A 72,089-nucleotide genomic window follows, 5' to 3' on the forward strand; every position below is an offset into this window, starting at 1 on the left:
CTGCTGGGAAGGCATAGTAGCGTGAAAGAGAAACAGTCGCGACCTAAAAGAGCTAGGAGCAATCCCTCTGGTAACAAGACGGGGTGGAAGCGGAAGGTTAAGGAGAGGAAAGTCTGACAAGGGCAGCTGGTAAAGATCGCCTCTTTGGAGTGCTCTTCTCCTAATCGACCGAGGCTTTCCCTGTTAGAGTGTATACTAAAAGCCTAGCTTTTATAAACATTTATTTTGAAATAAAAGAATTACATTTGGTCAATATCTACATTTATTTGTTAAATGTAATTGTTCAATTAATTTATATAGTAGATAACATAGAGTGTGGTGTCACACTCAGAAGATCATGTTGTCGGTTCTTTATAAATTATAAACAGTTTCTCACGACTAAGATGGAAAGGAACAAGCTATTAGAATAGTCGTAGTATAATTAAATATTAGTTTATCTTGATTAATAAATTACACTGGTACACTCTAAGTGTATTGAGTAGGACCATTTTAGGTAAGTTCTTTTTGTACTGACTTAATAAAAGAACTAGACCTTAGTTATTATGGAAGTGTGCGCTCTTAATCCTAATATAATAACAAGCACAAATATTTAATATTTATTTCTTTGGCTTATCAAAAGGTGAGGTTTAGCTCGATAAATCAATATGCCCGATAAGTTGGGAAATGATATTACTTATAGTGTGTGTTGTTGATTATAGAAGGAATCTGTGTCCTAGTTATCTAGGTTGAGAATGTCCCCAAGAGGAGCTCATAAGGATTGCCATGTTAAACCCTGCAGGTGGACTTACTCCGACATGACAATGAAGTTGAGTGGTACTACTCTTGGAGCTAGATATAAATTAAGTGAGTTGTCAGTAACTTACTTAATTAGTGGACATTCGTAATCTTAAACACAGGGAGACTAATACACTCATGATAAGAAGGAGCTCATAATGTAATTTGGGATTGGTGCCGTAGTGCGATAATAACTCTCTAGTGGAATGAGTTATTATCGATGAACTTGAGTTGTGTGTTCGGGGCGAACACGGGATACTCAAGCTCATCAGAAGGCCAAAACCAATTTCTCCTCTAGGTCCCTGTCGTAGCCTCATTATAGCCTCAAGTCCATCCAAAGATAAGCTCATCTTGGTGCCCAAGAAGGAGGCCGGTCCAATGCTTGGTGACCAAGCAAGGGCCGACCACATTCTCTTCTATAGGGGCCGACCCTTTGCTTGGTGACCAAGCATGTAGGGGCCGACTACAATAATTTAAACAAGGAGGGTTGTTTTGAATTTTTAAAATCTTCTCTTTGTAGAAAACTATAAGTTTTAAAAGAGAGATTTTAATTTTTAAAACTTTTCTTATTTGAATTAGGCCACATGTTTTAATAGAGAGTTTTAAAAGTTTTGAAACTTTCATTTTTTAACCATCCTCATGGTTTAAGAAAAAAAGGAAGATAAGTTTTAAAATTTAAATTTTCTATCACCATGTTAAAAAAGGAAATTTTATAAGAGAAGTTTTAAATTTTAAAACATGGTTTTAATTTTTAGAACTTTCCTTTTTTAACTCCTACTTTAGGAAAGAGAGCTTGTAAAATTTTATAAGAGTTTTTCTTCTTGTAAAATTTTATAAAAAATAATATTCCTTTCCTCTTATGGTGGCCGGCCACCCTTGCTTGGTGCCCAAGCAAGGTGGCCGGCCAAAAAGAAAATAAAATAAATCATCATCCAAATTGATTTGGTGATTGATTCAATCAAGAGGAAAGAAAAGGAAAATTTAAAGGGAAAAGGAAAAACTAGAGGAAGATTTTAATTTTTGTAAAAATTCTTCCCATATTTTCCTTGGGCAAGTATTATAAAAGAAGGGGTGAGGAGGCTTCATGAGACACAATTCTTATTCTCTTGCTTGGAGGATTTCTTGGTGTGGCCGACCCTCTCTCTTCTCCCTTTCCCTTTGCTCTCTTCTCCTTGGTGGTGGTGGTGGCCGGATTTTAGAGGAAGAGGAAGAAAGCTTTTGGGTGGTGTTCATCTTGGAGGATCATCGCCCACATGACGTCCAAGGCGAGGCGAGGAATACGGCAGAAGATCTCGAGGTCATTAGTTTACAAAGAGAAGGTATAATTAGCAATTGTTTTTCGCATCATGCTAGTTATTTCTTTTTGTAAGAATTCCAAACACAAGAAGCATTAGATCTAGTATTTCGAATAAGTTTTTCGAGTTTGTGTTTTCTTTGTTTTCGAATTTGTGATTTGATTGTTCTTTTTGGTTAACATAGAGTTATTTAAGGAAATTAAATATTAGCTTTCCTTAAAAGGCTTTGTCTAGGCGGTGGTGGTTGCTCCCATATCCAAGAAGGCCATGTGCCTTGCCATGCAGTCCTGGAAGCCAATTTTAGAAATTAATATTTAATGGAATTAATAAGATAGGTGGATTTGAATCAATAGTGTTAAGTTCCTCTTGTGATTCAAATCTAAACCATTAAGAACAGATAAGTTAAATTTGGAATCAATGATGTTAAGTTCCGTTTGCGATTCCTAATTTAACTTCTAAAGAACACAATAGGTTATTTAAGGAAAGGTTCGACACTTGTACAAAATTTTTGTACAGTGGAACCGGTACGATTTTCTTAGGACTAACCAACAATTGGTATCAGATCTAGGGTTTGCCTCTGTGTGTTTTGGTTTTCAAATTAATTATGCACATATCATACATAATTTAGGCAAGATAATAGTAGAATGTGCTAACTTTGTGGTTGCAGGCTCCAACTATTATGGCATTTAGATATTATGTGTGATTGGACCCTTGGACATGTCAAGGGCATTATTTTGTGTGCATGATTGTATGTATCAAATACAGCAGGAGTTGTATTATTTTTAGAATTTTATTTTTTATTCGATCTAGAATACATGTACATTCTTTTGTGGAATATAGGATCGATATATGTAAAATTCTATATTTGTCGTGGATCGTATCTTTGCAAGGCGTGGTGCTATTGGAGGATCAGAGGTGCAGCGGAATAAGAAGCAAGATAGATGCGACAACTCAACCCGGTGGCGATGGCTAAAGATGGCAGCAGCTAGGGTTGGAGCATACTGAAGACGGTGATGGAAAAGGCCATAATAGTTGGAAAATTAATTTTCAAATTTATTGCTTTTATTTACTGTGATGTTTATGTGCATGTGATGTATGCTAGCATAGGTTAAAATCCTCATTTTTAAATAACTAAGTGGGAGAGGGATTTTAATAAATTTCACGGTCTCCATTACTGGTTTGTAAGTGATGCAAACAAACTTGCGCGTTGGCTCTGAGTGCCTCCCTCCATATCGGATGAGTTTGTTTGTGGATCACTAGATCAAACTTCTATTTTGGATAACTATAGGAAATTAATTAAGAGCATATGATCTTCCCCATCGGAAGGGGCACAATCTTATTAATGAACTAAGTGTTAAGTAATGGTATACACTTAGGCACGTTTAATAGTATCCTCCCCATCGGAGTCACTGCTATTTTTTGTGTGACCGAAGGAAAACCAGCTATTAATTTTATTTGTCATAAAGTTAGGTTGACAAGAATAAAATTAATGGGTAAAATCTCCTCTTACAAATGTTTGATTTTGTATACGTCCACACTATCGTGGCATGCAAAATTCAAGGTGATTTGAGGTGTTGGTTAATTTAAAATAGTATTGTTTGAGGAATCAATATTATTCTAAATTTAGATTCTTGACCAAAGTTTATTTTTGTGATTCTTAGGATGACTTTCAACCCACTGGCCATTATACTGAAAGAGAACAAACTTACTGGTCCCAACTATATTGATTGGAAAAGGAACCTGGACATTGTTCTTACTGCTGAAAGCTATAAGTTTGTACTGACTAAGGCTTGCCCTGATGCACCTGACGGTGACTCTACCCCAGAGGAGATTGAGTATCATAAGAAATGAGTAAAAGCTGATGAGATGGCGTAGTGTTACATTTTGGCATCAATGTCAAATGTATTACAACATCAGCATCAAGATTTACCAACAGCTTATGATATAATGAACAATCTCAAAGAACTCTTTGGGCACCAGAGTCGGACTGCTAGGCAAGAGGCAATGAGAAAGTTAATGACAGCCACCATGTCTGGGGGAACACCCGTAAGGGATCATATCCTCAAAATGATGGCCTATCTGAACGAAATACAAGTTCTTGGAGGAGAAATCGATGGGGAAACCTAGGTCGATATAATTCTCCAAACGCTACCCAGAAGTTTTGAGCAGTTCTTCCTGAACTATAACATAAACAAAAGAGAGTATACGTTGGCGGAACTTCTGACAGAACTACAGGCAGCAGAAGGTATATTTCGTTAAAGTTCTCAGATCACTATGCTGAAAATGGTTCTACTTCTAAGCCGAAAGGCAAGAATAAGAAGAAATAGGTCTTTTCAGCAAAGAGAGTGAATAAACATCAGGGATAAAAAGCTAGAATGAAGAAGCTGAAGGGCAAGTACTTCATCTGCAAGCAGTCAGGACATTGGAAGGCGGACTGTCCTCGTAGGAATTAGAACAATAAAGGTATATCTCATGCTCTAGTAGTTGAAACATATTTAGTGGTGTTATCTACCAACACTTGGTGTGTAGATACGGGAGCCACTGATCATGTCTGTAATTCTTTGCAGGGGTTCCAGGAAACCCGACGACTATTTGATGGAGAGATAACCGTCTACATGGGCAATGCTACTAAGGTGGCGGCTGTTGCAGTGGGAGACGTCTACTTATCTTTTGATAGGAATAGAAATTTGATTTTAAGAAATTATCTTTATGTACCCAGTTTTAGAAAGAATTTAATTTCAATTTCTAAACTGTATTTGGATGGATATTCGGTTTCTTTTAGTAACAATGTCGTTATAAAGAGAAATAAGGTGATTATCTATTCTGGTGCATTGGTTGACAATTTATACACTTTAAATCCAATTTCTCTCACAAAACAAAATATGGAAATTAATAACACATCTTCTAACTCTAGTAAGAGAAAAGAACCTTCTGAAATGAACCAAACGTATCTCTGACATCTAAGGCTTTGTCATATTAACTTAAGTAGAATTTAAAGGTTTGTAGCCGATGGACTCTTGGGTTCATTAGAGTTGGAAAACTTTCCAACATGTGAATCCTACTTGGAAGGAAAAATGACCAAGAGACCTTTTAAGGCCAAGGGGTATAGAGCCAAAGATGCATTAGAACTGGTTCATTCTGATTCTATCCAGGCTAGAAGTGGTTATGAATACTTCATCTCCTTTATAGATGATTATTCAAGATACGGATACATTTACCTGTGCGCCGCAAGTCTGAATGCTTTGATAAATTCAAAGAATATAGGGCTGATGTGGAGAAACGTCTTGGTAAAAGTATCAAGACACTACGATCTGACCGTGGTGGCAAATACCTCTTTGGAGAGTTTAGGAATTACTTATCAGAAGTCAGGATTCAATCCCAATTGTCTGCACCTGGTACACCCCTACAGAATGGTGTGGCAGAACGAAGGAATATGACTCTTATGGAGATGGTTAGATCGATGATGAGTTATTCAGAATTACTAAATTCGTTTTGGGGATACACTCTGGAAACGACAACGCACATTCTGAATTTAGTACCTTCTAAATCAGTATCCTCTACTCCCACAGAATTATGGAATGGGCGAAAGCTCAGTCTAAGACATATTCGGATTTGGGGTAGTTCAGCACATGTGCTAAATCCGGATGCTGATAAGTTAGAATCTCGTACAGAAGTGTGCGTGTTTGTGGGTTATCCCAGAGGAACGAAAGGTGATTTATTTTATAGTCCTAAAGACCAGAAGGTCATTATTAGCACCAATGCCCAATTTTTAGAACTAACCAACATTCCCTTGGTCAGGTACTGTTTTTTCTTTCGGAAGAACAGTAGGGCCACCTAAAGGTCTGAACTCTGAAGCGAGGGTGGAAGCAGGCCAAGGTAGCTGGGTAGCAGGGGAGGCTTCCTCAGGCCTGTGCCTCGGTCGACGCACGAGCGGCTGCTCATCTGAATCTGACACCTCGTCCAGGGTCCAGGGGCGACGAGTGTGAGAAGCAAGTGGAGTTTACCAAGTAGGAACAGGAGTACAACAGATGGGTTGTGTCGCCTGAGGGGCGGAAGGACGAGAGGTAGAAGTACTCGTGACCATCCGAGAAGCTTTCGAAACGAAGTGTCGGATGCTTCGATTGACCGAAATTATTCGCCCTCGGCAATTTATTTCTAAAGCACTCAATGGAAGAGGCCTAATCGCAGACGCTTGGGCAATAATATCCGCTACAGAGAAGTAAGGATCAGAATAAAAAGTCATAAGAGGACTAAAACCATGGTAGTACTTACCCAAAGAGTGCGGCTGCTCTGATGGCACAAAGCTTAGCCCAAATAGATATAGGACGTCCTTCGTTAGTAGCATGCACAAATCAAAGTGACAGCCCACTAGTTACGCTGATGTCTCCATTAATGCGGGGTCTGAATGATAGTCTCTCAGAAAAGGCATAGAAGGGAGAGCAGTCTAGTGCCTCGTCAGCCACGCTACGACAGAGGGAAAGTAGAGGAAGAAATACCTCTCTTTCCACTCTAGCTCTGAGGAGGATAAAGGAGTGAAAAAGGTAGTGCTGGGGCGAGCATAGAAATGAAAGAGACTTTCACTGTGGTGACGAGGGGTGAAAAAACAATGAAATAGGCGAGGAGTCTAGTGGATGTCACACAAGTTACAAATGACGGCGAACCCGAATAGTATCCGGGTAGCATTTGGAGTGAGATAAGAAAGGGAAATGTGGAAATAGTGGCTCACATCTAAGAAAAAGGGGTGGATGGAAAAACGAAGACCTACTACAATCTGCTCCTTAAAGAAAGTCACATAACCTTGAGGATGTTGGTAAAAGCAATGGATCTCGGATGGTATGAAAATATGCATGGCAGTAGACACTTTGTACAAGAAACGAAGATCGTCTAGATCTATGCTGCTAAAGGTTGACACTCCGGGAGCATAACCAGACTCTAGCAGATTCATGAAGAATTTACACAAGGGAGCAAGGAAGGCAAAGTCAAGAAGAGAAGAGAGAAGGGAAGCCACCTCTGACTATCAGCGACAAGTTCCAAAGTGAAGGAAAAGGGGACTATTTATAGCCAGCATAAGGGGCGCAAGGTGCGGGGCCTCAACATCAGCACCAATCATACGATCATAGTAGCAGTGGATGGAGTCGGTAGGTTATGTTAGTCATTGGACCATCATAAAAAATCACGCCAATGTTTGTCTTGATTGGAAGAAGGGAAGCAGATAGCCACATGGTAGAAGGAGAATGGAAGCCTTTATGACATCGGAAATATGCGAAGCAATAGTAATCCTGCTCGGGTAAGTAGAGTGACTCTGGAATCATGGGACTTCACAACCAAATGGATGGATGACAGTAAATAGAGAGACCTACCCCGGAAAAAAGTAATTGATGTTCTTAGTTAAGCACTGTTGGTTGCTACTCAGAATACCGTCCTAGTTTCCTTGTATAAAAATTTGTACAAGCATGGAACTATCCTAGCTACCCATGTGCTCTACTGAAGTTAAATTTGGATTGCAAACGATGCTTAACATTATTAATCCAAATTGTCCTTCAAAAGTTAAACTTGGATTGGAAACAATACTTAACATTTTTACTCCAAGTTTAACCGATGTGATCTTCCTAAGTTAAACCATATTACAGAAGTTATCAAATATCTATTTCAAAGATTGACTTCCAAGTTAACATGGCAAGTCACTAGGCCTTCTTGGGTATGAGATCATCCACCACTTCCTAGACAAAGCCTTTCAAAGAAATTGGATATTTAACTTCTTACAGTAAACTAGATTTAACAATAGAGACCTCAATAGAAACACAATATCCAAACATGATATCGAACAATAAAATCAAAAACAAAAATGATAACCTAAAATTGTAAACCTCTTGTGTTTGGTTTTCCACGATCTATACAAAAGGATGAACTAGTCATGATGCGGAAACAAAAACTAGTTATACCTTTTATAGCTTATAGACCTCTTGATCTTATATTGTATTTCTCTCCTTCTCTTGGACATTGTGTGGGTGACGATCTACCAAGATGAAATCCACCCAAGCCTTCTCTTCTTGCATCCAAGTTTCGACCACTAACAACCTCCAAAGAATGATGAGTTTCGGCCACCAACCAATCTCCAAGGGATGCTAGGAAACAATGCCTCCTTTCTCCTCTTCTTCTTCAAGAAAAATCCGGCCACCAAAGGAACTCCAAGAGATTGATGCCTCCGGCCACCAAAGAAGAAGAGAAGGAGAATAGGAAGGGTCGGCTACAAGGAATAAGAGAGGAGGAATAGAAGATGTCTAATTCTTTCATGAGGCATACCCTCCTTCTCTTTTACAATCCTTGGTCTGGCCAAATAAGGAAAGTTTTAAACCTAATTAAAACTTCCTTATTTTCCATGCCAATGACTAAAAAAGAAAGTTTTAAAACAAAAAAAATTAAAACTTCCTTTTCTTCTTGTCATGGTCGGCCACCCCTATTGCTCCAAACAAGGAAAGTTTTAAACATGAAATTAAAATTTCCTTATTTATTTTCAAAAATTTTTAAAATAAAAATTTCTCTTTTAAATCCCTTCATGGTTGGTTATAAAAGGAAAATTTTAGAAATTAAAATCTCTCTTTTAAAACATGTGGATGATTACAAAAAAGGAAAGTTTTATCAAAAATTAAAATCTCTTCCTTTTAAACTACAAATAAGGAAAGATTAAAAACCTTTCTCTTAATCTTTTATAGAAAACTATAAAAGGAAAGATTTAAAATTTTTAAAACTCTCTTTTAAAATCATGGCTCCCACAATAGGAAAGATTTTAAAATTTAAAACTCCCTCTTAATTTCAATGTGGTCGGCCACCCTTGCTTGGGCTCCAAGCTAGGCCGATCACAACATACCTCCCATCTTGGTTTGGTTTGGCCGGCCCTAGCTTGGTCTCCAAGCTAGGCTTGCCCTGTCACTTCAAGATGGGTAAGAAGTTGGCCTTTAGGTGGATATAAGACTTTATAAATAAGAGGCTACAATAGGGACCTAGAGGAGGAATTGGTTTAGGTCTCCCGATGAGCTTGAGCTTCCCGTGTTCGCCCCGAACACCCAACTCAAGTTCATCAATAATAACTCATACCACTAAAGAGTTATTATTGCACTACCGCACCAATCCCATATTATAATATGGGCTCCTTCTAATCATGAGTGCGTTAGTCTCCCTGTGTTTAAGATATCGAATGCCCACTAATTAAATGAGTTACTGACAACTCACTTAATTAATATCTATCTCCAAGAGTAATACAACTCAACCTTATTGTCATGTTGGGCTAAGTCCACCTGCAGGGTTTACATGACAATCCTTATAAGCTCCTCAAGGGGAAATAATCAACCCAGATTACTAGAACATAGTTTCATTCTATAATCAACAACACACCATATAAATAATATCATTTCCCAACTTATCAGGCCTATTGATTTAACGAACTAAATCACACTCTTTGATAAATTAAAGAAATAAATATTAAGTATACATGCTTGTCATTATATCATGATTAAGAGTTCACACTTCCATAATAACAGAGGTCTTGTTCTTTTTAACAGTCAGCATAAAAAGAACAACCTCAAATGATCCTGCTCAATACACTCAGAGTGTACTAGTGTAATTTTATAGTCAAGATAAACTAATATCAAATTACACTACAACCATTCCAATGGTTTGTCCCATTCCATCTTAGTTGTGAGCAACTATTTATAATTTATAAGGAACTGATAACATGATCTTCTGTGTGACACCACACACCATGTTATCTTCAATATAAATTAAATGAACAACTACACTTAGCATATAAATGTAGACATTTGACCAACGTGTTCCTTATTTTAAAATAAATGTTTATAAAGAAAGCTAGACTTTTAGTATACACTCTAACAAGCACGACCTGGAGGAGCAATCCTCCCTTGAAATTGTACCTGCTGGGGCAGACAGGCCGACCAGGCATCCACCGAGTGGTTAGGCACTTAGCTTATCACTTAGCCATAAAAGGGGTAATGCTAAAGGGCCTTGGGTAGGCCTAGTAGATATTAAAACAACGTAGTTTGTTAACAACATATCCAATACAATAACCATAGTGCAAAGGTTCAATAGAAAATCCAAGATGTTACATCATTAAGTAGAGGAAGATAGCTACAGGATGCACTAGACTATTCAAAATGGGGAAAGCCTCTTCAGGGAGCTCGTTGAATAGGCGGGTGTGATCTAAGAAATCTTCGGCAGGAGTTGATTGCAACATACCCTTCTCTTGAAGCTGTAACAGGGCCCCTTCTCCACCATAGCACAACATTTGGTCAATGATGCGACCTACCTTAGCCCCAAAATCCTTGTAAGCTAAGAAGGAGATCTTGTAAGCCGCAAGACGAGAATCCTCCCCCGCACGATACTCCTTCAGCTCTTCATGGACCTTCTTCAAGTCAGCTTGAGCCTTAGATAGCTCCTGGAGTGTGGTTGTGGCCTCGGTCTGGGTTGTCGTAAGCTCCACCCACATCGACTTGATAGTAGACTGGGTTGCATCTACTTAATTATGAAGGGCTGCCTCCCGATCAGCACTAGCAGACAGTTTGGTAGTTTTGGTCGCTAAGTCTGTCTGTAGGGAGGAGTGGGCCTCCTGCAGGCCCAATAGTTAAGAGGAGAGGTTGGTAATCTCCATTTCCTTTACCTCCAAATCGGTCAAGATTTGGACGCGCCTCAGACCCTCAGACTTATGCTTAGTCGCACTGGTCTTCAGGGTAGCCTCTAGGGATTTCACCTTATCAAACTCAACATGGGCCAAGTCCCTAGTGATCCGAGTTTGGTCCTCCACTATTTGCAAGTGAGATTGTACCAAACTCCCCGGGGGCATGAGATCGAAAATCCGACTCGCTATCGTAGGGGACATAATTCTTGAATATGAGCCCTTAAGGACTCATTTTCTCGACAAAGGCCGGCCACAAACTAAGAAATGCTCAGCCCCATGACATAGGTCTTAAAATAGCACCAGATCAGTAATTGATCGAGGAAATGAAAAGGGAGTATTTAAAACTTATCGACACCATCTGTTGGGAAAATGTGTCGGACAAGTCCAACTATGACCTTTCCAAAATCTGGTTGGTCATGTTCTTCCAAGAGTTGGCCAGGGCGCTATGTAGCTGTACCTGGCCACAGTTGCGGGGAGTGTTGGAGGAAGGAGCTGTGCCCAACACTTGGATGGATGGTAGCTAAAAGGAGGAAGTAAACACATACCACCCCTTCGAGCGGTCCTTACAACTTGAGGAAGGCGCAGGAGCTACTGACGACGGTTGAGCCAACGATGTTGGAGGTAGAGAGGGCGTGGAAGTCGTGGGCTAGCCCCCCGGTCGGGCGGGTGTCTGGTCTGTGACTCGAGTAGGGATTGGAAAGGAGGATGCAACCTCCGAGGAGGCAGGAGTACTGGTCTGGGATGGAGTCTTGGTCTGGGCAGATACCCGCAGTAATAGTGGCCTCTTGGGGGAGGACTAGACCGAAGGAGTCACGCATCGCCTCTTGCGTTCAAGGCGTAAGGAGTGCTCTGCCGCTAGAGAAGAAGTCCTCTCACTGGACGCAATAGCGGCAGAAGGTTCCACGGAAGGGAGAGATTCTTCTTCAAGAACCTCATGTTCTCCCGTTTGTTGGGAGGAGACTTTTGTTGAAGCGCTGACCTGGGGAACCTCCTGGCAAGAATAATCTCCCTTCTGTGCTTCTGTAAAATGTCACTCGGTAGCATGGAGGAATCAAGGGCAAAAACTTTGAACATAATGACTTTAACAGATGAAAGAAGATACCTCATTTAGTGAAGATATGAGGGAAGAGTTGCTTGATCTTACCAAAAGGTACGGTGCAGTCAAGGGAATCTGGATGGGACTCAGCCGAAAGGTATACAACACACTCTCCCGCAGCAAGGAAGGGAGTGTGAGCTGCACCCTGGCCATTTCTCAGGAACAGTGAAGCAATCTAGCTTGTGCTCATGGTCGCTTAACGCAAAAGGAGGGGGAAGACCTGAGTGCCACTCAGTGGGCCAAGCCACAGGATCGAGTAGTTGCACATAGAAAAAATGGGACTTCCATCCTCTCTTAGAAGAAGGCATGCCCGTTAAGAACTTACACCCGGGCTGAGATTGCACCATAAAAACATCAGGCTCCGATCATTTTAGGAAATAAAAATGATGAAAAAGTTGAGGAGTCAAAGGAAGGTCATATAGACAACACAGGATTACCATCCCGCACACAGAATGAAAGGCATTGGGAGCAAACTAAGACAAGGGGATACAAAAATACTGACTTAACTCTGAAAATAAAGTGGGGATAGGGAAACACAGACTATCAAGCAGTTGATCTCTGAAGAAGGTCACACAACCAGGAGGAGGATGACAGGGATGATCATCAGGCCTAAGAATGTGGAAGGTGTAGTCGTTAGAAAGTTTCAGGCTAGACTGCACTGACTTAAGATCACTCCTATCAAAATCGGAGTTGCAGAAGGCATACCAGGCGACTAAAGTTTCTCCGACCATAATTTGAAAAACGTAGAAACAAGAGAAAAGGAAAAGGAACACTTACAAAAGAAAAACACGAACGCTAAGGCAAGCAAGCAGGAAAGAAGAAGTATCGATGAACGACCTCTAGATGCCTTTAGGGATTTTAAATTAAAACAACTAAGGGGCATAGGGATGCAAGCCGGATAATTGAAACGGCGCTACAAAAGATAACTATCGGATTGCTAGAAGGGAGGCGCCATCAAGTCCCATGCGCAAAGCATGCGTCAACCGTCGTATAAAAGGAAATCAGTTAGACACATGTCTTCTTCCTATGAAATGACATTTATGATAGAAAAGACAAGGAAATCATGAGGCTGATTTGGTGAAACTGGTGCCGTGACTCGAAGACCAAGAACTCCATGCGGTTACCATGGGAATAGGAGTAGAAGGCGGCAGGAAACGTTGATTAGAATTTGGTGTTTCGCCCCAACCTTGAAATCAGAGTAAGATTCAAATTTGGCCAAGGCCTGATGACCAAGTGGGAGCTATGACTACAGGTTGCTCCAAGGGCCACAAAAGATAAGTCCACGGGTGTCCAACAACCTGTTGGCCGACGTTCCAGAATCCCGTCTCAGCGTGAGTTATAAGTGAGCATACTCTCACGACCAACGACCTCCGGATCGGCTTTCTAGACTCTCGCCCTAGTGCGAGTTATAAGTGAGTATGCTCTCACGACCAACGACCTCTTGGTCGGCATTCTAGATGCTCGCCTCAGCGCGAGTTATAAGTGAACATGTTCTCACGACCAATGACCTCTCGGTTGGCTTTCTAGACTCTCACCCCAGCGTGAGTTATAAGTGAGCATGCTCTCACGACCAATGACCTCTCAGCCGGCATTCCAGACTCTCGCCAAAGCACGAGTTACAAGTGAGCATACTCTCACGACCAACAACCTCCCGACCGTCTTTTCATACTCTCGCCCCAACGTGAGTTATAAGTGAGCATGCTCTCACGACCAACGACCTCCCGGTCGTCTTTCTAGACTCACACCCCAGCACGAGTTATAAGTGAGCATGCTCTCACGACCAACGACCTCTGGGTCGGCATTCCAAACTCTTGCCCCAGCGTAAATTATACGTAAACATGCTCTCACGACCAACGACCTCTTGGTCGGCGTTCCAGACTCTCACCCCAGCGTGAGTTATAAGTGAGCATGCTCTCACAACCAACAGCTTCTCGGCCGATATTCCAGACTCTCACCCAAATGCGAGTTATAAGTGAGCATGCTCCCACGACAAACAGCCTCTCAGTCGGCATTCCGAACTCTCACCTTAGCACGAGTTATAAGTGAGCATGCTTTCACAACCAACGCCCTCCTGGCAGGTGTTCCAGACTCTCATCTCAGTGCAAGTTATTGTTGGGTTTTTCGGGCCGCAAAAACCACTTTTTACGTTGCGGAAACCCCGAATCCCGTGCCACCGAATCCGTGCGAAGTTATAAAACAAAATTTTCTACGTGTACGAGTTTCTCTAACCTAGATCTACACTAGATCTACAAAGAAAAGGAGATTACCCTTGCTGCGAAGCCCTTCGCAAATCCCACTCGTCCAAGGTTCGCCGGATCTCAAGGTTGTCAAGTGTACAACCCTCTATGTGTATCCACACGAACATATCGATGGAGAGAACCTCTAAAGATGTGCTAGCAACCTTAGAGGATCAGCAATGGTGGAAGAGAGGGAGAGAAGAAAGGTAGAGAGGAAGAAGAAGGAGGTTACTAAAACCAAATGAAACTCACACTTGTGAAATTCAGTGGTCGGCCACCTTTTGAGGCTTATAAACCTCCATGGGATTTCAAGAGTCACAACTCTTGATCTCCCTCATGAGGTGGAACACACATGTACTAGCCTTGATGATGTGGCACATCATCATTAGTCAACTTAATGCCAACTCACAAATGAGGTGGAAATGGTCAAGTCAAACTTGACCTTTCATCTTCCTCTCAAGTCAAGTCAAACTTGACTACTTCTCTCCCATGGTTGATCAAATCTAACCATTGGTTCAAGTCAATTTTAATTTAATGAATTTCTATTCATTGAATTAAATTGGCTCAATGAGTCTAAGTCCAAATTAGACTCATTTAACATATGAATCAAATTGAGTCCAACTCAATTAGTTTACTATGGATTACTCTTAATCCAATTTGGTTCATCACATGAACCTAATCCTCTTGGTTCATCAAATGACCTAATCTCCATCTAATTGGCCTTTGTGTACGACCCTATAGGTTCTTGTAACATTGGCAATGCTCCTAAACCCATTTAGAAGCATAAGTAATAAGTGGTATCTAGCAACATATCATTACTACCCAAGTTACAAGAATGTTGAGATCCAACATCACCTTGTGACTACTAATTGTGACTCTTCACAATATGTGACGATATCCTTCTATCCTAGACATCTAAATTGATCAATGTGAGGCATAGACTGTGTCATCCTCTAATCAATCTAAATCTTGAACTCCAAGTAGACTCACTCAATCAAATGAGCTCAACATCTCATATTGACTCATTTGGGCATGGCCATGCACTTAGTGGTCTCACTCTATCAAGAATAATGATGTCACTCCCATCATATAGGAGGGATAGATCTCATATACATCACTCACATCCCTCCGCATAATTTGTTACATACCCAGTAATCGCCTTTATAGTTCACCCAGTTACGGGTGACGTTTGACGAAGCCAAAGTATGTAACTCCTTATGTAGGGAACCATGGTGACTTCAGGTCCAAGGACTAATAGTCATACTAATAGCTACATGAGAAAGTATATGACACTCATATAACGATCCATGATACTTTCTCATGGCGGGTCATTCAATATACATTCTCCAATGCATACTCATGTGTCAACTTGATATCTCTATATCCATGACTTGTGAGATCAAGTTATCGAGTTGACCTACATGCTAGTCTCATCGCATTAACATTGTCCCTGTTAATACTTGACTAGGAATGATTAAGAGTAGTGTTCTCTATATCATCTCACTATCGATTCAACCAATCGATTGATATAGGTAAGAACCTTCTACTCAAGGACGCTATTATACTTAGTTATTTGACACCAATACAAGTAAGTATAATAACCATAAACCAATGCCTTTATATACATAAGAAATATGATACAATGAGTCCATACAACAATAATCAAATGATTGTCTCTAGGGCTCTAACTAACAGTTATAAGTGAGCATGCTCTCATGACTAACGACCTACCGGTCGGCTTTCCACATTCTTGCCATAGTGCAAGTTATAAGTGAGCATGCTCTCACGACCAACAACCTCTCGGTCGGCATTCTATACTCTCGCCCTAGCATGAGTCATAAGTGAGTATGTTCTCATGACCAACGACCTCTCGGTCGGCTTTCCAGACTCTCTACTCAATGCGAGTTATACGTGAACATGCTCTTACGACCAACGACCTCTCGGTCAGCTTTCCAGACTCTCACCTCAGCGCCAGTTATAGGTGAGCATGCTCTCATGACTAATGACCTCTCAGTCAGTATTCTAGACTCTCGCCTCAACGCGAGTTATAAGCGAGCATGCTTTCACGACCAATGACCTCGGTCGACGTTTCGAACTCTCACCCCAGTGCGAGTTATAAGTGAGCATGCTCTCACGACCAATGACCTCTCGGTAGACTTTTCAGACTCTTGCCCTAGCACGAGTTATAAGTGAGCATACTCTCACGACCAACGACCTCTCGGTCGGCGTTCCAGACTCTCACCCCAGCGCAAGTTATAAATGAGCATGCTCTCGTGACCAACGACCTCACGGTCGGGCTACTGACTCCCACCCCGGCACAAGGTATGAGCCAACACTGCTCTTGCAAACACTTGTCAACAACCTGAGCATTTGAATCGCCTTCATCTGTTCCAACATCGCTGGGCCAATGGCAATACTCTGACTCGCCACCTTCACTGGACCGATAGCAGCACTGGGACAAGGATACATGTATCAGTCTTTGCAAAGATAATTAGCTACACGCCAGTCCCTTGTATGCAGGTGGAGTCGTAAACGTGCCACGGTCTAGTCAGTCGAACTTGAGCCTCCTTTGACTAGACTTGGAGGGGAGGCTTGTGATACGGTACATAAAGGTGGAGCCCGATAAGGCTAGGTAGTTGATAGTCAAGGGGACGTGACAGTTAAAAGTTAAGGGGGCGTGACATTCAATAGTCAAGGTGACGTGGTAGTCAAAAGTCAAGGGGGTTTGATAGTCAACAGTCAGGAGAAAGAGGGAGTTAAACCGCCCCGTGTCACTAGTCGCATTATTCCTATAGTCGGTCGCCTTCAGGCCAGACCCTCAGAACTAAGACATAAGACTAGGTTTGGACTAGCCCTAGGACTGCCCCTAACTGATCAAATCTTCCCAGCTCGGACTGTGTAGACAGACCTGGTACTTTCACTAAGACAACTCCCGGCCGGCCTTTCAGCGATTAATTCATGAAAGATGGGTCCCTCACCACAATTTTAGATAAAACCCAGGCTGGTTGCCACGACTTATCCTCCTTATCAAGACTCAAGCCGAGTGGTAAATCTAAACGGTTATCCCGAGCTGTCTGTAGCTAAACTTGGGTGGGACGGAAAGCGCTAAGCGACAACAATGTTAGGGAATCATAACCTCCTATCATAGAATGACTGTCGTACGTCAGGAAATATTCCAATGGTGTGCTATCGCCTGCGAATGGAACCTTCCTTCCACTAATAGAAGGCCACCGTACATCCTCTCTCAGCCGACAGACCTTGACACCCGACATTCTCTGACAACATGCATGCTCTGAAGGTATGCAACATCATATAAAAAGGGAGATCCTCTTCCTTAGCTAGGTACACGCACATACACACTCGTCTTGAACATTTATTTTTCCATCATACACTGTTCTTCTGGGGAAAAGGACTTGACTTGAGCGTCAGAGAGCCTATTCCGGGAACTTTTCTCTGGTTTCTGGTCTCTAACTCTCCTGATGCTCGTTTGAGTGTCTGTAGAGTTCAGGTACTACCAGTCCTCATACTAAAATCAGGGAGTTCTACGTGGGGGTTTTCTTTTCGGACTAGCATACACTGAGTGTGTCAAAGTCGCCTCTTCGTCAACACCAACGCCATCTTTACCAACCTCCTTCTAACTCAGATTCAGGACAAGATTAATTTGGTGTCGTCTATGGGAATCTCTTTCACCTATTTTGGAATGTGACGATGGAGGACATTGGTAAGATTAACGTCACCATGACAACCAGGGAGTATGAACTATTCAAGGAAGCCAAGAGGTGAGCGACTTCCGAAAAGCACATGCCACTTCACAACCATACAGGATGCTTGCAATTTCAAAGGACCACACCCATGCTTCTGACAGGGGGTCTAAGAGGAAACAACCCAAGAATTTCCTCCGAGCCTTCTATTGTGACTCCTGCTCGGACTATTATAACAAGAAAGAGCAATACCAAGCCTCCAAGGCCAAGAGTTCCCCGCCCAGAGATTCAAAAAAGGGGAAGGCTATAGTTGGTAGGGAGGAGCCAAGGGAGTTGCAAGTGCCCATTTCATAGAGGGTGCTTGAAGAAAAACTGTCGAAGGGGTATAAGCCCTCAGCCATTAGAGAATATGTTGGAAGCAATGATCCAGAAGATCACCTTCACAAATTTTGAAGATGTCATTAAGTGCCGAGTGTTTTTAAACACTCTGTCCGGCTCAGCCCAAAAGAAGTTCGATGGATTTCCTGTTGGATCCATCACTTACTTTCAGGATTTCAAGAACGGTTTCTTGCGTTATTTCGGTAGCAACAGGAAATATCATAAGACTAACCATTGCATATTCGCTCTCAGGCAGGGGTCTGTAGAGTCCCTGAGAGCGTACATAAAACGCTTCAATCTTGTAGCCCAGGATATCTCGTCCGCTATGTCAAAGATCTTGATGAGCGCCTTCTCCCACCGTCTGGTGGCAGGGGAGTTCTTTTGAACCCTTATTTGAGAGTATGTACTGAAGAATTTTGATGAGATGTTGGGGAAGGCCTCTAGCTATATTAATGTAGAAGAAGCTCAGGCGGCCCGGAGGAAAGCAAACAAGGCGCTTGCCCTTGCCAACAAGTCGAAGAGAAGGCCACCCCAACCTCCAGCTCGACCTTTTACCCGCTCCAAGGAGGCCCGACCAAGATTTCCACCCTGTCAGTAATCTAGGGGGGGTGCAACGAGTCAAAGCTATTCAAACCCCCAGACCTAGTTAGTGGGGTCCCCATTATTGCACTTACCATAGGTCCCACACCCATTCCATAGGAGATTGCATTCAGTTCGCTCGAGATTCTCAGTGGGCAGCCGAACTGGGCCTGCCTCTGCCCGAGATCGCACCCAAGCTTCAGAAGCTGCTGGACAACTCGCCTACTGCCGTAGGGCAATCAAGTAAATTTCTACCCGAAAGTAGAGGTCAGGGAACTCAGCAGTCAAGCCGGGGCAAGGAGCCTGTGGAATCCCTTGAGGAAGAGGATAGGGGAAATATTGCCATCTGTGAGATCGACATGATCTCCAAGAGGCCCACAGATGGAGACTTTGCTAGAGCCCGGAAGTTTCATGAACGTCGCTTAGAGATACACGCGGTAGGGTGCAACCGAGAACAAGCTACAGGTCCCGTAATCAGGTTCAGGCTGCAAGATCTGGAGGGCATGGAGCTCCCTCATGATGATACCCTCGTAATCAAAGCCGTCATCGCCAATAGCCATGTGGCAAGGGTTTTTGTTGACACCAAAAGGTCTGTTAACGTGCTGTTCAAAAATGTATTCGAAGGCATGCAGATCGACGCTAGTGAACTCCAACCCATAGCCACCTCCTTGTACGGGTTCATAGGCAATGAAGTATGACCAATGGATTAAATTAAGCTAGCCATATCTTTGGGTAGCGAACCATTGGTAAGGACATGGAGGAGCACCTTCATCGTAGTGGATTCTCCATCCTCCTATAACGTCATCTTAGAGAGACCTGACCTATATGAATTCTGAGCAACGATATTCACCTTTCATCAGAAGATAAAATTCCCTGTGGGAGACCAGGTCAGGGAGGTCAAAAGCGAGCAGCTGATCTCCCATAGGTGTTATATCGACATGGTGAAGGTCGAGGCCCGCAAAGTTCAAAGAACCCAGGATGAAGGAATCCACGTCATCCAAGAGGAGCCTTTGCCTATAGCCGAAGAACTCATTCCCTAGGAGGAGGTCCAGCTTTATCTTGATCATCCGGAGAGCATCACTTGCATATCAAGCGACCTGCCGATCGAAATTAAGACGGAGCTGGTTGAATTTCTAGTGTGCAATAAGGACGTCTTCGCTTGGTCCCCCAAGGAACTGTCGGGAGTCAAGCCTGAGGTAGCTGAGTACAACTTGCATCTCCTCCCTAATTCCTAGTCGATCAAGTAGAAAAAGAGAAACTTCTCGACCGAGCAAAATAAGATCATCCAAGATGAAGTCGATAAGCTCTTAAAAACAGGACACGTTAGAGAAGTACAATTCCTGCCCTGGCTCTCTAACATGATCCTAGTGTCCAAACCCAACAATAAGTGGAGGGTTTGTATCGACTTTCAGGACTTCAACCGGGCCAGCCCTAAAGACTGCTACCCTTTATCGCGGGTAGATCAGATGGTGGATTCAACCTCGAGCTGCGAAAGGATTTGTATGCTCGATGTCTACCAAGGATACCACCAGATTTCTCGAGCTCGGGAAGACCAGGAGAAAGTTAGCTTCATCACGACCGACGATACTTTTTGTTATATAGTCATGTCGTTTGGGCTACAAAATGCAAGAGCTAGTTTTTAGAGGATGATGGACAAGATCTTCCGAATGCAGATAGGGCGAAACGTGGAAATCTATGTAGACGACATATTGATTAAGTCTACTGTGGCAATAAACTTGATTGCCGATGTGGAGGAGACTTGCGATACGCTGAGGTAATACAGGTTAAAGTTAAATCCCTTGAAGTGCTTGTTTGCAGCTCGAGGAGGGAAATTTCTGGGATACCTTGTTACCGAATGAGGGATTAAAGCCAACCTGGCACTACAACAAAAACCCTCATAGACATCAGTTTTTCACCGGTGTCTATTACATTTTCGACCGATGTCTATGAAGCCGATGTAAAAGGTCTGCCATTTTAGACATCGGGTTAAAACCGGTGTAGTGTCACTTAACGACACCGGTGTTCGAATCGGTTATTAACCGGTGTAGTATCACTTAACGACACCGTTTCATCAACGGTGTAAAACCGATGTAATATTATATGTTAATAACACCAATTTTGACAGCGGTATACGATCGATGTAATATTAATTAATAACATCGATTTTGCAGCGGTGGAAACCCGATGTAATATCGATATTTTTCATAAATTTGATTTCCGAAACAATGAAAAACCGACAGTAACCAAAAAAAATATACAAATATTCACAAATTACACAAATATTCTTCATTCAACAATATCTATAAAATATACAAATATTCACAAATTACATAAATAATCTTCTTACAACAGTATCCATAAAATACACAAACTTTCTTTTTACATCAAAAGCTAATAGATATCAGAATCATTAAGGTAGAACATTCTTTTAACAACACATCAAGGTAGAACCACACTTCAAATGTAATCTAGCATGCATTCATCCCACTCGAACCGCACTTCATCAATTTCAACTCTTGAGTACTTGAGATTTGTAAATTGTAAAAACACATAAATAATATATTAGTAAACCAAGACCAAAAATCATAGTTGAAAAAGTAAGAGCACCAGGTAACAAGATAACTAATTTGAATGCTTAAAAAGAGACACAGCCATCATTTATCTCAACCACATCATATAGTGATAAATTTATCATTCATGGGAACTTAATATATTCCAAACCAGAAATTATTGCAATAAAATTTTCTCATAGTTGCAATTTAATTAATCAGTACTTGATGGAGGTTCAATCTTTTCATATTCAGAATATCATTCAAACATCCTGGTGTAGCAACACTGATATCAGCTCCACGATCCAACTCTCTTAACTGGGGTCCTTTTTAATTAATCAGTACTTGAGAAGTGCCAATGAACGTATTCTTGGTACTTCTTTTTGAAAATGGAAAAAAGAGATTTCCAACCTCTCATCAGAAAGTCCTGCCAACTATAATGATATGACTAAAGATTTTATGTTTTTGTGAAACATGAGTAAAAGAGGGTGGAATTGGAATAACACTTGTTTAATTATGCACAAATAGCTAAGAATTTTGAATTTAAGTAATAGCAATAAAGTTAAACTAGATAACTTGGACAACGTATGATTTGAACACATCAGAAACAATTCAAAGAAATGTCAATCAATCAAAAAAATTAAAGAAACAGTCACAGGACAACATCGAGACTGAGGCAAAACGATTAGCTTGCCTTTTGTGCTTCAGTCAAGATGCGACCAAATCGAGGAGGAGCAGGCCTCTTAGTTAGTCTTTTTACATCTACCTCTACTCCCCTGTTGGAGTGTAAAGAAATGCAACAGGGAGAATACGAATCAGATAAAAGATAAAGAACGTATTAGGAAAAGTGCAAACATTGTGTCTACAAACTCCCTAATATTCTGAACATTTAAATGTTCCTCTCTTCAAGAAGAAAAGTACATGGATATATTACTGGATGGAAAGCCCTAACAAATATTTTCACCATTTCATATTTAGGTATTTCTACCAGACTTCACAACACGACCCCAGTAGATCATACCTGTTTACTACAAAATAAACAGAGTCTGGCTTTGTTTGGATAGCTGTTTTGGTAAAACCTAGCTTATCAGCAGGCCACAGCTCATCCCCAAAGAAGCTGCTTGTGTACAATACTTGGTCTCCAGCCCTAAGTCCTGCCTTTACTGCATTTCCACCAGAATCTACTGCCTAGAAAATAATCAATCATGGTACATTAGTCAACCAAAAAAGATTAACCAAATGTCTATCGATATTATATCACTTGATTGGTGTTCTGTTTTATTATGTAGCATTAGAAGTGATAATAGTCTTGAATAGAATTCAATGCAAAAATAAGATTAACATATCATCATGATGAAAATGAGAGCATTATGGTAACGTCAAGCTACTGGCTAACTTTACCTAGAAATGAAATCTATGCGAGAAACAGATACAAAATTTAAACAGAAACAATCAGGGTGAAAGAAAAGACATCCACTCTGCATCTTGTTGATGGAGCCAGAAGCCCCCCTCTCTTTGCAGTGTTGGTACTACTGTCTTTTATTTCAGGAACACATTTGTTGAAGTGAGAACTATAAATCGATTAGCTGCTCGTGAGAATGCATGGTATTTTGAGTAACATAAAAAAACTGGTTAATAGATGTTAGTGAGTCGTTTGGGATCAAAATTTTGAAACTTCTTGGACAAAAATCTGATCAACATCAAAGATACAATGTTGTCTCCTGATGAACAAATGCAAGGAATTAATCATACACTAACAAGTCAGTGTGAGCATGATTTAATAGTTCAATTAAAAAGATGAGAAGATTTTGGCATAGAGTTCAAAATCTTCCAGCCAGACCTCGAGGGAGTATACAACGAACCACAAACCCTAGAAATGGGAAAAGATGAGGTTTTGCAAGGTACCTCGGAGGCGATCTATGCCGTAGAGTTCAAAATCTTCCAGCCGGACCTCGAGCGCATGCGCGGAGCGGTAGAAAGAGAGTTTAGCCGATGTTGTCGAGGCGGCAGCATGAGTCGATTCCCTCTGTGATCGAACAATCTCCATTCCCTACGTCTTTGAATGCTCCGGCAGCTGAGGACTCGGGGGTTATTCGTGTGAGGGTTTGGCCAGATTTGTGGGAAAACTAGAAAAGGCAGAAAGCCGTGTGTTGATCCTGATCGGAGAGGAAGGGGCCTTGATCTAGGAAGGGGAAGAGGGAGATGAGGCTGAGAGAGATGGCTGGATGCCCAGCGGCGAGGAGGAAAGTGGTGGTGGAGTCGTGACGGTATATGGACGACGCGATATAGGTTTAGGTTTGGAGGGAAGAATGAAATGTTGCAAATTTTGGCTAAGTATTGGTGGAAAAATTAAAATATTTTATTTTGGTTCATTAACACCGGGTTTTAAAAACCGCTGTTAAAATCGGTGTCTATTAATGAAAAAAAGGCGCTCATAGACATCGCCTAAAAAACCGATGTCTATGAGCTAAAATCTGCGCTCATAGACACCGGTTTTTGGAAAAATCGGTGTAAAATACTCAAAGACATCGATTTTTTGCTTAAAACCGTTGTTGTTCCACTGATGTCTATGAGGGTTTTTGTTGTAGTGTGGAGAAGGTTTAGGCACTTCGAAACATGCGAGCGCCTCAGAATATGAAAGAAGCCCAGAAGCTGATGCGCAGAATCATGACATTCTCCAAGTTCATATCCCAATCTGCAGATCGAGCACTTCCCTTCTTTAAGGTGCTTTGAAGAGCTGTCATGTTTCAATGGGATGAAGAATGCAATAAAGCTTTCAAGGAACTGAAGCAGAACTTGGAGACCCTGCCTTCATTGTTTAAACCTATTACCGGGGAGCCGCTCTGAGTGTATCTGTCAGCTACCCAGAGGTCGTGGGTATAGTTCTAGTAAAAGAACAAGATGATGCACAACAGACAGTGTATTTCTTAAGTCATCTATTAAAAGGGGTCGAGTCTCGATATACAGCCTTGGAAAAATTAGTTTATGGGTTGGTTCTCATGGCTTGCCGCCTAAGACTTTATTTTCTAATGCATCCAACTACTGTACTGACTAATAGTACCATGGGGAAGGCCCTTACCAACATGGAGATAGTCGACCATCTCATCAAATGGGCAACTGAGTTGGGAGAGTACGATATTGTTGGGTTTTTCAGACCGCGAAAATCGCTTTTTCGCGTCGCGAAAACCCCGAAACCCCCATGCCACTGGATCCGTGCGAAGTAAAATAAAACAAAATTTACGAGTACGAGTTTCTTACATCTAGATCTACATTAGGAGAAGATCTTTACCCTTGATGCGAAGCCCTTCGCATATCCCGCTCTTCCAAGTGATGCCGGATCTCGAGGTTGTCAAGTGTACAACCCTCTAGAAGTATCCACACGAACAAATAGGTGGAGAAACCTAACACAAAGGTGTGCTAGCACCATGGTAAGGTTCGGCCAAGAGAGGAGAGGGAGAAAGGTTGAGAGCTTAAGGAAGAAGATGATGGAATCAATGAATTGAATGAAATCAAAATTCCATTCATCACAAAAGTGGCCGGCCACATAATGGAATTGTAACCTCCATTCATATTTAATGTGGCCATTAAAGAGGGGATTTGTAACCTCCATTAGGTGGCACACACATGTGCTAACTATGATGATGTGACACATCATCATTGGCCACTTAATGCCAACTCACAAATGAGGTGGCAAATGGTCAAGTCAAACTTGACCTTTCATCTTCCTTTTCAAGTCAAGTCAAACTTGACCAAATCTCTCTCATGGTTGATCTAATCTAACCATTTGATTCAAACCAATTTAATATAATGAATCTAATTCATTTAATTAAATTGATTCAATGAGTCATAATCTAAATTAGACTCATTGAACACATAAATCAACTTGAGTCCAACTCAATTAGCCCAATTAGGATTACTCATAATCCAATTTGATTCATCACATGAATCTAATCCTCTTGGTTTATCATATGAACCTAATCTCCATCTAATTGTCCTTAGTGTGTGACCCTATAGGTTTTTGTAACTTTGGCAATGCCCCTAAACCCATTTAGGAGCATAAGTAATGAGCGGTATCTAGCAACACATCATTACTACCCAAGTTACAAGAATGTTGAGATCCAACATCACCTTGTGACTAGTAATTGTGACTCCTCAGAATATATGACATTGTCCTTCTATCCTAGATATCTAGATTGATAAATGTGACGCATAGACCGTGTCATTCTCTAATCAATCTAAATCTTGAACTCCAAGTAGACTCACTCAATCAAATGAGCTCAATATCTCATATTGACTCATTTGGGCATGGCCATCCACTTCGTGGTCTCACTCTATCAAGAATGTCGATGTCGCTCCCGTCATATAGGAGGGATAGATCCCATCTACATCACTCACATCCCTCTGCATAATTCATTACATACCCAGTAATCGCCATTATAGTCCACCCAGTTACGGGTGACGTTTGACGAAACCAAAGTGCATAACTCCTTATGTAGGGAACCATGGTGACTTCAGGTCTAAGGACTAGTAGTCATACTAATAGCCACATGAGAAAGTATATGACACTCATATAACGATCCATGATACTTTCTCATGGCGGGTCATTCAGTATACATTCTCCAATGCATACCCATGTGTCAACTTGATATCTCTATATCAATGACTTGTGAGATCAAGTCATCGAGTTGACCTACATGCTAGTCTTATTGCATTAACATTGTCCCTGAATGTTAATACTCAACTAGGAATGATTAAGAGTAGTGTTCCCTATATCATCTCACTATCGATTCAACCAATCGATTGATATGGGTAAGAACCTTCTACTCAAGGACACTATTATACTTAGTTTATTTGGCACCAATACAAGTAAGTATAATAACCAAAACAAATGCCTTTATTTATATAAGAATATGATACAACAAGTCCATAATACAATCATCAAATGATTACCTCTAGGGCTCTAACTAACAATCTCCCACTAGCACTAGTGCCAATCAGTGTAGGCTCTAAGCCCCAATGACCTAGTGTGACCATCATGCTTTCTCTGTGCCAAAGCCTTGCTCAAGGGATCTGTGATGTTAGCCTCTGTGGGTACTCTGCAAATCTTCACATCTCCTCTCTCGATAATTTCTCGAATGAGATGGAAGCGCCATAGTATGTGTTTGGTCTGCTGGTGTGAGCGAGGTTCCTTTGCCTGTGCTATAGCTCCATTGTTGTCACAATAGAGCTCAATGGGGTCAGCGATGTTAGGAACCACCCCAAGTTCAGTGATAAACTTGCGGATCCAAACTGCCTCCTTTGCTGCCTCTGATGCAGCGATATATTCGGCCTCTGTTGTAAAATCAGCAACTGTGTCCTGCTTCGAACTCTTCCAGCTCACAACACCACCATTTATGCAAAACACGAACCCCAACTGCGATGGATAATCGTCCTGGTCTGTCTGGAAGCTAGCATCACTATAACCCTTTACAGCTAGCTCATCATCGCCTCCATATATCAAGAAATATTCTTTAGTTCTTCTTAAGTACATAAGAATATTCTTGACCGCTATCCAGTGACTTTCACCTGGATCTGACTGGTATCTGCTCATCATGCTCAAAGCATATGAGACGTCAGGACGAGTACATAGCATGACACACATGATAGATCCTATGGCTGAGGCATAAGGGATCTGATCCATGCGGTCTCTCTCCTCTCTAGAAGAGGAACCTTGAGTCTTCGAAAGACTTAAGCCATGTGACATCGGCAGAAATCTCTTCTTGGAGTTCTGCATGACAAACCGAAGGAGTACCTTGTCAATGTATGTACTCTGACTTAGGCCAAGTAATCTCTTAGATCTATCTCTATAGATCTGTATGCCTAGAATGCGGGATGCCTCACCTAAGTCCTTCATTGAGAAACAAGTCCCTAGCCAAGTCTTGACAGACTGTAGCAAAGGGATGTCTTTCCCAATGAGTAGTATGTCATCCACATACAATATGAGGAAGACAACTATATCCCCTACAACCTTCTTGTAGACACAAGGTTCATCTTCATTCTTGATGAAACTAAACTGTTTGATTGCATCATCGAATCAAAGATTCCAGCTCCGAGAAGCTTTCTGTAGTCCATAAATGGACATATGTAGCTTGCATACTCTGCTAGTATGCTGTGGATCTACCAAACCCTCAGGTTGTGCCATGTACACATCCTCGAGCAGGTTTCCATTCAGAAACACGGTTTTGATATCCATCTACCATATCTCATAGTCATGGTATGCTGCAATAGCAAGCATGATCCGAATGGACTTAAACATCGCTACTGGAGAAAAGGTTTCATCATAGTCAATACCATGAATTTGCTTAAAACCTTTAGCTACCAAGCGACCCTTATAGATAAGTCCATCCATGTCAGTCTTTCTCTTAAAGACCCACTTACACCCAATGGGTTTTACCCCTTCAGGTGGATCAACCAAAGTCCATACTTGGTTGGTGTACATGGATTCCATTTCGGATCTCATGGCCTCTAGTCATTTCTCAGAATCTGGTCTCATCACAGCTCCCTGATAGGTGGTAGGCTCATCCTCTATGAGCACAACGTCATCATGGTCAGACAAGAGAAATGAGTATCTCTCAGGCTGACGACGTACCCTATTAGACCTGCGAAGAGGTATGTCTACTTGAACTGGTTGTTGTTCCTCAACTCCTTGTGGAACAACATCATCCACAACACTTTATGGTTCCAGTTCAACTTCCATCGAGACTTCAGTGCTATTGTTCGCATCTTGAACTTCTTCAAGATCGAACGTACTTCCATTAGTCTTTCTAGAAGCAAAGTTCCTTTCTAGAAAGACCCCAGTCTTTGCCACAACTTCCTTGTGCTGACTGGGAATGTAGAAGTAATATCCCTTAGTTTCCTTGGGATATCCAATAAAGTAGCACTTGTCGGATTTGGGTCCTAATTTGTCTGAGACTTGACGTCGAACGTAAGCCTCACTGTTGGTGCAACCTTAGGTCAAGGTTGACCTGGTTGACCCGACTCAAGGTGACTTGACTCGAGTTGTATTTTGATGTTTGACTTGGGAAGATTGTTGGTGCAACCTTAGGTCAAGGTTGACCTAGTTGAGTTGCATGTTGATGTTTGACACTCGTGAGAGAGTTCTATTCTTGATATGGGACAAGAATAGATGTTTGGGAGATTATTGGTGCAACCGTAAGTCAAGGTTGACTTGGTTGACCTGATTCGGGAAAAGTCCAAGCAGGGAGCTTGGCACGCGAAAAGTCCAAGTATGGAGACTTGGCACTGGAAAAGTCCAAGTACGGAGACTTGGCACGGGGAAAAGTCCAAGCAGGAGCTTGGCACGCGGAAAGTCCAAGTATGGAGGCTTGACGGGGAAAGTCCAAACAGGAGTTTGGCACGGGAAAAGTCCCGTGAGTGAAGCCAGGCAATGGAAATGGTGAGGAATCCAGGAAAATCCTAGTGAGTGAAGCTAGGTGAAGGTGAAAGTCCGGTGAGTGAAGCCGAGCATTGGAAAATCCGTGAGTGAAGCGGTGAAAACCTAGTGAGTGAAGCTAGGTGAATGAGAAAGTCCTAACTGGGATGTTAGGCATTGGAAAGTCCGGTGAGTGAAGCCAAGCGGTGAGTGAAGCCAGGTGAAACCCTAGTGAGTGAAGCTAGGTGAAAGTCATGGTGAGTGAAGCGGCCAGGAAAATCCAGATGGATCAAGGGTGATCGGACATCCGGTGATGGGAAGTCCAAGTAGGTCATAGGAGTGACCGGATACTTGGTACGGAGAGAAAAGTCTAAGTGGGTCAAAGGATTGACCGGACACTTAGCGGGAGTCCTAGCAGGTCAAGGGAGTGACCGGATGCTAGGCGCAATGTACCAACAGTCAAGATTGACCGGATGTTGGTTTGGACTTGGTTTGGGCCAAAACTAGTCGGATCGATCCGGTGATCGATCCGGTGATACCGAAATATTCTGATCGGTCTGGTGACCGATCAGATCCAGTGATACATGAGTAACCGATCGGTCTCGTGACCGATCGGAGACCATCGAAGCCGAACAGAGCGAGGCGCGAGAGGGCTGATCGGTCCGGGACCGATCAGCCCGATCGGTCCCGGACCGATCAGAGGTTCTGATCGTCCATGGACCGATCGTGACCAATGAAGGAGGAGGAATGGATCGGTCGTGGACCGATTCATGGAGCCTGATCGGTCCACGCATCGATTCAGTAAGCCGCTGCGACGCAACCGCCAGATTTCTTCGTGTTTCTTCGCTTTCTTCAGTTATAAAGGAGGTCGCCGCGAGCCTCTATCTTCTTCTTCCTTCTTGTGCTTGGTGCTGCTAAGCTTGCCGCCGAGCTTTGTTGAGCGCTGAAGCTTCGCGAGCTTCTTCCTTTGGCCGACTCCACCGAGTGCTGGTTGGCGCTCGAGAAGTCGCTGCTTCTTCAACATGACAAGAAGGCAAGGGTTGTTTACATTTGTGTATTTATCTCTTGTTTCTCTTGTATTTGTATTCCTTGTATTCTATCTTGCTAGAGATTGTGGCGAGGTTTCTCCACCCATAAGGAGTATCTATTAGCCGGGTTTCCGGGGACTCATCCACCGACGGATTGAGTGGGTTCGTCCACCTTACGGTCACACCGAGGAGTAGGAGCATCATCTCCGAACCTCGTACATCGCTGTGTTAAGGTTTGATATTCTTCCTTTCGTTTCTAGTTTATTTTTCCGCTGCGCTAACGAATTGTAGGAAGAAACGAGCGATTTGGGGCGGCTATTCACACCCCCCTCTCTAGCCGAGTACGAAGGATCCTAACAAGTGGTATCAGAGCGAGGTCGCTCTTCGGGATTAACACCCGAGGGAGCACAAGCTAGAGATGGATCAACTCGGAGACGACATCACCATTCCACCCTTCTACGATCGCGACGACTTCGCGTTTTGGAAGGTAAGAATGAAATATTTTCTTATGACTAATCTTGAGAATTGGAGTTGTGTCCAATTAGGTTTCAAGCCTCCGACGGACAAGAAAGGAGAAACCCTAGAGAAGAAGGAGTGGACCAAGGAACAAGTCCACCAATCCCTAGTCAACGATGAGGTATTGAAGATTTTTGAATTTTCTTTACCTAATGATGTTTTGTGTAGGATAGGTGGATACAACAATGCCAAGGAGTTGTGGAACAACTTGGCTAAGTTCCATGAGGGGAACTCCACTTCAAGCCATGAAGAGGAGTCAAGTGAGCCAAGTAGCTCACATCGTGGAGGTGAGGAATTAGAAGTTGAGGGCTACTCAACATCTAAAGAAGAAGAGGAGGTGAGTTCTTCTTCAAGATCGGAGCATGAAGAAGAAGCTTCTACCTCCGGGAGGGATGAAGAAGAGAGCATCCATCCATCCTCGACCCTAGGTAACTCAAACTCTTTAAGTTCAAGTAAATTGCATATAATGTGTTTTGAGTGTAGGGAATTTGGACATTACAAGAGTAAATGTCCAAAGAAGACTAAGAAGACTCCACCGGCGCCAAAGATCAAGGAAGTCGGAGTCCCAAAACGCAAGGGCAAGGAGCACGTGGTGTGCTTCCAATGCAAGCAACGAGGACACTATAGGAGTCAATGTCCAAGGGGGAGGCAATCTCACAAGGACAAAAGACCAAGCACGTGTAAAGGGGGAGCGAAGGCAAACCCTAAGGTATCCTCTAAGGTTCATTCTTGCACTTCTAATAAGATACATGCTAGTAGTCTTATTGCAATTGTCAAGAATGATAAGCATGTTAACCTTAGAAATCAATACATGTGTTTAGGTGCTAAACATGTTAACTTAGATAAGGATAATACTAGGAAGGCCAACTCTAGGATTAACTCATCTAAGGCTAAGGAAAACCTAGGTAGAAATCCCAAGAAGACTAGACACATGCCTAGGAATATCTCAAGAGAAAATGACAAATTAACACTTGAGGTATTAGAGAGGGAAAATCAAGTCTTGAGGTCAAGACTTGATAATTTAGAAAAGGCCCTTAAAAATTTAGAGAAGTCAACTCTAGGGCCTAAGGGTCAAAAGTCCCAGGACAAGAAAGGTTTGGGTCACAAATCTAAGTCCCAAGTGGTCAAGCCCACTTACCACAATGTTCCATTCGATTATGGAACAAAACCTAGGGCTAGGAAGACCACCACCAAGGTCACAAGGGGAGTCACCCATAGAGTTGATCTTGATGAGTCCCAAATGACCAAGGCTTCAAAGCCTAAGAGGGTCATTAGGAGGGTTGCTAGGGAAGTTATCCCTAGTGAATATTTAGTGAACCCAATGAGCTCAAATAGGTATTGGGTTCCTAGGAGCATCTTCTCTACCCCATAGATGGGTTAGAGAGTGTCAACTCCGATTAGAAGGGTAGTTAACCCAACTTTGAGGAAATTGACACTCAAGGAGCATTTTCAAGGGTTTGAGAACTTTTGAAAATGAAATGGAATTATCATTTACTCCTTTGAAGAGTTAAATGTGCCTAAAGATTGGAAATTTCATTTTTAATCTCAATTGGCACAATTTGGGAAAATCTAGAGAACTCTCGAGGAAAAATGAAACATGCCAAGTTTTGAGGATAAATTTGATCTTTAAGTGGCATGAATTAATCTAGAGTTCAAGAAGTGTCAAAATTAGGATTTTGGCATCTTGGGGCAATCTAGGATTAAATTTGAAGTTAGCCAAGTGGTTAAGGATACTTAGATAGGTAATCTAGGTATATTTATTTATGCTAAATCTTGCCATGATTGTTTGCCCTCACATGTCATGACATCATGTTTAGTTTTATTATCATTTGAAATGTCATGATAATGCTTAGGCTAGTTTTTATGTCATGTTTATTTAAGTTTCAAACTTTATGCCATGACATCATGACATTGGCACATGTTTTCATTTATGATACCATTTTATGCCATGTCATCATCTCTTGCATTATAATCAATGAAATTGATTTAAGGACAAACATATAATTTGATATTGAGATCAAATTGGTGTTTAGAAAATGCATGAGAACTTAGCCTAAGTTGACCTTAATCCATATCTCACATCAAATTGACTTGAATGTGGTTTGATACACCTTAGATGTGTGTGAGATATTAGGATCATGAGTTAGGATCAAGGTGCATAGTCCTTGTACCTAGATGACCCTAATTCAAGAAATTAAGGATCACAGGGAAAGCGTGTGTACAAGTCATGTACATCTAGCCCTAAGATTATGGTCCTAAATTCAAATGATTTTAAAAGCTTTTTAAAATTGATTTGAAAAACCTTGATGAAGCTTTCCTAGTGATAGTATTCATCATTGAACATTGTGATACAAAGTTGAGTTAAACTTGAACTATTTCAAAGTTTTTGAACTTTGTATCAAGATTGAAAAATGGAAGTTATTTTCATAGAAAACTATTTTTCCATGATAGTGTATGATACGAGGAATGTATCCTCAAAGTTTCGTAATTTTTGGAATTTTCTGTAATTTTCTGTGAGTTTCTGAACTTCTCCCGGAGAGAAAATCAGAAATCTCTGATTTCAGAGGCTGGATCGGTCACCGGACCGATCCAGGGAAGGCTGGATCGGTCTGGGGACCGATCCAGAGGGGTCCTGATCGGTCCGGTGACCGATCAGGGCGTGCCGAATTTCTGATTTTTCAGCAGTTGTCTGAAATTTCAGTTATGGAAGTGATGTTTTTGGATTTCTAAAGGTTTGGAACTCTCAAAGACATTGTTGGTGCAATGGTCAAAGGGGGAGTTGACCTTTAGGGGGAGTTTTACCTAATTGTCAAGGGGGAGTTGACTTTTAGGGGGAGTTTTTACTCCTTAAGACTTTTGAGGATTAGTGATATGGGATTATCACTAAGTTGATTGTTAAGTTTAGTATCAAGGGGGAAATTAAGAGTTTCAATGAAAGGTATGAGACTTTCATTAGAAAGAAACTCTTGACCTTGATACTCTCCTTTTTCTTTTTGATATGTGTCAAAAAGGGGAGAGTGTTCATTGGAGAATTATTGGAGAACCCAAGTTAGGTTATCGGGTTAACCTAAGGGGAGAATGTCCAGAGAGTGTTCAAGGAAAGAACATTGGACATTGGAAGATGGTTGGAAAACCCAAGTTAGGTTATCGGGTTAACCTAAGCTAGGGGAAGAATGTCAAGGAATGTTCGAGGAAGAACATTGGAATTCTTTTTGATGTGTGTCAAAAAGGGGGAGAATTATTGGAGAACCCAAGTTAGGTTATCGGGTTAACCTAAGGGGAGAATGTCCAGAGAATGTTCAAGGAAAGAACATTGGACATTGGAAGATGGTTGGAAAACCTAAGTTAGGTTATCAGGTTAACCTAACTTGATTATGGGTTTTGTCAAACATCAAAAAGGGGGAGATTGTTGGTGCAACCTTAGGTCAAGGTTGACCTGGTTGACCCGACTCAAGGTGACTTGACTCGAGTTGTATTTTGATGTTTGACTTGGGAAGATTGTTGGTGCAACCTTAGGTCAAGGTTGACCTAGTTGAGTTGCATGTTGATGTTTGACACTCGTGAGAGAGTTCTATTCTTGATATGGGACAAGAATAGATGTTTGGGAGATTATTGGTGCAACCGTAAGTCAAGGTTGACTTGGTTGACCTGATTCGGGAAAAGTCCAAGCAGGGAGCTTGGCACGCGAAAAGTCCAAGTATGGAGACTTGGCACTGGAAAAGTCCAAGTACGGAGACTTGGCACGGGGAAAAGTCCAAGCAGGAGCTTGGCACGCGGAAAGTCCAAGTATGGAGGCTTGGCACGGGGAAAGTCCAAACAGGGAGTTTGGCACGGGGAAAAGTCCTGGTGAGTGAAGCCAGGCAGTCGGGAAATCCTGGTGAGTGAATCCAGGTGAAAATCCTAGTGATTGAAGCTAGGTGAAGGTGAAAGTCCTGGTGAGTGAAGCCAGGCATTCGGGAAAATCCTGGTGAGTGAAGCCAGGTGAAAATCCTAGTGAGTGAAGCTAGGTGAATGAGAAAGTCCTAACTGGGATGTTAGGCAATTGGAAAGTCCTGGTGAGTGAAGCCAGGCAGTTGTGGAAATCCTGGTGAGTGAAGCCAGGTGAAAACCCTAGTGAGTGAAGCTAGGTGAAAGTCCTGGTGAGTGAAGCCGGGCAAGGGAAAATCCAGATGGATCAAGGGTGATCGGACATCAGGTGATGGGAAGTCTAAGTAGGTCATAGGAGTGACCGGATACTTGGTACGGAGAGAAAAGTCTAAGTGGGTCAAAGGGATTGACCGGACACTTAGCGGGGAGTCCTAGCAGGTCAAGGGAGTGACCGGATGCTAGGCGCAATGTACCAACAGGTCAAGATTGACCGGATGTTGGTTTGGACTTGGTTTGGGCCAAAACCATGAGCTGGATCGATCTGGTGATCGATCCAGTGATACCGAGAATATTCTGATCGGTCTGGTGACCGATCAGTAACACATCAGTAGCATACTGTGTGTTAACTGATCGGTCTGGTGACCGATCAGGAGACGATCAGAAGCCGAACAGGAGCGAGGCGCAAGAGGGGCTGATCGGTCTGGGGACCGATCAGCACAAAGCCTGATCGGTCCCCGGACCGATCAGGAGGTTCCCTGATCGGTCCATGGACCGATCAGGGACGGAACAGAAGCGAAGGAGGAGGGAATGGATCGGTTTGTGGACCGATCCACATGGAGCCTGATCGGTCCACAGACCGATCCAGGCACTATCCGTTGCGACGCAACGGCTAGATTTCTTCTGTGTTTCTTCGTTTTCTTCGCAGGTTATAAAAGGAGGGCTGCTGCTGCGAGCCTCTATCTTCTTCTTCCTTCTTACTGTGCTTGGTGCTGCTAAGCTTGCTGCTGAGCTTTGTTGAGCTGCTTTGAAGCTTCGCGTGAGCTTCGGCTGGGACTCCGACTGAGCTGCTGCTGTGGTTGGCGTCTGAGAAGCTGTTGCTTCTTCAACAGTCGACAAGAAGGCAAGGGTTGTTTACATTTGCTGTGTATTTATCTCTTGTTTCTCTTGTATTTGTATTCCTTGTATTCTATCTTGCTGTTGCGAGTTATTGTGGCGAGGTTTCTCCACCCACAAGGAGTATCTATTAGCCGGGTTTCCGGGGACTCATCCACCGACGGATTGATTGGGTTCGTCCACCTTACGGACACGCCGAGGAGTAGGAGCATCATCTCCGAACCTCGTACATCGCTGTGTTAAGGTTTGATATTCTTTCTTTCGTTTCTTTGTTGTATTTTCTGCTGCGCTAACGAATTGTAGGAAGAAACGAGCGTTTTGGGGTGGCTATTCACACCCCCCCTCTCTAGCCGCGTACAAAGGATCCTAACACTCACAACCCTAAATCCTCATAAAAGACACCTGGGCATCTCTCCCCGTCCATATCCTATATGGTGTCTTTATCATGACCTTGGATGGAACTCGGTTGAGTATAAAAGCTGCCGTGTCTAGAGCATGACCCCAAAGAAATGTAGGAAGATCTGTGTGACTCATCATAGACCGTACCATATCTAATAGGGTACGATTTCTCCTTTCGGATACACCATTCCACTGTGGTGTTCCAAGAGGAGTGAGTTGGGATAGAATCTCACACTCAGCTAGATAGTCATGAAACTCATGGCTAAGGTATTCTCCACCTCGAGGATGGATGGATGCTCTCTTCTTCATCCCTCCCGGAGGTAGAAGCTTCTTCTTCATGCTCCGATCTTGAAGAAGAACTCACCTCCTCTTCTTCTTTAGATGTTGAGTAGCCCTCAACTTCTAATTCCTCACCTCCACGATGTGAGCTACTTGGCTCACTTGACTCCTCTTCATGGCTTGAAGTGGAGTTCCCCTCATGGAACTTAGCCAAGTTGTTCCACAACTCCTTGGCATTGTTGTATCCACCTATCCTACACAAAACATCATTAGGTAAAGAAAATTCAAAAATCTTCAATACCTCATCGTTGACTAGGGATTGGTGGACTTGTTCCTTGGTCCACTCCTTCTTCTCTAGGGTTTCTCCTTTCTTGTCCGTCGGAGGCTTGAAACCTAATTGGACATAACTCCAATTCTCAAGATTAGTCATAAGAAAATATTTCATTCTTATCTTCCAAAACGCGAAGTCGTCGCGATCGTAGAAGGGTGGAATGGTGATGTCATCTCCGAGTTGATCCATCTCTAGCTTGTGCTCCCTCGGGTGTTAATCCGGCGAAGAGCGACCTCAGCTCTGATACCACTTGTTAGGATCCTTCGTACAGAGGCTAGAGAGGGGGGGTGTGAATAGCCGACCCCAAATCGACGTTTCTTTCTACAAAACGTGTTAGCGCAGCGGAAAATACAAAGAAACGAAAGAGAAGAAAACCAAACCTTAACACAAGGATGTAACGAGGTTCGGAGATTAGGGCTCCTACTCCTCGGCATGTCCGTAAGGTGGACGAGTCCAGTCAATCCGTCGGTGGATGAGCCCCCGGAGAACTGGCTAATACAATATACTCCTTGTGGGTGGAGAAACCTCGCCACAAACGTTTGCAACAGTAAACAAAGAGTACAAGAACAGTAAGAAAAGCAATACAATATGAATACAATAGCACTCTACCAATTGCTTGCTTTCTTGTCGACTGGAGGTGAAGCAGCAACTTCACAACCCAAACGCAGCAGCTGGTCGACGACTGGAAGCTCACGCGAAGCTTCGGAGGCGAGCTCAATCAAAGCTCAGTTGAAGCAGAAGCTTCAGCAACAGAAGAACAGAAGTTCTAGAAGGGAAGGAGTAGCTCACGCACAGAAGATGCTCTCGTCTCCTTTATACCTGCGAAGAAGAAACAGCGAAGAAACTAGATGTTGCCTGATCGGTCTGCAGACCGATCAGGGAAGAAGCCTTCGCTTCTGTTCCGTCCCTGATCGGTCCATGGACCGATCAGGCTTCTCTTCTCTGCTAGTTTGCCACTGATCTCCTTCTGATCGGTCTCCAGACCGATCAGATAACCATCAGTAGCATACTGATCGGTCCCTGATCGGTCACCAGACCGATCAGATGACCCATGTATCATTGGATCGGTCTGCAGCCCGATCCAAACTTCTCAGCCCTAAACCTAAGGCTTCCACACCAACATCCGGTCCTGTTGGTACATCATGCCTAGCATCCGGTCACTCCCTTGACCTGCTAGCACTCCCCGCTAAGTGTCCGGTCAATCCCTTTGACCCACTTAGACTTTTCCACACCAGATGTCCGATCATCCCTGATCCATCTGGATTTTCCCTTGCCTGAGTTCACTCACCAGGACTTTCACCTAGCTTCACTCACTAGGGTTTTCACACTGCCTAACATCCCAGTTAGGACTTTCTCACTACCTGGCTTCACTCACCAGGACTTTCCAACCGCCTAACATCCCAGTTAGGACTTTCCCACTGCCTGGCTTCACTCACCAGGACTTTCCAACTGCCTGGCTTCACTCACCAGGACTTTTCCCGTGCCAAGCTCCCTGCTTGGACTTCTCCAGTGCCAAGTCTCCATACTTGGACTTTTCGCGTGCCAAGATCCCTGCTTGGACTTTTCCAGTGCCAAGTCTCCATACTTGGACTTTTCAGGTCAACCAGGTCAACCTTGACCTAGGGTTGCACCAATAATCTCCCAACCATCTATTCTTGTCTCACATCAAGAATAGAACTCTCTCACGAGTGTCAAACATCAACATGCAACTCAACTAGGTCAACCTTGACCTAAGGTTGCACCGACAATCTTCCAAGTCAAACATCAAAATACAACTCGAGTCAAGTCACCTCGAGTCGGGTCAACCAGGTCAACCTTGACCTAAGGTTGCACCAACAACGGCAAGCAATTCTAGGCGGCGGCAAGCTTCGGTAGTGAGCATCCACCTCACCGAAGTGGTTCTCCGGCGTAATCTCCACTGACTGGCTTCCTTCTGGCAGCTCCATTGTCTGGGTTTCAGGCGGTAGAGTAAGGACGAGGCGGCGACGGTTCATCCAATTTCACAGCACCTCACAACACCTCCATTACTTTCGTTCAGCTTCCATTTGAGGGGGTTCTTCGGTGGAAGATTCGTTTATCATCACCGTTGTTGAAGCAAGCATAGCTAGTATCTTGGTTGCTGCTCATCGGTTCTGGGGGTTTCGGAGCTGGGCGTTTTGTGTGACTACAGGGAGGGTTAGAAGAGGAGAAGTTTGTACCCATTCCACTTCATTCCGGACAACAGTTCTTCGTCCATTCATTCCATTTGTTGGGTTGTTTCATTTCTTTAAAGCTTTCATGTATTGGTTGATTTGTTGAGTTAATCATTTGGTTCTATGATTGTTGGTTGTTGAGTTTGTGAAATGCTTGTATCGAATTGAACTCCCTTATTAAGGTTTTATACATTAGTTTCAATTTGATTAATTAATGCTTACAACCTGTTCGGTGAAATGCCACAACCAATTGTGTTATTCTAATTGATGTTATTTCTTTAGTGTAATTCCATGCAATGTTTGTTAATTTAGTGATTTATATTTTCATGATGTTTGTTCTTCATTTTAATGCAATTAAGTTAGATTATATTTCTTTAATGCTTTAGGTTTCATTACATGCTTATTACATGCTTAGTTTCATTAATGATTTACTTCATGTTGTCTTTTATTTTTTACAATTGTAGTTAGGATAGACTTAACTTTTATTACTTGTATTATCTTTTATTTACTAGATTAGGTTCCATTTAATGCTTTGTCATTTCATTTCTTAGTTTAATTGTATTGATGGTTAAACCATAACATAGAATGACAATGCGTCGTGGATTAATTGTTGACACTTAGTTAGATTTTTTCCAGCACTAGATTAGTTTCCTACTTGTTTTGCTTTTCATTTGTTAGATTTATAATCAAAATCCAAAACTCTCATTTCCATAAATAAAATCTCAAAAATAGGAATAACATACCATCCTAGATTATCATCCTAGATTATAAAATGATTCCCATACAAGTAAATAATAACCAAATCAAACCTCTTTCCAAATTAGAATTCATGTAGCCAATAAATGATTCGTCCAAACAAAAAAGTTAATATATAACGTTAAGAGTGAAAACAAAAAACAGATGAAATAAGGCTCCACGTGATAATTTACCATTATCAAAGAAAACAAATTTTTAGCATTTATATTCTTCAACAAATAAAGCCAAATATTCTGAGCTCTTTGTACTCCATGTCTTGATTACAATTTTTTCAAAAATACCTAATAATTAATAAGATCCTAACCATATATTCCGCATCAATTTTTAAATGAAGGCATCATTCAATGTCATCTCTAGCGCGCCATTTCTATTCACATTAATAGCCTTCCAAAAGATCAATCATGCAGTACTGTAGTATGTATTTGAGTATCGTTCAGAATTTTAAGCAGAGTATATGATTCAAAACACACTAGGGGATGAGCAAAACAACAAGTATTACTCATGATCCAAAGAATTAATATTGACAATTTATCTATGTAATCTGTACTTAAAAACAAGAAAATGCGATGAAGCAATGGACAATTAATCTTATGGACAAATTAAGCTAATGCTGATCGAACCACTATCAACTGTGATAAACCATGAACTCTATAATGCAGGACCCAAAAGCCACGCTAGCTGGATTACTATATGTATATACACTATTGCAGTTGGAGGTCAAAGAGTGTTCCCATGTGTTCTGGACGATGGATGAGTTGTGGATTCACACGAGAGGCGATTTGGTAGAACACCTGCCATGTTAATAAGCTATCGGAGCCGGACTGATGTCGAGATCCCACTGCTCGCTCAACTCCGACGGTAGAGGCCACCCGCTCCAATCCTCCGTAAAGCCCAGGACAATGCTTGCAAAGGTGCTTCACATCGAACACCCTTTTGCCGAAAAAGAAGTGAACGAGGTGCAAGAACTCACGAACGGTCTTTGGTAATTGGCAGTCGCATGTCAGCATCTTGACTAGGAAGGCGAAGTCATAGGCGCCTTGGAAGATAACCCAGGAGACGGGAGAAAAATGGCCAAAGGAAAGCAAGCCGGAGGTGGCCAAGTGGTGGGCGAATCTGCAAGAGTCGATGCCCCATATTTGATTCTTTTGGAAGTCGATGCCATTAGCCTTGAGCAGCTCGACGGAGGAAGGGGCGTAACGGTCGCGGCTGATGTCGAAGTCGCGGAAATTAAATTCCCACACGTAACTCACACAAGTGCCGTCGCTGTAGATGACACATGGGAGGTTGCCGGCGGCGTCGGAGAGGGTGAGACCGACCTGGACGATGCGGAGGGCCTCGACGTTGGCGCGGATCAATTCGTAGCGCTGGGGGAGGGTGAGGGTGCAGTAGGGATTTTTGGAAGCGACGACGACGCCAGGATACTCGGTGTCCAATGCGACGAAGGGGTGGAACGGGACGGCGGAGCGGATAAGGGCGAACTCCTCGTCGAGGTTATGAGCCCACACGGAGCGAACCTCGACTCTGCTGGCGCTGGCGCTGGCGGCGGAAGAGGAAATTAGCATATCGTTATTGTTGACGACTGCGACAGCCATGATGAGTCTGTTTGATGATATTAGAAATACGAAAGTAGTGGAAGCTGGAGATCGAGGAGATGTTAATTAGGTTTCGATCTAGTTGGAGTGGAAATTAAAATGGAAAGGGAGGGGGAGTTTAAATAGAGCAGGCAATCAAAGAGAGAAAATCGCCACATAATAAACGCACTAAACAGAATTAGTTACTGCGAAGCGAATTATTAGGATATATATATGGAATTAATGATGCTAAACTAGCTTAATCAGGACTTTAAGTATTAATCTGGCGCCAAATCTAGCTGCAATTGAGAGGTGAATAAACTATTTTACAAAAAACTTTTATAATACGATAAAAAAACGTGTATTAAAAAGCTTTGAAATAAGCATGGAGCTTAAAAGTAAATATCTAAATTTTAAAATGTAATTTAAAAAATAATAATTAAATGTAAATTTGTAATTGAGAAATAAATAAGAAATTACGTTTTTTTATTAAAGAATTATTTTGATTTGAGCTCCTGTTACATCTTTTTAGTCTTTCAAATATGGATAAATTTTATTTGCTATTCTAAATTAATATCTAATTCTATTTATAATCTGAGTTAGATGGAAGCCGATGAAGATGACGTTGGCATTGATAAAGAGGTGAATTTGACGCACCCGATTATGCACGTCCGAAAAATAAACCCCCACGTGGAACTTCTTGATCTTAGTATGAGGACTGGTAGTACCTGAACTTTACACACACTCAAACAAGCACTCTGAGCGTTAGAGATTAAAAACCAAGAAAGAAGTCCCCGACGCAGACCCTCCGACGCTCAAGTCAGGTCTTTTTTCATAGAAGAACAATGTAAGATGGAAAAAAGAACTGTTCAAGACGAGTGTGTATGTGTATGTACTTGACTAAGGAAGAGGTCCTCCCTTTTTATATGACGCTTCATATCTTTATAGCCTGCCTATTGTCAGAGAATGTCGGGATGTCAAGGTCTGTTGGATGAGAGAGGATGTACGGTGGCCTCCTATTGGTATAAGGAAGGTTCCATTCACATGTGATAGAAGACCATTAGAATATTAATCCCTGACATACGGCAGGTATTCTCTGACAGGAGGTTATGATTCCCTGACATTGTTATCGCTTAGCGCTTTCCGTTCCGCCCGGGTTTAGCTACAGATAGCTCGGGATGACCGTTCAAATGTACCACCCGACTTGAGTCTTGATAAGGAGGATGAGTTGTGGCGACCTGCCCGGATTTTATTTGAAACTGCGGCGAGGAACCTATCTTTCATGAATTGATCGCTGAAAGACCGACCGGGAGTTGCCTTAGTGAAAGTACCAGGTCTGTCTACACATCCAGAGCTAGGAAGATCTGATCAGTCGGGGGTAGGCCTAGGGCTAGTCCAAACCTAGTCTTACGTCTCAGATCTTAGTGTCTGGCCTGACGGCGATCGACCAGGAATTATGCAACAAGTGACGCGGGCGTTTTAACTCCCTCTTTCTCCAAACTATTGACTATCACATTCCCTTGATTTTTGACTGCCACGTCCCCTTAACTATTGACTGTCACGCTCCCTTGACTTTTAACTGCCACGCGCCCTTGACTATTAACTACCTGGCCTTATCGGGCCCCACCTTTATGCACCGTATCACAAGCCTTCCCTCCAAGTCTAGTCGAAGGAGGCTCAAGTTCGACTAACTCGACCCTGGCACGTTTACGACTCCACCTGCATACAAGGGACTGGCATGTAGCTAATTATCTTTGCAAAGACTGATACATGTATCCTTGTCCCAGTGCTGCTATCGGTCCAGTGAAGGTGGCGAGTCAGAGTATTCCATTGGCCCAGCGATGTTGGAACAGATGAAGGTGATTCAAATGCTCAGGTTGTTGACAAGTGTTTGCAAGAGCAGTGTTGGCTCATACCTTGTGCCGGGGTGGGAGTCAGTAGCCCGACTGAGAGGTCGTTGGTCACGAGAGCATGCTTATTTTTAACTTGCGCTGGGGTGAGAGTCTGGAATGCCGACCGAGAGGTCGTTGGTCGTGAGAGCATGCTCACTTATAACTCGTGCTAGGGCAAGAGTCTGGAAAGTCGACCGAGAGGTCGTTGGTCGTGAGAGCATGCTCACTTATAACTCGCACTGGGGTGAGAGTCCGAAACGCCGACCGAGAGGTCATTGGTCGTGAAAGCATACTCGCTTATAACTCGCACTGAGGCGAGTGTCAAGAATACTGACTGAGAGGTCATTAATCATGAGAGCATGCTCACCTATAACTGGCATTGAGGTGAGAGTCTGGAAAGCTAACCAAGAGGTCGTTGGTCGTAAGAGCATGTTCACGTATAACTAGCACTGAGGAGAGAGTCTGGAAAGCCGACCGAGAGGTCGTTGGTCGTGAGAACATGCTCACTTATAACTCATGTTGGGGCGAGAGTATAGTATGCTGACCGAGAGGTCGTTGGTCGTGAGAGCATGCTCACTTATAACTTGCACTGTGGGAATAGTGTGGAAAGTCGACCGGTAGGTCGTTGGTCATGAGAGCATGCTCACTTATAACTTACACTGAGATGAGAGTCTGGAACACTTGCCAGGAGGGCGTTGGTCGTGAAAGCATGCTCACTTATAACTCGTGCTAAGGTGAGAGTTCGGAATGCCCACTGAGAGGCTGTTTGTCGTGGGAGCATGCTCACTTATAACTCGCGCTTGGGTGAGAGTCTGGAATGTCGGCCGAGAAGCTGTTGGTTGTGAGAGCATGCTCACTTATAACTTGCGCTGGGGTGAGAGTCTAGAATGCCGGCCAAGAGGTCGTTGGTCGTGAGAGCATGTTTATGTATAATTTGCGCTGGGGCAAGAGTTTGGAATGCCGACCGAGAGGTCGTTGGTCGTGAGATCATGCTCACTTATAACTCGCGCTGGGGTGTGAGTCTGGAAAGACGACCGGGAGGTCGTTGGTCGTGAGAGTATGCTCACTTATAACTCGCGCGGGGGCGAGAGTATGAAAAGACGTCCGGGAGGTCGTTGGTCGTGAGAGCAAGCTCACTTGTAACTCGTGCTTAGGCGAGAGTCTGGAATGCCGGCTGAGAGGTCATTGGTCGTGAGAGCATGCTCACTTATAACTCACGCTGGGGTGAGAGTCTAGAAAGCCAACCGAGAGGTCATTGGTCGTGAGATCATGTTCACTTATAACTGGCGCTGAGGTGAGCATCAAGAATGCCGACCAAGAGGTCGTTGGTCGTGAGAGCATACTCACTTATAACTCGCGCTGGAGTGAGAGTCTGGAAAGCCGATCCGGAGATCGTTGGTCATGAGAGTATGCTCACTTATAACTCGCGCTGAGACGGGAGTCTAGAACGCCGACCGACAAGTTGTTGGACGCCTGTGGACTTATCTTTTGTGGCCCTTGGAGCAACCTGTAGTCATAGCTCCCACTTGGTCATCAAGTCTTGACCAAATTTGAATCTTACTCTGATTTCAAAGTTGGGGCGAAATGCCAAATTCTAATCAACGTTTCCTGCCGCCTTCTACTCCTATTCCCATGGTAACCGCATGGAGTTCTTGGTCTTCGAGTCATGGCACCAGTTTCACCAAATCAGCCTCATGATTTCCTTGTCTTTTCTATCATAAATGTCATTTCATAGGAAGAAGACATGTGTCTACTGATTTCCTTTGATACGACGGTTGACGCATGCTTTGCGCATGGGACTTGATAGCGCCTCCCTTCTAGCGATCCGACAGTTATCTTTAGCAGCGCCATTTCAATTGTCCGGCGTGCATCCTTATGCCCCTTAGTGGTTTTAGTTTAAAATCCCTAAAGGCATCTAGAGGTCGTTCATCGATACTTCTTCTTTCCTACTTGCTTGCCTTAGCGTTTGTGTTTTTATTTTGTAAGTGTTCCTTTTCCTTTTCTCTTGTTTCTACATTTTTCAAATTCTGGTCGGAGAAACTTTAGTCGCCTGGTATGCCTTCTTCATCTCCGATTTTGATAGGAGTGATCTTAAGTCAGTGCAGTCTAGCCTGAAACTTTCTAACGACTACACCTTCCACATTCCTAGGCCTGATGATCATCTCTGTCATCCTCCTCCTGGTTGTGTGACCTTCTTCAGAGATCAACTTCTTGATAGTCTGTGTTTCCCTATCCCCACTTTATTTTCAGAGGTAAGTCAATATTTTTGTATCCCCTTGTCTTAGTTTGCTCCAATGCCTTTCATTCTGTGTGCGGGATGGTAATCCTATGCTGTCTATATGACCATCCTTTGACTCCTCAACTTTTTCATCATTTTTATTTCCTAAAATGATTGGAGCCCGACGTTTTTATGGTGCAATCTCAGTCGGGTGTAAGTTCTTCACGGGCATGCCTTCTTCTAATAGAGGATGGAAGTCCCATTTTTTCTATGTGCAACTACTCGAACCTGTGGCTTGGCCCACTGCGTGGCACTCAGGTCTTCCACTCCTTTTGCGTTAAGCGACCATGAGCACAAACAAGATTGAAAATCCGACCCGCTGTCGTAGGGGACGCAATTCTTGAATATGAGCCCTTAAGGACTCATTTTCTCGACCATGAGCACAAACCTGAGCATTTGAATCGCCTTCATCTGTTCCAACATCGCCGGGCCAATGGCAATACTCTGACTCGCCACCTTCACTGGACCGATAGCAGCACTGGAACAAGGATACATATATCAGTCTTTGCAAAGATAATTAGCTACATGCCAATCCCTTGTATGCAGGTGGAGTCGTAAACGTGCTAGGGTCTAGTCAGTCGAACTTGAGCCTCCTTCGACTAGACTTGGAGGGGAGGCTTGTGATACAGTGCATAAAGGTGGGGCCCGATAAAGCCAGGTAGTCAATAGTCAAGGGGGTGTGACAGTTAAAAGTTAAGGGGGCGTGACATTCAATAGTCAAGGGGACGTGGTAGTCAAAAGTCAAGGGGTTTGATAGTCAACAGTCAAGAGAAAGAGGGAGTTAAACCGCCCCGTGTCACTAGTCGCATTATTCCTAGTCGATCGCCTTCAGGCCAGAACCTCAGAACTGAGACATAAGACTAGGTTTGGACTAGCCCTAGGTCTGCCCCCAACTAATCAGATATTCCCAGCTCGAGCTGTATAGCCAAACCTGGTACTTTCACTATGACAACTCCTGGTCGACCTTTCAACGATCAATTCATGAAAGATAGGTCCCTCGCCATAATTTCAAATAAAATCCGAGCGGGTCACCACAGCTCATCCTCCTCATCAACACTCAAGCCGGATGGTACATCTGAATAGTCATCCCAATCTATCCGTATCTAAACCCGGGTGGGACGAAAAGCGCTAAGCGACAATAATGTCAGGGAATCGTAACCTCCTGCCAGAGGATAACTACAATATATTAAGGAATATTCCAATGGTCTGCTATCACCTGCAAATGAAACCTTCCTTCCATCAATATGATGCCACCGTACATCCTCTTTCACCATACAGGCTCTGACACTCAATATTCTCTGACAACAGACAGGATTTGAAGGTATGAAGCGTTATATAAAAAGGAAGGTCCTATTCCTTAGCCAGGTACGCACACATACACACTCGTCTTGAACAGTTCTTTTTTCCATCGTACATTGTTCTTCTATGAAAAAAGACCCGACTTAAGCGTCGGAGGGTCTGCGCAGGGGACTTCTTTCTTGGTTTTTAATCTCTAACGCTCAGAGTGCTTGTCTGAGTGTGTGTAAAGTTCAGGTACTACCAGTCCTCATACTAAGGGAGAACATGAGGTTCTTGAAGAAGAATCTCGCCCTTCCATGGAACCTTCTACCGCTGTTGCGTCCAGTGAGAGGACTTCTCCTCTAGCGGCAGAGCACTCCTTGCGCCTTGAACGCAAGAGGTGATGCGTGACTCCTTCGGTCTAGTCCTCCCCCAAGAGGCCACTATTATAGTGGGTATCTGCCCAGACCAAGACTCCTTCCCAGACCAGCACTCCCGCCTCCTCGGAGGCTGCATCCTCCTCTCCAGTCCCTGCTCGAGTCACAAACCATACATCCACCCGACCAAGGGCTAGCCCACGACTTCCATGCCCTCTCTACCTCCAACGTCGTTGGCTCAACCGTCGTCAGTAGCTCCTGCACCTTCCTCCCGTTGTAAGGACCGCTCGAAGGGGTGGTATGTGTTTACTTCCTCCTTTTAGCTATCATCCATCCAAGTGCTGGGCACAGCTCCTTCCTCCAACACTCCCCTTGACTGTGGCCAGGTACAGCTACATAGCGCCTTGGCCGCCTCTTGGAAGAACATGACCAACCAAATTTTGGAAAGCTCACAGTTGGATTTGTCTGAAACATTTTCCCAATAGATAGTGTCGGTAAGTTTTAGCTACTCCCTTTTCATTTCCTTAAATTATTGCTGATCTAGTGCTATTTACAGACCAGAGTCATGTGGCTAAGCATTTCTTAGTTTGTGGCCGGCCTTTGTCGAGAAAATGAGTCCTTAAGGGCTCATATTCAAGAACTGCGCCCCCTACGACAGCAGGTCAGATTTTCAATCTGGCTTGTGCTCATGGTCGCTTAACGCAAAAGGAGGGGGAAGACCTGAGTGACACTCAGTGGGCCAAGCCACAGGATCGAGTAGTTGCACATAGAAAAAATGGGACTTCCATCCTCTATTAGAAGAAAGCATGTCCATGAAGAACTTACACCCGGGTTGAGATTGCACCATAAAAATGTCGGGCTCCGATCATTTTAGGAAATAAAAATGATGAAAAAGTTGAGGAGTCAAAGGAAGGTCATATAGACAGCATAGGATTACCATCCCGCACACAGAATGAAAGGCATTGGGAGCAAAGTAAGACAAGGGGATACAAAAATACAGACTTAACTCTGAAAATAAAGTGGGGATAGGGAAACATAGACTATTAAGAAGTTGATCTCTGAAGAAGGTTACACAACCAGGAGGAGGATGACAGGGATGATCATCAGGCCTAGGAATGTGGAAGGTGTAGTCGTTAGAAAGTTTCAGGCTAGACTGCACTGACTTAAGATCACTCCAATCAAAACCGGAACTGAAGAAGGCATACCAGGCGACTAAAGTTTCTCCGACCATAATTTGAAAAACGTAGAAACAAGAGAAACGGAAAAGGAACACTTACAAAAGAAAAACACAAACCTAAGGCAAGCAAGCAGGAAAGAAGAAGTATTGATGAACCACCTCAAGATGCCTTTAGGGATTTTAAACAAAAACCACTAAGGGGCATAGGGATGCAAGCGGGATAATTGAAACGGTGCTGCTAAAGACAACTGTCGGATCGCTAGAAGGGAGGCGCTATCAAGTCCCATGCGCAAAGCATGCGTCAACCGTCGTATTAAAGGAAATCAATTAGACACATGGCTTCTTCCTATGAAATGACATTTATGATAGAAAAGACAAAGAAATCATGAGGCTGATTTGGTGAAACTGGTGCCATGACTCGAAGACCAAGAACTCCATGCGGTTACCATGGGAATACGAGTAGAAGGCAGCAGGAAACGTTGATTAGAATTTGGCGTTTCACCCCAACCTTGAAATCAGGGTAAGATTCAAATTTGGCCAAGGCCTGATGACCAAGTGGGAGCTATGACTACAGGTTGCTCCAAGGGCCACAAAAGATAAGTCCACGGGCGTCCAATAACCTGTCGGCCGACGTTCCAGACTCCCGTCTCAGCGCGAGTTATATGTGAGCATACTCTCACGACCAATGACCTCCGGATCGGCTTTCCAGACTCTCACCCCAACGCGAGTTATAAGTGAGTATGCTCTCACGACCAACGACCTCTTGGTCAGCATTCTAGATGCTCGTCTCAGCGCGAGTTATAATTGAACATGATCTCACGATCAATGACCTCTCGGTTGACTTGCAAGACTCTCACCCTTGCGTGAGTTATAAGCGAGCATGCTCTCATGACCAATGACCCCTCAGCCGACATTCCAGACTCTCGCTTAAGCACAAGTTACAAGTGAGCATGCTCTCACGACCAACGACCTCCCAGCCGTATTTTCATACTCTCGCCCCAGCGCGAGTTATAAGTGAGTATGCTCTCATGACCAATGATCTCCCGGCCGTCTTTCCAGACTCACACCCCAGCGCTAGTTATAAGTGAGCATGCTCTCACAACCAACGACCTCTCGGTCGGCATTCCAAACTCTTGCCCCAGCGCAAATTATACGTAAACATGCTCTCACGACCAACGACCTTTTGGCGGGCGTTCCAGACTCTCACCCCAGCGCGAGTTATAAGTGAGCATGTTCTCACAACCAACAGCTTCTCGGCCGACATTCCAGACTCTCACCCAAGCGCGAGTTATAAGTGAGCATGATCCCACGACAAACATCCTCTCAGTCGGCATTCTGAACTCTCACCTTAGCACGAGTTATAAGTGAGCATTCTTTCACGACCAACACCCTCCTGGCAGGTGTTCCAGACTCTTGTCTCAGTGCAAGTTATAAGTGAGCATGCTCTCACGAACATCGACCTCTCGGTCGGCTTTCCAGACTCTTGCCCTAGCGCGAGTTATAAGTGAGCATGCTCTCACGACCAACGACGTCTCGGTCGGCATTCCAGACTCTCACCCCAGCGCAAGTTATAAATGAGCATGCTCTCATGACCAAGGACCTCACGGTCGGGCTACTAACTCCCACCCCGACACAAGGTATGAGCCAACACTGCTCTTGCAAACACTTGTCAACAACCTGTGCATTTGAATCGCCTTCACTTGTTCCAACATCGCTGGGCCAATGGCAATACTCTGACTCGCCACCTTCACTGGACCGATTGCAGCACTTGGACAAGGATACATGTATCAGTCTTTGCAAAGATAATTAGCTACATGCCAGTCCCTTGTATGCAAGTGGAGTCGTAAACGTGCTAGGGTCTAGTCAGGCGAACTTGAGCCTCCTTCGACTAGACTTGGAGGGGAGACTTGTGATATGGTGCATAAAGGTGGGACCCGATAAGGCCAGGTAGTCAATAGTCAAGGGGACGTGTCAGTTAAAAGTTAAGGGGGCGTGACATTCAATAGTCAAGGGGGCGTGACAGTCAAAAGTCAAGGGGACGTGATAGTCAACAGTTAGGAGAAAGAGGGAGTTAAACCGCCCCGTGTCACTAGTCTCATAATTCCTAGTCGGTCGCCTTCAGGCCTGACCCTCAGAACTGAGACATAAGACTAGGTTTGGCCTAGCCCTAGGCCTGCCCCCGACTGATCAGATCTTTCCAGCTCGAGCTGTATAGACAGACCTGGTACTTTCAACGATCAATTCATGAAAGATGGGTCCCTCGCCACAATTTCAAATAAAATTCGGGCGGGTCGCCACAGTTCATCGTTCTCATCAAGACTCAAGCTGGGTGGTACATCTGAACGGTCATCCCGAGCTATCCGTAGCTAACCCCGGGCGGGATGGAAAGCGCTAAGCGATACAAAAGTTAGAGGATCGTAACTTCCTGTCAGAGAATAACTGTCATATGTCAGGAAATATTTCAATGGTCTCCTATCATCTACGAATGGAACCTTCCTTCCGCCAATAGAAGGCCACCGTACATTCTCTCTCACCCGACATTCTCTGACAACAGATAGGATCTGAAGGTATGAAGCGTTATATAAAAAGGAAGGTCCTATTCCTTAGCCAGGTACGCACACATACACACTCGTCTTGAACAGTTATTTTTTCCATCTTACATTTTTCTTCTATGAAAAAGACCTGACTTGAGCGTCGGAGGGTCTGCGCTGGGACTTCTTTCTTGGTTTTTAATCTCTAACGCTCAGAGTGCTTGTCTGAGTGTGTGTAAAGTTCAGGTACTACCAGTCCTCAAACTAAGATCAGGAAGTTCCACGTGGGGATTTACTTTTCGCACGTGCATAATCGGGTACGTCAAATTCACCTCTTTATCAATGCCAACGTCATCTTCATCGGCTTCCATCTAACTCAGATTATAGATAGGATTAGATATTAATTTAGAATAGCAAATAAAATTTATCCATATTTGAAAGACTAAAAAGATGTAACAGGAGCTCAAATCAAAATAATTCTTTAATAAAAAAACGTAATTTCTTATTTATTTCTCAATTACAAATTTACATTTAATTATTATTTTTAAATTACATTTTAAAATTTAGATATTTACTTTTAAGCTCCATGCTTATTTCAAAGCTTTTTAATACACGTTTTTTTATCGTATTATAAAAGTTTTTTGTAAAATAGTTTATTCACCTCTCAATTGCAGCTAGATTTGGCGCCAGATTAATACTTAAAGTCCTGATTAAGCTAGTTTAGCATCATTAATTCCATATATATATCCTAATAATTCGCTTCGCAGTAACTAATTCTGTTTAGTGCGTTTATTATCTGGCGATTTTCTCTCTTTGATTGCCTGCTCTATTTAAACTCCCCTCCCTTTCCATTTTAATTTCCACTCCAACTAGATCGAAACCTAATTAACATCTCCTCGATCTCCAGCTTCCACTACTTTCGTATTTCTAATATCATCAAACAGACTCATCATGGCTGTCGCAGTCGTCAACAATAACGATATGCTAATTTCCTCTTCCGCCGCCAGCGCCAGCGCCAGCAGAGTCGAGGTTCGCTCCGTGTGGGCTCATAACCTCGACGAGGAGTTCGCCCTTATCCGCTCCGCCGTCCCGTTCCACCCCTTCGTCGCATTGGACACCGAGTATCCTGGCGTCGTCGTCGCTTCCAAAAATCCCTACTGCACCCTCACCCTCCCCCAGCGCTACGAATTGATCCGCGCCAACGTCGAGGCCCTCCGCATCGTCCAGGTCGGTCTCACCCTCTCCGACGCCGCCGGCAACCTCCCATGTGTCATCTACAGCGACGGCACTTGTGTGAGTTACGTGTGGGAATTTAATTTCCGCGACTTCGACATCAGCCGCGACCGTTACGCCCCTTCCTCCGTCGAGCTGCTCAAGGCTAATGGCATCGACTTCCAAAAGAATCAAATATGGGGCATCGACTCTTGCAGATTCGCCCAGAACTTGGCCACCTCCGGCTTGCTTTCCTTTGGCCATTTTTCTCCCGTCTCCTGGGTTACCTTCCAAGGCGCCTATGACTTCGCCTTCCTAGTCAAGATGCTGACATGCGACTGCAAATTACCAAAGACCGTTCGTGAGTTCTTGCACCTCGTTCACTTCTTTTTCGGCAAAAGGGTGTTCGATGTGAAGCACCTTTACGGAGGATTGGAGCGGGTGGCCTCTACCGTCGGAGTTGAGCGAGCAGTGGGCTCTCGACATCAGTCCGGCTCCGATAGCTTATTAACATGGCAGGTGTTCTACCAAATCGCCTCTCGTGTGAATCCACAACTCATCCATCGTCCAGAACACATGGGAACACTCTTTGACCTCCAACTGCAATAGTAATTAATCCAGCTAGCGGTGGCTTTTGGGTTCTGCATTAGAGTTCATGGTTTCTCTTGGTTGATAGTGATTCAGGATTAACTTAATTTGTCCACAAGATTAATTGTCCATTGCTTCATCGTATCTTTTTGTATTTAAGTACAGATTACATGTTGCTGCATAAATTGTCAATATTAATTCTTTGGATCATGAGTTGTACTTGTTGTTTTGCTTTGCCTTAAATATAATCATCCCCTGAAGTAGTGTTCTGGATCATACTCTGTTCAAATTCTGAACGATACTCAAATGCATGCTACACTGCATGATTGATTAACTTTAAACAATATAGTTGGGGGCATAGTGGAAGATGTTTGTTTTATCTACAATGCAAAATGGCTCATTCTTTACCATTGAAATGAAAAAGGTACGTAATGAGACAAGGGCGCATCTGATATAGGCCCTCAAATCCTCAATTATCCTTTCTATTCCTATCCCTACTTATGAAAAATCTGAACAGACTTTCGGAAGATGACACCTATAACAATAAGTTGCTTGGACTGGGGAATGAGTAATTTTGTGCACAGAACTATTAGATATGCCAAGCCGGAGCAATTTCTTCACCTTATGAAGTGTTGGCGCCGGAGCAACGATGTCCAAATCCAACACAGGCACAAAGACGATAAATGAAGAGTTCCATTAACCATAGCATAATTACAAGATGGGAAGCGCGTTATCCATACCTTATATTTATTTACTCGGAGCTAGGAAATAGAACATAATGAAATAGTTTAAGTGAACATAATGAAATACCAATACGATAGAAAATAGAAGAGGCATAAAGATTAACGGTTGATTATGAAGTTACATACTTCTTACAAGCACTGTGTCGGAGCTCAAGACTATAAATAATCGTGCAACTCTTTTAGAGGGCGGAGCTGAAGCTCTAAACTATAAATAATTATGCAATTCTTTTAGAGGGAGGAGCCAAAGCTCTAAATACAAATAATCATGTGCAACTCTTTCAGAGGGAGGAGCCGAAGCTCTAAACTACAAATAATGAGGCAACTCTTTCAGATTGAGAAGTCGAAGCTCTAAATTACAAATAATCACACAGCTCTTTTAGAGGGCATAGTTGATGCTCTAAACTATAAATAATCACGTAACTCTTTCTCTAAATTACAAATAATCACACAGCTCTTTTAGAGGGAGGAGTTGAAACTCTAAACTATAAGTAGTTTCACAGCTCTTTTATAGAAAGAACTAAACCCAAGACTACAAATAATCATGCAATTCTTAGATAGCAGAGCCAAAGCTCTATAATAAAAGTTCTACATTTATTATTTTGACAATTTATCATCAATGAATGATAATGCACCTCTTTCAAAATGCAGAGTCGAAAACTCTAAACATAACGGTTGCATCTATTATTTTGTTAATTAATATCGGTGCTAGTTGTTGAATTTTGTATTAAATTCAAAGTATTTTTTGGTAGTGTTTTTAGTCCCACATTGCTAAGTGGAGAAGCTTGGAAGGACTTATATAGGAAGCCCTTCCATCCTTGCTTAGCAATGATAAGGGGACCTACACGCATGCGCGGGCCAAGCCCAAATCGAGTGGATTTGGGGGGTTCGAGCCGGAAATCCACAAACCGGGCGTCACGTACGCGATTAATAATCGCGCGCAGGGGGGGGGGGTGCAAATCCCCAGCCCGTGGGCCTTGCGCTCACGGGCGGCCCGGTCTGTTTTTGCTAGTTTGGTTCAGTCTGAACCAAACCAGAGTTTGGTTTTTGTTCTGCGTAAGGAATGGACGCAACACCGCGCGAGAGGAGACGCAGACGCGACACCGCGTGTGAGGAGACGCGGACGCGTTTCCTCGCTAGCGAAGCAGTGCTTCGTACCTCCTCAGAGTGAATAAAAGGGGACAAGCAGTGCCTCTATTCTTCACTCAATCTTTCTTCTTCTCCCTTCTCTGTGCGATACATTCTGCACCTCCTCTGTTTTTCTTTTCGAGTTTGAGTCTTTCTGCGCCTTTGTTGTGTCCTGAGGCTTGGTCTTTCGGCGATCTGAGGGGGGGTCCGAGTGTCGCGTCCGTTTTGGAGTGCACCTACGGACAAGACGAGCGGTTGTCGGATCTTGAGGGAATTTTACTGGGGAGCCTTTGCACCGTGAGGCGGCAATAGATTCTCTAAGGACAGTCGGCGTGCCGACGCTTCAACCGGATAACTATATTCTAAACCCGACTACTTTATTTATCTGTCTATTGCATGCTATTTTTGTATCAATATAATACTGCTGTTTTTATTGCTTTATTTACAACATTCTTAGAGAATCTATTTCTTGTATCAATAGACATGATGAATGATAGGGTAATATGATCTGATGAGGCTAGTGCTAGACCCGAGAAATTTTACGGGCAAAACTTCAGACGTTGGCAACAACGGATGAAATTTTGACTTACTACCCTAGGGCTATTCTCCGTTATAGAAACAGACCCTCCTTCACCTACTGAAGAGGAACCTGCCCGTAGTGCTGCCTTAGAGAGGTTTAAGCAAAGGGATTATCTCTGCCATGGGAGAATCCTGTCTACCCTCTCAGATGCACTATTTGATGTATATTGCTCAACCTCTTCAGCTAAAGAGCTGTGGAAATCTTTGGATAAAAAATATAACTCTGAAGATTCTGGTTTAGAAAAGTATACTATAGCAAAATTCCTGAACTTCAAAATGGTTGAAGGCAAATCTGTGGTTGAGCAAATACATGAATTCCAAGTTCAAATTCATGATCTTACTGAAGGAGATATGCCATTACCTGAAAAATTTCAGGTCTTGTCTATCATCAAAAAATTACCTCCGAGTTGGGAAGATTTTGGCATGACTCTTAAACATCGGAGAGGTAAAATCTCTCTAGAAGATTTGATGATTGCCTTAAATATCGAAGAAGAACATCAGAAGCAACATAAAAATGATGATACAAGAATGCCTATGGATTTTATTCCAAAGGAAAATGTAGTAGTCTCATCTGACAAGAAGAAATTCAAAAATCAGAAAATGAAGAACAAGATGAAACCCAACCCAAAGGTTCAAAAGAAAACTGGAACTTAACCTAAGCCTTGCTGGGCATGTGGACAGGTTGGACATTATGCCAAATTCTGCCCTAAGCGAAAGGATAAGAACCAAAGCAATACGTCCAACACCAAGGCACAAGTAAATGTCGTGACTGCTAGTGACGACACCAGCGATAGGTTTGCTACCTTCAAACCCGAACTAAACTTGATCTATCAACCCAATGAATGGTTAGTTGATACAGGTGCTAATGTACACTGTTGTGCTGATCGATCTGCCTTCCTTACTTATCAGGTAATTGAAGGCACTTCCGTGATCATGGGGAATTGTTCTGCAGCCAGGGTGTTTGGGATAGGACAAGTTGACCTGAGGTTCACCTCTGGAAAAGTCCTGTCACTGCATGAGGTGCATCATGTTCCAGCGGTCCGTCGGAATTTGATTAGCGGATCAAAGTTAGTTCGTGCTAGTTATGAGTTGAATTTCAAATGTAATAAAGTTGTAATATTACATTTAGGAACCTTTATTGGAAAAGGTTACCTTAATGAAGGTTTATTTAAACTCAATGTAGAAAATGCTACTTTAAATAAAACTTCTAATATTGGTTGTTCATATAACATTGAGTCTTATGATATGTGGCATGACAGATTAGGACATGTCAATTTTAATATCGTAAAAAGGATGATGAATCTTGACATGATCCCTAAGCATGCTATAAATGATAAGAAAAAATGTGAAATTTGTGTGCAATATAAATAACCCCGTAAACCCTTCAAATCAGTTGATAGAAATTCTGATATTTTAGAATTGATTCATACTGACTGTTGTGAGTTTAACGGTGTAATAACGAGAGACCATAAAAGGTATTTCATTACCTTCATTAATGACCACTCTTGTTATTGTTATGTTTATTTGCTAAAAACCAAGGATGAAGCTTTAGATAAATTTATGATTTTTAAATCTGAAGCTGAGAATCAAACCGATAAAACTATTAAGAGGTTAAGGTATGATAGGGGTGGAGAATTTACCTCGAACCTGTTTCAAAAATTTTGTCAAGATACAGGTATAATCCACGAGGTAACTGCTCCATATAGTCCTCAATCCAACGGTATAGCAGAACGAAAAAATTGAACCCTTGAAGATATGATTAATTCCATGTTAGGCAGTTCTGGGTTACCCAACTTTATGTGGGGGGAGGCTCTATACACTGCATGCCATGTGCTAAATAGAGTCCCAATGAAGTCAAGGAATAAAACCCCATATGAGCTTTGGAAAGGCCGAAGGACAAGTTTGAAATACCTTAAAGTGTGGGGGTGCCTTGCAAAGGTACTAGTACCTGAACACAGAAGGAAAAAACTTGGTCCAAAGACCGTAGATGGTATTTTCTTGGGTTATGCTCAAAATAATATTGCATATAGGTTCCTGATTATTAAATCAGAAATTCCTGGAATAAATGCAAATACTATTGTAGAACTTCGCGATGCTACATTTTTTGAGGATATATTTCCTATGAAGACGAAAACACCTCAATCTAGTATTCCTACTAGAAATGAGCCTTCTTCTGTAGAGGTCCCATTATCCGTAGTGGGTACACCTTCCTCAAGTCACTCTAGACTAGATGAATCTAGTGAGTGTACAGAACCAAGAAGGAGCAAGAGGCAACGTGTGTCTACGGATTTAGGCCAGAACTTTATCACCTATAATATAGAAGGTGACCCTGTGACATATAGAGATGCTATGGCTTCTCCTGAAGCTAAGCACTGGAAAGAGGCCATTAAAAGTGAAATGGACTCTATTATCTCTAATGCCACTTGGGAGTTGGTAGATTTACCTCCTGGGTGTACCACTATAGGATGTAAATGGGTGTTTAAGAGAAAACTAAAGCCTGATGGGTCAGTAGATAAATTCAAAGTCCGCCTAGTTGCTAAGGGGTTCAAACAAAACGAAGGGATTGACTATTTTGACACTTATTCTCCTGTTACCATAATTACTACAATCCGAGTGTTAATCGCATTAGCATCCATATATCATCTTGAGGTTCATCAAATAGATGTCAAAACGGCATTCCTAAATGGAGATTTAGAAGAAGAGATATATATGGATCAGCCTGAGGGATATGTAGTCTCTGGAAATGAGAATAAAGTCTGTAGGTTAGTCAAATCTCTTTATGGTTTGAAGCAAGCCCCAAAGCAGTGGTACGAAAAATTTAATAGAGCTATGATATCGTTTGGCTTTGAAGTAAATGACTCTGATAAATGTGTGTATGCTAAAATGAAAGGTGATAATTGTATTATCCTATGTTTATATGTAGATGATATTCTACTATTTGGAACTAACCTTTCTATTATTAATGAGACTAAGACCCTCTTAAGTGGTAAGTTTGATATGAAGGATATGGGTTGTGCTGATATGATTTTAGGGCTGAAGTTGACTCGTTCAACCGATGGAATAACAATTTCTCAGTCACTCTATGTTGAGAGAGTATTAGAGAAATATGGTTATAGCCAAGTTAAATCTGTTGTCATACCATATGACCCTTCAAAAACTCTCCACAAGAATAATAGTGGTGTGGCAGTGTCTCAATTAAGATACTCACAAATAATAGGTAGTCTAATGTATTTAGCTAATTGTTCTAGACCTGATATTTCTTTTGCTATAATGAAATTGAGCAGGTTTACCAGCTGTCCGGACAGAACGCATTGGGATGCATTAGACAGAGTACTCAAATACCTGAAAGGTACTATATCCTTGGGCTTGTGGTATGAGAGATTCCCTGCAGTCCTAGAGGGATATAGTGATGCTAGTTGGATAGCAGACACTCCTGAGTGTAAAGGCGTTACTGGTTATGTCTTTACACTTGGAGGCGGTGCAGTTGCTTGGAGGTCTGTTAAACAGACGATTATATCTCGTTCTACATCTGAGGCAGAATTGTGTGCTTTAGATACCACAGTAACTGAAGCTGATTGGCTTAAGGGTCTTCTTTCAGAAATTCCCTTGATGGTAAAGCCAATACCTTCTATTCAGTACACTGTGATAATCAAACAACATTAGCTCAGATTAGAAGCTCCAAGTATAACCAGAAATAGAAGAGACATGTATGAATAAGATTGAAGTCTATTCGTGAGCTAGTGTCTCTTGGAGTGGTATCATTGGACTTCGTAAGTTCAAAAGACAATATTGCTGATCCACTCACAAAAGGACTTGATTCTGAGAAAATCAAGAGATCCAGTAAGGGAATGAGACTGAGGCCTATCCTGGTTTCATCTATAACGGCAACCCAACCTATCTGATTGGAGATCCCAAGAAGTAGGTTCAATGTGGTATAAACAAGTTATAAGGGTGAACCGTAAGCATCAAATTGATTGAGATGTAATCTCATAGTCTCTTCCCTGGATAGATGCTTGACTGCTAGTAAGGATGAGCTTGGAGGCTCTTAATGAGTTCAAGGTCTTATTGACAGGATGCTCGCAGTACATCCTTGGAGAACTCACCTATGTAAGTGTAACTGTGTGGCCGCAGTGTGGGGGGTCTAGGCAACTCTCCTTAGCACTTATGAAACAAGATTCGGTGGCATGGCCGTAATGCACCAACCCAGAAGGACTCAACCGTCGCCCATGATGAGTTGTTACCAATTGACTTCTCATATAAAAAGGTTTAAGTTCAAGACCTAGTTCACTTCAAACCTATGTGAATAAGATTGGTGTACTCAGGTGAAAATTCAAACCGGAAAGTATTTTCACTAAAAGCTCATTGCAACCTAGCCTCAGGACATATTTTATCTTTTAAACCGAAATGATTTGAATTTGTGGGGGATTGTTGAATTTTGTATTAAATTCAAAGCATTTTTTGGTAGTGTTTTTAGTCCCACATTGCTAAGTGGAGAAGCTTGGAAGGGCTTATATAGGAAGCCCTTCCATCCTTGCTTAGCAATGATAAGGGGACCTACACGCATGCGCAGGCCAAGCCCAAATTGAGTGGATTTTGGGGGTTCGAGCCGGAAATCCATAAACCGGGCGTCACGTACGCGATTAATAATCGCGCGCAGGGGGGGTGCAAATCCCCAGCCCGTGGGCCTTGCGCTCACGGGCGGCCCGGTCTGTTTTTGCTAGTTTGGTTCAGTCTGAACCAAACCAGAGTTTGGTTTTTGTTCCGCGTAAGGAATGGACGCAACACCGCGCGAGAGGAGACGCAGACGTGACACCGCGCGTGAGGAGACGCGGACGCGTTTCCTCGCTAGCGAAGCAGTGCTTCGTACCTCCTCAGAGTGAATAAAAGGGGACAAGCAGTGCCTCTATTCTTCACTCAATCTTCCTTCTTCTCCCTTCTCTGTGCGATACATTCTGCACCTCCTCTGTTTTTCTTTTCGAGTTTGAGTCTTTCTGCGCCTTTGTTGTGTCCTGAGGCTTGGTCTTTCGGCGATCTGAGGTTGGGTCCGAGTGTCGCGTCCGTTTTGGACTGCACCTACGGACAAGACGAGTGGTTGTCGGATCTTGGGGGAATTTTGCCGGGAGCCTTTGCACCGTGAGGCGGCAATAGATTCTCTAAGGACAGTCGGCGTGCCGTCGCTTCAACCGGATAACTATATTCTAAACCCGACTACTTTATTTATCTGTCTATTACATGTTATTTTTGTGTCAATATAATACTGCTGTTTTTATTGCTTTATTTACAACACTAGTGTACTCCTAGAGCACAAAGTTGAATTGTTGATATAATTAGTTTCTTTATTCATTAGTTATATAATTAATTAGATACTCTAATTTATTACGGATTTAACAAACAATATAGGAAATGAGTCGAGAATTTTACACATTATTATTATTATTATTATTATTATTATTATTATTATTATTATTATTAATAAGTGTTTAGATTACACCTGATTAATTTTAGAGATAGGTAGTTTTCTTCTAATTTATCTATCGAATACATAGAGAAGATAAAGTAAATATAAAAATTAAACTATTTTAATGAATCACTTCATCAAGGTCATTGGAAGTAATTCATAATAGATAGCAATATGATTAGAGCTACCAAAAGTGGGTTGTGAATGAGACGTTGTTCAAAGACACTTTACACCTCTATTTAAAGTTACAGTTTGTGAGACTTCAATCAACTCAAACTTTTATAATCCATCAATCTAAGTTTTTAAAATTTTATTTGCAATGACTATTTCTTATCCACTTGACTCAAAAGTGCATCCACTTGACTCAATCCATATCAATTGATTCAATTATAAAACTAGTTGACTCAACTAGATAATTTTGGTGCAATCATTTCTAAGTGGTTGAATTTAATCATATGGTTTTGAAATGTTTGATAAAGGATTTAAGTTAGACTAACTTTGTGTTTCTTAATGCAGTGGGTCAAGTGCGCAACAAAGGTTAATGAGTTCCAAAGGAATTAAAAGGCTAATGTGTTTACTAGAAGTTCAACAAAGGATTATGTGTTTACTAGAAGTTCAACAAAGGCTAATAGAAAATGAAAGTTCAAAAGGTGTTAAAAGATGAAGGAAATCTAAGTTAAGGTTTAGATACTTGGTGAAAGTCAATAGATGTTGGCATACAAGAAGTCTTAGTAGGTTGGATTAAGGATGATTGGAGATTTGACACACAAGAACTTTTGGAGGTAAGAATTTTTGCAAATGTATTGTGAGACTCTATGAATGACCTATATTCTGGGTGTTGGATAGTTTTTTCACTTAGGTGAAGTCTTAATCAAGAAATATGTATTTTATAGTTATAGTCAATGAGTCAATCGATTAAGAGTCATAAATAGTCAACTGATCTAATGTGTTGACTCTAGATCTTTTTGTGTTGTCCATTGAATGACAATTCAGTCAATAGATACAAAGTCAATTGACTAAGTAATCAACTAGAGTCATTTCTCTTGTGATCATAAAGGTTTTATTTTGAGATGAGTTGACTTGTTTTTGAAAAAGTAATCCAATATTAGGATAGTTTATGGGGCAATCAATTAAGATTTTATTTAGATAAACATAATATTTTTATTCGGAGGGAGAGTTAAATTTTATTCAATTGAGTTAAAAATTGCAAATTCATATATTATCCCATTTAAATTGGAACCTATTCAAAATAGTCAATTGTGTAAATTGGAATCGATTAAGAACAATTAGAGTCAACTAATAAGGATATTGAATCCATTGAATTTCTAATTATATGATTGTTATCTTATTTAGACAAGTGTTGGATTTGACTAATGAGGACAACAATTGAGTGAAAAATATTGAATAGCATTAAGTAAATAGCAGATGAAACCGTTGTCAGGTAGGTCTTTCATGATTGAAATACAATAATCGACAGATGTCGAAGGAGACAATTGATATTGATACGGCCCATAAAGATAGGACCCGATAAGATCAGATAGTCAATAGTCAAAGGGATGTGACAGTCAAAATCAAGGAGACGTGGCAGTCAATAGTCAAGGAGACATAACAATCAAAAGTTAAGGGGACATGACAGTCAACAATCAAGAGAAAGAGGGAGTTAAACCACCCCGCGTCACTAGTCGCATAATTCCTGGTTAGTCGCCGTCAAGCCAGACCCTCAGATCTGAGACATAAGACTAGGTTTGGACTAGCCCTAGGCCTACCCCTAACTGATCAAATCTTCCCAGCTTGGACTGTGTAGACAGACCTGGTACTTTCACTACGACAACTCCCGACCGACCTTTCAACGATTAATTCGTGAAAGATGGGTCCCTTATCACAATTTTAGATAAAACCTGGGCTGATCGCCATGACTTATCCTCCTTATCAAGACTCAAGTCGGAGGTAAATTTGAACGGTCATCCCGAGCTGTCTGTAGCTAAACCTGGGTGGGATGGAAAGCGCTAAGCGACAATAATGTTAGAGAATCATAACCTCCTATTAGAGAATGACTGTTGTACGTAAGGAAATATTCCAATGGTCTGCTATCACTTGCGAATGGAACTTTCCTTCCACCAATAGGAGGCCACCGTACTTCCTCTCTAGCCTCACAGGCTCTGACACTCGATATTCTCTGATAACAGGCAGGCTCTGAAGGTATGCAGTGTCATATAAAAAGGGAGGTCCTCTTCCTTACCTAGGTACGCGCAAATATACACTCGTCTTGAACATTTCTTCTTCCATCATACACTGTTCTTCTTGGGAAAAAGGACCTGACTTGAGCGTTAGAGGGCTTGTATCGGGGACTTTTCCCTGGTTTCTGGTCTCTAACGCTCTGGGTGCTCGTTTGAGTGTGTCTAGAGTTCTGGTACTACCATTCCTCATACTAAGATCGAGGAGTTCTACGTGGGGGTTTGCTTTTCGGACGTGCATACACTAGGTGTGTCAAAGTCGCCTCTTCGTCAACACCAACGCCATCTTCGCCAACCTCCATCTAACTCGGATTCCTGACAGGATCAATTTGTTGTCGTCTATGGGAATCTCCTTCACCTATTCTGGAACGTGACGATGGAGGACATTGGTAAGATTAACATCACCATGACAACATGAGAGTACGAACTGTTCAAGGAAGCCAAGAGGTGAGCGACTTCCGAAAAGCACACCACCACTTCACAACCACACAGGATGCTTGCAGTTTCAAAGGACCAGACCCACACTTCTGACAAGGGGTCTAAGAGGAAACAACCAAAGAATTCCCCCCAAGCCTTCTATTGCGACCCTTGCCCGGACTATATAACAAGAAAGAGCAATACCAGGCCTCCAAGATCGAGTGTTCCCTTCCCAGAGATTCGAAGAAGGGGAAGGTCATAGTTGTCAGGGAGGAGCTGAGGGAGTTGCAAGTGTCCTTCTCTTAGAAGGTGTTCGAAGAAAAACTGCCGAAGGGGTATAAGCCCTCAGCCATCGGAGAATATAATGACAGCAATGATCTAGAAGATCACCTTCACAAATTTTGAAATGCTATGCTGTTACTTCAGTACAGCGATGCCATTAAGTGTCGGGTGTTTTTAAACACTCTGTCCGGCTCGGCTCAAAAGTGGTTCGACGGATTTCCTGTTGGATCCATCACCTACTTTCATGATTTCAAAAATGCTTTCCTGCACCATTTCGCTAGCAGCGAAAAATATCAGAAGACTAACCATTGCCTATTCGCTCTCAAGCTGGGGTCTGTAGAGCCCCTGAGGGCCTACATAAAATGCTTCAATCATGTAGCCCAGGATATCCCATCCTCTACCTCAAAGATCTTGATGAGCGCCTTCTCCCATCGTCTGGTAGAAGGGGAGTTCTATTTAACTCTTATTCAAGAGCCTGTGAAGAATTTTGATGAGATGTTGGGGAAGCCGCCAAGCTATATTAATGTAGAAAAAGCCCAGGCGGCCCGAAGGAAAGCAAACAAGGCGCTTGCACATGCCAACAAGTCGGAGAGAAGGCCACCCTAGCTCCAGCCCGACCCTTTACCCACTCCAAGGAGGCTTGACCAGGATTTCCACCCGGTCAGGAATCCAAGGGGTGCAACGAGTCGAAGTTGTTCAAGCCCCAGACCCAGTTAGTGGGGGTCTCGTTATTGCACCTACCATAGGCCCCACACCCATTCCATAGGAGATTGCGTCCAGTTCTCTCGAGATTCTTGGCGGGCAGCCAAACTGGGCCTGCCTCTACTGGAGATTGCACCCAAGCTTCAGAGCTGGCCAACTCGCCTACTACCGTAGGGCAATCAAGTAAATCTCTTCCTGAAAGTAGAGGTCAAGGACCTTAGCAGCCAAGTCGGGGCAAGGAGCTGATGGAATCCCTTGAGGAAGAGAATAGGGGAAATATTGCCATCTATGAGATCGACATAATCTCCGAGGGACCCACAGATGGAGACTTCGCTAGAGCTCGGAAATCTCATGAACGTCGCTTAGAGATACACGCGGTAGGGTGCAACCGGGAACAAGTTATAGGGCTCGTAATAAGCTTCGAGCTACAAGATCTGGAGGGCATGGAGCTCCCTCATGATGATACCCTTATAATCAAAGCCGTTACCGCCAATAGCCGTGTGGCCAGGGTTTTCGTTGACACTGGAAGGTCTGTCAACGTGCTGCTCAAAAATGCATTCGAGGGCATGCAGATCGACGCCAGTGATCTCCAACCCATAGCCACCTCCTTGTACGGGTTCATAGGTAATGAAGTACGACCAATGGATCAAATTAAGCTAGTCATACCTTTGGGTAGCGAACCATTGGTAAGGACATGGAGGAGCACCTTCATCGTAGTGGATTCTCCATCCTCCTACAACGTCATCTTAGGGAGACCCGACCTACATGAATTCCGAGTAACGATCTTCACCTTTCATCAGAAGATAAAATTTCCTGTGGGAGACCAGGTCAGGGAGGTCAAAGGCGAGCAGCTGGTCTCCCGCAGGTGTTATATCGACATGGTGAAGGTCAAGGCCCGCAAAGTGCAAAGAACCCAGGATGAAGGAATCCACGTCATCCAAGAGGAGTCTTTGCCTATAGCCGAAGAACTCATTCCCTAGGAGGAGGTCTAGCTTTATCTTGATCGTCCGGAGAGCATCACTTGCATATCAAGCGACCTGCCGATCGAAATTAAGACGGAGCTGGTCAAATTTCTAGTGCGTAATAGGGGCGTCTTCGCTTGGTCCCCCAAGGAACTGTCGGGAGTCAAGCCTGAGGTAGCTGAGTACAAGTTGCATCTCCTCCCTAATTCTTAGCCGGTCAAGCCGAAGAAGAGAAACTTCTCAACAGAGCAAAATAAAATCATCCGAGCTGAAGTCGATAAGCTCTTAAAAGCAAGACACGTTAGAGAAGTGCAATTCCCACCCTGGCTCTCTAACATGGTCCTAGTGTCTAAACCCAACTATAAGTGGAGGGTCTGTATCGGCTTTCGAGACCTCAATCGGGCTAGCCCTTAAGATTTCTACCCTTTATCGCGAATCAATTAGATGGTGGATTCAACCTCGAGCTGCGAAAGGATTTATATGCTCGATGTCTACCAAGGATACTACTAGATTTCTCTAGCTCGGAAAAACTAGGAGAAAGTTAGCTTCATCATAGCCGACGGTAGTTTCTGTTATACTATCATGTCGTTTAGGCTACGAAATACTGGTGCTACTTATTAGAGGATGATGGATAAGATCTTCTGAGAGCAGATAGGGTGAAAATGGCAACCTATGTAGACGACATATTGATCAAGTCTACTATGGCAATAAACTTGATTGCCGATGTGGAGGAGACCTACGATACACTGAGGTAGTACAGGCTAAAGTTAAATCCCTTGAAGTGCTTATTTGGAGCTCGAGGAGAAAAATTCCTGGGATACCTTGTTACCAAATAGGGGATTAAAGCCAACCTGGAGAAGGTTTAGACACTTCAAAACATGCATGCGCCTCAGAATCTGAAAGAAGCCTAGAAGCTGGTGCGCAGAATCATGGCACTCTCCAGGTTCATATCCCGATCTGCAGATCGGGTGTTTCCCTTCTTTAAGGTGCTCCGAAGAGCTGTCATGTTTCAATGGGATGAAGAATGCAGCAAAGCTTTCGAGGAAGTGAAGCAAAACCTGGAGACCCTACCTTCATTGTTTAAAACCTATTACCGGGGAGCCACTCTGGGTGTATCTGTCAACTACCCTGAGGCCATGGGGGTAGTTCTAGTAAAAGAACAAGATGATGCACAACGACCTGTGTATTTCTTCAGTCATCTATTAAAAGGGGCTGAATCTCGATATAGAGCCTTGGAAAAGTTGGTTTACGGATTGGTTTTCATGGCTCGCCACCTAAGACCTTATTTTCTAGCACACCCAATTACTGTACTGACCAATAGTACCATGGGGAAGTCCCTTACCAACATGGAGATAGTTGACCATCTCATCAAATGGGCAATCGAGTTGGTAGAGTATGATATACAGTATCAGCCCCCCGAACAACAATCAAGGCACAAGCCCTGACCAACTTTCTGACGGAGATCCATCAGCATGATTCTGAGGAAACATGGAAGATATATGTAGATGAGTCGTCCACTCAACAGGGAAGTGGAGTGGGGATACTTCTTTTATCCCCTCAAGAAGATATCATGCAACTAGCTGTCAAGTTAAACTTTAGAGTTACTAACAATAAGGCAGAATATGAGACACTTTTAGCTGGATTGCAGGCAGCTCAGCATGTAGGAGTCACTCGGGTAATCATTTACTTAGATTCTTAGTTGGTGGCTTAGCAGGTGGCTGGCAACATTGAAGTCAATACTGAGAAGCTACAACATTATCGAGAAGCGTATGAGAAAATGAAGGAAGACTTCAAGTAAGTCACAGTAACCAAAATTCCTAGGGCAGACAATCGGAGAGCAGATGAATTAGCTAAGATGGGCAGTTCTTTGACCACTTAGGTCCTGGATAAATCAATAGCCTAAAGTTTTCGGATAGGTCAGATCGACCTACAGAACAACTTGGAAGAATCAATCGACTGGAGAGTCCCAATGATCATTTATCTTCAACAAGGTATCTTACCCGCACATGCTGAAGCAGCCAGATCGATTAGAAAGAGAGCTCATGCGTATACACTGATCGGGGGTCAATTATACAAGTGGGAATTCTCTCGACCACTACTCAAATGCTTAGGCCCGGAGGAGGCGGAGTATGCCCTGCAATAAATTCACCAGGGATATTGCGGTAGTCACGTAAGAGGAAGGACGCTAGCCCGCAAACTATTACTGAGCGGGTATTTTTGGCCCACCTTGCAGAGAGATGCTTAATAGATGGTGGTCACTTGCCTCTCTTGCCAAAAGCATCAGAACTTGACCCATTAATAACTAGCATTTTTGTGTATTATTTTGGCTCTTATTTTTAGAATTTTTACCTTCTCGCACGCTTAATTTAGTGTTTATATTGTGTGTTGTTAGTAGGAATTTATTTTGGACTTAATTATAAATTTCCTACAAATTATGGTATTTAATCTCATGTTTTTATTATGAATTTGTAGGAAATCAAAAGAGCCATGAATTAGGGTTTGATCGGATAGTATCTGGCTTGATTTGGAGGTCAAACGGAGGAGATCAAGCTGAATTAATATGAACTGTTGATCCAAATCTAGAGATCTTGTTCCTTCATTCCGATCTAAGCCATCCAACCCGCCATTCAGATTTGAAGCTATGTTAACCATTAGATCAAAGGAGCAAATCAACCTCAATTTAATCTAAAAAATAACGGCTCAGATGCAGATTACCTTCATCACTTTAATAAATAGTCAGGATCAATCTTCATCAAATCGAACGACCAAAATTAAAGGAGGGGAACCCCTTTCTCTACTCTTCTAAGGAATGAATAGATGCGAGGTTCTTCTCTCACGTTTTGGGGGCTAGGGCACGTGACAAGCTTCACTGACGCCACCTTCCCCCTTCATTCTTTTTCCCACCGGCCGACAGCTCTTCCCTTACATTCATTGTCGTCGGTCGGCCATACCTTTCTACTCTTCTTCTTCTTCTTCTTCATGATTCCAATCGGGCTCCTCTGCTTCTTGATTCTAGTAGTGACGACAAGCAATTTCAGGCGGCGACAAGCTTCGGTAATGAGCATCCACCTCACCAGAGTGGTTCTCCGGTGTGATCTCCATTGATTGGCTTCCTTTTGGTAGCTCCATTGTCTGGGGTTCAGGCAGTAGAGTAAGGCGGAGGCGGCGGCGGTTCATCCAATTTCACAGCACCTCCATTACTTCCGTTCAACTTCCATCCGAGGGGGTTCTTCGGTGGAAGATTCGTTTATCATCACCGTTGTTGAAGCAAGCATATCTGGTATCTTGGTTGCTGCTCATCGGTTCCAGGGGTTACGGAGCTGGGTGTTTCATGTGACTGCAGGGAGGGTTAGAAGAGGAGAAGTTTGTACCCATTCCACTACATTCCAGACAGTAGTTCTTCTTCCATTCATTCCATTTGTTGGGTTGTTTCTTTCCTTTAAAGCTTTCATGTGTTGGTTGATTTGTTGAGTTAATCATTTGGTTCTATGATTGTTGGTTGTTGAGTTTGTGAAATGCTTGTATCGAATTGAACTCCCTTGTTAAGGTTTTATACATTAGTTTCAATTTGATTAATGCTCACAACATGTTCGGTGAAATGCCTCAACCAATTGTGCTATTCTAATTGATGTTATTTCTTTAGTGTAATTCCATGCAATACTTGTTAATTTAGTGATTTATGTTTTCATGATGTTTGTTCATCATTTTAATGCAATTATGTTAGATTATATTTCTTTAATGCTTTAGGTTTCATTACATGCTTAGTTTCATTAATGATTTACTTCATGTTGTCTTTTATTTTTTACAATTGTAGTTAGAATAGACTTAACTATTATTACTTGTATTATCTTTCATTTACTAGATTAGGTTCCATTTAATGCTTTGTCATTTCATTCCTTAGTTTAATTATATCCATAGTTAAACTATAACATAGAGTGACAATGTGTTGTGGAATAATTGTTGACACGTAGTTAGATTTCATTACAGCACTAGATTAGTTTTCTACTTGCTTTGCTTTTCATTTGTTAGATTTAGAATCAAAATCCAAAACTTTCATTTCCATATTAAAAATCCAAAAAATTGGAATAACATACAATCCTAGATTACCATCCTATCGTTGCTTTCGTTGGGAGAAGACCTGAGTTATTTCTATACTGGATTAGTGTAGTTAGAGGGCGTTCATAACTTAAAATTATTTTGATATCGTTTTCATGATGAAATCGCCCATTGGCCGACCGATATTTTAAAGACCTCAATAGTCTCTTGTCCCTTTGACCAATGAGGTATGAACATCGTGAAAGCTTTCTCTTTGACTCCCAGGAAAAGACGATTTCTACTTGTCGCGGTAGATTACTTCTCTTAGTGGGTGGACGCAGAGGCCCTGACCAGGATAATGGAAGGAGTCGTTATACAGTTCCTATGGAAGAATATCTTATGCCAATTCGGAATTCCGCATAAATTAGTCTTAGACAATGGGAGGTAGTTTCAAGGACGCAAGCTCCAGGAATGGTGTCAAGGGTTTGGTATCACCTAGGCCTTCACTTCCGTGGCGTATCCTCAAAATAATGGACAGACCAAGGTCACTAACAGATAGATAGTCCGGGGGTTGAAGGTCAAGTTGGACCACATGGGCAGTAATTGGGTGGAAGAGTTTCCCAACATCCTTTAGACATACCGAACGACTCCACGAGAAAGTACAGGGCTCACTCCCTTTCATCTCGTCTACGATAACGAAGCAGTCGTGCTGATTGAGGTTGGGGTTCGATCCATCCGACGGTTACTGTATGACCCTGAGAATACCGGTCGGTGGCTTTCAGAGCTGGATCTTATTAGTGAAACCTGTGAGAGGACGACCGCCCGATTAACCGCGTACCTACAACGGATGAGTCAAAACTATGATACGAAGGTGATCCCCCGTTTCTTCGGAGAAAAAGATTTGGTATGGAAAAGGATTAGACCGGTAGGAGAGTAGTTATGGCAATGGGGCAGGGCGGGTTTGCCATCCCCATCCCCGCCCCGTTCTCATTTTTTCGAGTTCGGGGATTCCCCGAACCCAAACCCATGGGGATCAAATCCCCATCCCCGCCACATTCTTAAATTTAATTATTATTATTATTATTATTTTATCATTATTAATGGTAATATTAATATTAATATCATTATTATTAATATTATTAATATTATTATTACTATTAATATTTTCAAATTTTTTAATATTAATATTAACACTATTATCAATACTTTTAAAAAATTATTATTATTATTTATTAATATTAATAATAATAATATTAGGGGTGGGTTCGGGGATGGGGATAGTATTCCCATACCCGCCTCAAACCCACCCCATCCTCAAAAAAATCGAGGATCCTCATCCCCATTTCGAATTTTCCCCACGGGGCCCTGAACTCATGGGGAAAACTGCCATCCCTAGTAACTAATTTAACACCTTAGTGGGACGACCCTTATAAGGTCATTAAAAAACTAACGTTTGGTGCCTATTATCTATAGGATGATCAGGGTAGAAAGTTAGACCACCCATGGAGTGCTAATTACCTTCGGCCTTATTGTGTCTGAAAATATTACTCTTTCTACTAACAGCCGTTTGAGAGACAGATCAACCGTCGGGGAATGAGTACTACAGGCATATGCACAAAGTATCTAGTTGGGTAAACTCGGGCATGATTATGCTAAAGTCTTTTATGCCCTTTCTCCTTGTGCAAGCCCCAAGTAGAGCTCTTCCAGACCCCGCCTAATAGCCCAAACTCAATCGGGTGAAGATCTAAAAATCTCATTTACGATTAGCTCTTGTAGCTCTCAGCATAAAGAGTTCCTCTTGCTTGAGAATGCAATAACCCGAAGGTACTCCTACAACGAGATCTACCTTGAGAGAAGTCGTGAAGTAGGAATGAAGAACAAGGATGAAAGAACTAGAATAAGCCTTTACAGACAAAGGAAGTAAAAGAAAAACGAAACAACAAATGTGTTAAACAGGAAGTCACTTGAACTCTGAAAAACATCATCAGACATTTCTTTGATGATCTGATGATGGTCTAGGAAATCCTCTGGAAGGTCAGATGATAGGTACTCTCCTTCTCTGAGCTACTGAAATGCTCCTATCGTTCTATACGTGAGCGACCTGACAAAGCGATCTCCTACTTGGGAGTCAAACTCTGAAGAACGCAGGTATTCTTCTTGACTTGTCTGAAGACGGTCTCTCCCCCTGCCTTATAAGCTTCTAAGGCGATGACAGATTTGGACAAGGTAGATCATGCTTGAGATAGATCGATATGTAAGGACCCCAGTAGTCTGGGATTTCAAATCTTTTCGGTAGTCCATCAGAAGCAAGTCTTTGGCATTGAGCTCATTAGTCCAATGGTCCATCTCTTGTTTATGCATGAGCTTAAGGTTGTCTAGAGCCTCTGTCTGTCGGGCCCATTCCGACAATGCCTTCTCTTTGAGGGCTAGCTCCTCATGGTACCTGACATCGACTGTCTGGTGGAGGGATTCAAGCATTTTCTTACCATCTTGTGGAAGACTGGACTCCAGTAAGGCTTCACTGAGAGTTTGGTTGTGGGCTGCTTTTAACTTCTTCAAAGACTCCACTTTCACTTTAAGTTTGCACACTTCTAGAGTGGAGTCAGAAGGATGAGATTCCAGGTCTTCAATGCGATATTTCAAGATTTTGTTTTGCCAGTATATGTTCATAGACACCTAGCTCAAGCTCAACCCCTCGGCAAAAAACTGGCCATAAAGAGGGTTAGTCGAAATTGAAAGGGAAGAGAAGTAAAGAAAGGTGAAGGTTTACCGCAATAGAGTTTTTAGAGAACAGGTCTACTTGGTCGGGAAGTGAAATGATATCTAGTTGCTCCACAAATTCCCTCCAAGCATTTGCCAGTTTTCCTCACATCAAAATGGTGTCGGCATAAGGAAGTGGGTCTTCATGCAGACCCTGCTGGGAAGGCATCGTAGCGTGAAAGCGAAATAGTCGCGACCTAAAAGAGCTAGGAACAATCCCTCTGGTAACAAGACGGGGTGGAAGCGGAAGGTTAAGGAGAGGAAAATCTGACAAGGGCAGCTGGTAAAGATCGCCTCTCTGGAGTGCTCTTCTCCTATTCGACCGAGGCTTTCCCTTGGTCAGGCACTGTTTTGTCTTTCGAAAGAACAGTAGGGCCGCCTAAAGGTCTAGACTCTGAAGCGAGGGTGGAAGCAGGCCAAGGTAGCTAGGTAGCAAGGGAGGCTTCCTCAGGCCTGTGCCTCGGTCGACGCACGAGTGGCTACTCATCTAAATCTGAATCCTTGTCCAGGGTCCAGGGGCGACGTGCATGAGAAGCAAGTGGAGTTTGCCGAGTAGGAACAGGAGTACAATAGATGGGTTATGTCGCTTGAGGGGCGGAAGGACAAGAGGTAGAAGTACTCGTGACCATCCGGGAAGCATTCGAAACGGAGTGTCAGATGCTTCGATTGACCAAAATTATTCACCCTCGGCGATTTAT

At 42.8% G+C, this 72,089-nt stretch overlaps 2 protein-coding genes across 2 annotated transcripts; one reads left to right on the forward strand and one right to left on the reverse strand.

Moving 5' to 3' along the window:
• Positions 1–39,891: 39,891 nt before the first annotated feature.
• On the reverse strand, positions 39,892–49,547 carry LOC122010901 (probable CCR4-associated factor 1 homolog 11). Its single transcript, XM_042567368.1, has 3 exons — positions 49,441–49,547; positions 45,320–45,409; positions 39,892–40,789 (listed from the first exon to the last, which is right to left on the reverse strand). The coding sequence occupies exons 1-3, from the start codon at positions 49,545–49,547 to the stop codon at positions 39,892–39,894; spliced, it is 1,095 nt and encodes a 364-aa protein (XP_042423302.1).
• A 1,698-nt stretch (positions 49,548–51,245) lies between these two features.
• LOC122010902 (probable CCR4-associated factor 1 homolog 11) lies at positions 51,246–52,115 on the forward strand. Its single transcript, XM_042567369.1, has one exon. It carries the CDS (start codon positions 51,246–51,248, stop codon positions 52,113–52,115), a length of 870 nt encoding a protein of 289 aa, XP_042423303.1.
• Positions 52,116–72,089: the final 19,974 nt, after the last annotated feature.

Source organism: Zingiber officinale, chromosome 8A, assembly GCF_018446385.1.
Source record: "Zingiber officinale cultivar Zhangliang chromosome 8A, Zo_v1.1, whole genome shotgun sequence".
Classification (NCBI taxonomy): Eukaryota; Viridiplantae; Streptophyta; class Magnoliopsida; order Zingiberales; family Zingiberaceae; genus Zingiber; species Zingiber officinale.

Bases quoted from the DNA above. Each gene is read 5' to 3' on its own strand.
- LOC122010902 (XM_042567369.1), top strand. From the start codon at position 51,246: ATGGCTGTCGCAGTCGTCAACAATAACGATATGCTAATTTCCTCTTCC.
- LOC122010901 (XM_042567368.1), bottom strand. From the start codon at position 49,547: ATGTATCCTTGTCCAAGTGCTGCAATCGGTCCAGTGAAGGTGGCGAGT. The intron at 45,410-49,440 runs GTTGTTGACAAG...TCCTTGTTCCAG, and splicing joins AAGGCGATTCAAATGCACAG to TGCTGCTATCGGTCCAGTGA. The intron at 40,790-45,319 runs GTTTGTGCTCAT...ATCATCAAACAG, and splicing joins AAGGCGATTCAAATGCTCAG to ACTCATCATGGCTGTCGCAG.